The sequence below is a fragment of the Lithobates pipiens genome, unplaced genomic scaffold (genome assembly GCF_037356315.1).
Source record: "Lithobates pipiens isolate NorthernLeopardFrog02 unplaced genomic scaffold, aLitPip1_a1.2 Scaffold_28, whole genome shotgun sequence".
NCBI lineage: Eukaryota > Metazoa > Chordata > Amphibia > Anura > Ranidae > Lithobates > Lithobates pipiens.
The window spans coordinates 51,447,617-51,519,705 of record NW_027507789.1 but is presented as its reverse complement, the minus strand read 5'-3'; the positions used below and the strand labels follow the sequence as shown (position 1 = coordinate 51,519,705).

The 72,089-nt window shown below is 43.7% G+C and overlaps 2 protein-coding genes and 1 pseudogene across 2 annotated transcripts in view; all 3 read right to left on the bottom strand.

The window, feature by feature from the left end:
• UBE2C (ubiquitin conjugating enzyme E2 C) overlaps positions 1 to 10,365 on the bottom strand; it is an 11,674-nt gene extending 1,309 nt beyond the window's left edge. The window contains exons 1-4 of the mRNA XM_077459213.1: positions 10,128 to 10,365; positions 5,585 to 5,612; positions 5,424 to 5,510; positions 1,836 to 2,040 (exon numbers count right to left, since the gene is read on the bottom strand). Coding sequence (XP_077315339.1) covers positions 1,836 to 2,040; positions 5,424 to 5,510; positions 5,585 to 5,612; positions 10,128 to 10,228 — 421 coding nt within the window. The 5' untranslated portion in view covers positions 10,229 to 10,365. The remainder of the gene's footprint in view (positions 1 to 1,835; positions 2,041 to 5,423; positions 5,511 to 5,584; positions 5,613 to 10,127) is intronic.
• A 12,335-nt stretch (positions 10,366 to 22,700) lies between these two features.
• Positions 22,701 to 57,689, bottom strand: DNTTIP1 (deoxynucleotidyltransferase terminal interacting protein 1). The gene is made up of 13 exons (XM_077459212.1): positions 57,526 to 57,689; positions 53,411 to 53,481; positions 51,402 to 51,498; positions 48,029 to 48,127; positions 47,882 to 47,944; positions 41,096 to 41,152; positions 40,954 to 41,015; positions 36,812 to 36,857; positions 32,697 to 32,755; positions 32,549 to 32,609; positions 28,017 to 28,088; positions 27,609 to 27,664; positions 22,701 to 24,379 (listed from the first exon to the last, which is right to left on the bottom strand). The coding sequence occupies exons 1-13, from the start codon at positions 57,607 to 57,609 to the stop codon at positions 24,271 to 24,273; spliced, it is 936 nt and encodes a 311-aa protein (XP_077315338.1). The 5' UTR covers positions 57,610 to 57,689; the 3' UTR covers positions 22,701 to 24,270.
• An 11,810-nt stretch (positions 57,690 to 69,499) lies between these two features.
• LOC143937552 (U2 spliceosomal RNA) lies at positions 69,500 to 69,644 on the bottom strand (annotated as a pseudogene).
• Positions 69,645 to 72,089: the final 2,445 nt, after the last annotated feature.

The following is a 72,089-nucleotide window of genomic DNA, read 5'->3' as shown; positions in this document are numbered from 1 at the left end:
AGGGGGCTGTGCAGCATCCAGAGCCTGTGTAACAACTTCAGGTACATGAAGCAGCTACATACAGCCACCTATAGACAACTAGATGCAGCTGTATGCAGTTGTACTCGAGAGGCTGCATAAAGCACCCACATGGACATATGCTCTGATCATACACACCTCAGTGTTTGGAGCCTACATCCATATGTGTGGAGGCTTTCTGTAATCCCAGGCAGGTAGCTGCATCTGCTGATGTCTACAGGTGGTTGTATGCAGCAGCGGGTCCTAGAAACTTTTATGCAGGCTCTTGCTAGTATATGGTCCTATACAGCAGTGTGCATGAGCCCTAAAGCTGAACTCAAGGCTGATTAGAATATTCAGCTTTACAAACCTTAAATTTTCTTGATCCTACCCTTCTGTAAAATGCCATGCACGTTTGACAACTCACAGGACAGAGCCCAATTTCAACTTGGAATCAATTTAAAAACTGACACGTTGCATTGTGAATGCATCAAACTAAGTCACTTTAGATCTAAACAGCAGTTCTGTAGTACAAGGGCCCAATTGACTGGGTTGTTTGGCAATGTCCCTGGCAGGAGATTGCATCAGACTGTAAAGCATACTGCCAGCTTAAAACGGGTCCTGAGGACACCTGAAACTGGAGAAGCTGTAACAAGATTTGATGCTTCCTGTCAAAGGCTGACCTACCACCAAACTATATTGGTAGGGATGCACCGAATGGGTTTTTGGTGCCGAAACAGATACCGAAAATGACTGTTTTTAAAAAATATTTTTGTACAGGTGGTCAGAGACTGGGGACACGGTACAGGAGGTGGTCAGAGACTGGGGACACGGTACAGGAGGCGGTCAGAGACTGGGGACACGGTACAGGAGGCGGTCAGAGACTGGGGACACGGTACAGGAGGCATGCCCCATTGCAGCCAGTGTGTCCCATTGCAGCCAGTGTGTCCCATTGCAGCCAGTGTGTGCACTGTGTGCAGGGAAGAGAGCCGCCTCCGCCGCCTGTTTGATAACAGCGCCGGGAACATCACAGCTTTCATTTCAATTGCTGTGTGTTCCCGGCCGTGCGCCGTCACACGCAGCCCCTCCCCCTTGTCCGGGCACTTTGATAGACAGATCATCCGTCCAATCCAGCGGATGATCTGTCTAAGTGCCCGGACAAGGGGGAGGGGCTGCGTGTGACTGCGCGCGGCCGGGAACACACAGCAATTGAAATGAAAGCTGTGATGTTCCCGGCGCTGTTATCAAACAGGCGGCGGAGGTGGCTCTCCTGCGCTATACACCCCCCATGATGGGCGTCACCAGGGGCGGAGCCCCGCCCCACCCAGGCCACGCCCCATTTTCGGCTCCATTATCGGCCATTTTTCTCTTTCGGCAAATTGCCGAAAAGGGCATTTTCAGCCGATATGTTTCGGCGGCCGAAATTTCGGTGCATCACTATATATTGGCCCAACATAAGTGGCTTTTCAGGCAAGCCAGTTTAAGACTATTGCAAAGTGCTTTATAAAATTGTGCCCCAAATCATTGTTTTCCCCCAGAACTATAGCGGTCTCATAAAGGCATGTGCAAGTACCACTAGGTGGCCTACGTTGTGCTCAAAGCACGTGTTAAAAAATAAAAATAAAATACCACCACACTTTAGTGTGGACATGTTTTATATCCAAGAGTAATTTGCTTATTGTTCTATATACAGATATGTAGACCTTGTCAAGTAGTACCATTTTGTCAGGCAGTTGCCTAAACTGCAATAAAAAGGTACTGTAAAGTTTGCATCTGGGAGGGGAACCAGTGTCTACATCACATATAGAAGTATGCAAGGACATAAAAGATGGTCTCACCTCCAAGAAGGCTTTGTAGGGAGAGTAATATGGTCCGAACATCATACAGAGCTGACCATTTATCTTTTAGAATGTCCAAGCAGATGTTTCCATGACTGTCTACGTTAGGGTGGAAGCATGGGGTAATAAACTTCACAGCTGGTGCATTGTAGGGGTAGCCACTTGGGAATTCCAGAGAAAGCTTGTACCTTAAATTCTCATAAACCTAAAGAAAAAAAAAAAGAAAAAAAAAAAAAAAAAAGTGTAATGTAATTAAAATCTCAGATAAAAAATAAAAAAATTAAGTTTTAAAATTCTACAGGATTACAACATACACCTAGGAGGTCATGCAAGAACTGCATAAAGAGCATCTTTTTTAGCCAACTTAGGACTCCTAGGCAGGAGGCACCTTCTCCTACAAGAGAAAAGCTGGTCTACTGAGCAAAAAAGTCATACCCCAGATATGTCACTTTCTGGGCCAGAACCAAGGAAGACTGTTCATTAACCAGCCTAGAGATTGAAGTCCTGTAGTCTGGAGATCCACTAATAACTTTTGGTATGACTATGCCACCAGTAGGAGGTCATCCAGGTAAGGGATAATAATTATCACCTTTAACCTTAGCGGAGCCAGTGCCTCTCCCAACTCCTTTGTAAAAATGTGTGGGGCTGAGGATAGACCGAAGGAGAGGGCTTGAAATTGAAAGTCCCAAATCTCTGTTCCCATCTTGTTCGCTAGCCTCAAGAATCTTTGGAAGGTTGGATGAATAGGGATGTGAAGATGAGCATCCCTCAAATCCAGGAGTGGACATGAAGCAGTTTGGGTAAAGCAGGCTTTTGATTGAGAACAGTCTCCATACAAAAGTGCTTGTACCTGATCAAATGGTTTAGAGACCAGAGGTTCAGGATAAGCCGATATATTCCTGACAAATATAGGAGAGGGGGAAAATAAAAATAACCCACACACCCCTTTGCCCTGATCCAACTGGGGAACCGGAATCAGGACCTTTTGATCTAACAAGTCTCCAATTTGGAGACCCAGGGCCCTCGCTTTTACCCGATCTCGGGGAGGTAAGGTGACCAATAATCACTCTGGTGGCTGGCAAGAAAATTATAGGCCTGTACCCATTGGTCACTAGGTCCAGGATGAATGGACTTGAGGTGACTGCTGCCCATTATGGGAGAAAAGCCCTCAACCTTCCTCCCACTGGGAGACAAGTCACTGTGGTATGGCAGGTTGTTGGAGGGTTAAACAAGACAACCCCCCTCGACCTCTGCCCTTTCCAATGTTTTTTGGGCCTATTTTCCCTCTCCAAGACCCTGCTGCCTACTTTGGCAAAACACACTGTCGGCTTTCTTATTCTTTGGAAAGAATTTTTCTATTGGCCATGCGTTCCAGCGCCTCTTGCAGACCTGGGCCAAAAAGATGATAGCCTGTTAAAGACCACATAGGTGCAACTTTGAGGCAGTGTTGCCTGACCAGGTTTTAAGCCATATGCTTCTTTGACTGAATTCACAAAGATCAAAGTCCTAGCTGTCATTCTTATCGATTCTGCAGAAGAATCAGCCAAAAACCCTGCTGCATGAAAGGGGCGAGGGAAAGATTTCTGAATCTGCTCTCTAGAGGTACCTGCCAACAAATGTTTGTAGAAACCATACATCAAAGTTTCTGGCTATACAAGTGGAGGCCAGAGCTGGTTTAAGATTCAATGGCTGAATCCCAGGGCTCTGAAGGATATCTCCCCTTATCCATCGGATCCCCAAGCGTGCCCATATCCTCAAAAACCAGGTCTAAGTTTTTTGAAACTTCTCAACAAGGTGCGTCCAACTTGGAATTTTTGTTCCATGGCTGCACCATGTCCCCTTCAAATAGAAACCTTTTTAAAGCGGGAGTCTGCCGTTTTTTTTTTTTTTTTTTTTTTTTTTTTTTAAAGTCAGCAGCTACAAATACTGCAGCTGCTGACTTAAAATAATGACACTTACCCACCCACGATGTCGGCACCCGAAGCCAATCTCTCGATTGTCTGTCGGGTGCTGCCGCTGCCATCTTGGGTATGGGAATCAGGAAGTGGAGCCTTGCGGCTTCATTTCCCGGTTCCCTACTGCGCATGCGCGAGTCGCGCTGCGCAATAAGGATGGTCCCCTCTGTCTCTGGGATCCGTGTGTTTCCCAGCATACAGCGGGGGACTTTCGGAAAGGGGCGCACTTTCTGCAGATATCTATGCCGGAAGTGGGTGCAGGTATCTGCACCCCCCCTCCCCCCTGGAAAAAAAAAAAAAACCCCCACACACCATAGACTCATGCAAACCCTTGTACACAAGGTCATGTTTAGACAATTGTTTCTCCTCTTCTGTATCAAGTGTCATATAGATAGCCTTTAATAAGTTATCTAAATCTTCCAGTGACAACTTGTACCTCAAGCCACTTGCTGATTCTATCCCTGGGCCCTGTATCTGACCCAGATTCTTCGGGAGAAAAAAAATAATAAAAGGGGGGGGGGGGGGTAGATCTGGCTACAGCCTCAGAGTCTTCTCTCTGCACTCTGCTGTGGAACGCTAGGACCTGAAGTCCTAATTGGAGACAGAACCTCTGAGGGGACTTGAAACTTGTTGTCAATTAGAGTCTTAAAATAAGCTAAACGTAGATGTAAGCTCATCGCCAACAGAAGTCAGCATTTTCTGACAGGAGACTACTGGGTCATCCTTAACCAGGCTTTCTATACAGGTGCGGCAAACCGCTTTGCTCCATGAGGAGCTCAATTTGCTTTCGCAAACCGCACATTTCCTTTTTGGTGGCTGCTCTTGGGCCTTTTCCTGCAAAACAAATGACCCCAAAAATTTTTTTGCACCACATACACTTCATAACACCCCATGCAGGAGGAAAAGAAATGTGCCCCCTTCACCTAGTCCCTACTGGTTGCAAGGGACTTACAAGCAAGTAAAGTACACTTCAGGCTTTCCTGTGAGGTGCTAGTGTTAAGGCATGCTTCTGCCATCTGTGCAGGTGTCAGAGGAGTCCATCCTGCCCCTGCAGTGGTCCACAGGCTCTGCTGGGTTTCAATTTTAAATCACCAGCCTCCCAGCATCCCTGTTTGCACCATTCTAGAGACAGGAACAAACGTTTCTGGTGCCCGTTGACGTCACATGCCCCAGAAGTAACCAAGCTGAGTACTTCCTGTGGGCCAGCAGGGCACATATAAGCTCCACCCCTTCGCACGCACATGGCTTGCTCTCTTCTCCTGTATACTCCAGCCACACTGTCTACAGGGAGAGAACAGCCGACCGCCATGCAGCCCGAAGCTTTATCACTGTGGAGCTGACATTTACCATGCACTGAGAAGCAGGAACAGCAGCCACACACCTACTCCCCTGGCTGATGTGCTGCTCTGGAACCCAAGAAGGTAGGAATGCCTCAGCCAGAAGCCATGGGCATGAGACCTAGGGTTGGGTGCATATGCATGAAAAAAACCTAGAAACAGGCAGTGACGTACCAGTGTGTCACTTAGACTGTACAGGCAGCCCTGTCTGCAGTGCATTGTGCACATGTGGTCTGCAAGTGGTTAATCAAAACAGAGGAAAAAAAAAAAAAAAAAGTTAAACTACTGATACTTACTGTTCCCACAGCACCATCAATTGTGCCAATCCATTTGAACAGGTTGTCAGACTCTGGGAAAGCAGAGATTCCTTTATCACCAGACATCTGGAAAGAAGAATCAAAATGATAAACTAGATCTGACCTAGCAGAGTCACTGACAAATCAAATGTTCCACTTACCATTAATGTCATCAGTTCCTGCTGTAACCTGGAGGAAAAAAAAAAAAAAAAAGTAGTTTAATTTGACAATTAAACTAGATCTGGTCATGGTAACCCATACACATGTTAAACATCCAAAGGTTTCTATTTTTGAACGTAAACAAATATCTGGACATGACCCAATGTATACCAATTTTAGGTAGCACTGATAGAACACATATGATCGCCACTTAAGCATACAGTTAGTGCGCTTACTTGATTTCTTCCCATGTCTGATCATTGCAATCCCAGTGCCTCCAAATTATGTTTTCAGGACACCGCTTAATTATGTCTAACTGAAAATCTGTCTCATCTACAATGCCAAGTCTTATTGTAGCAATCTGTTTCAGCTGCAAAAAGCGCAAACTGTTGCCACACATTAAAATGAGATGGCAACCTGAACTGCTAACAATGTATGCAGTTGTCACCAAATAACACCCATTGATTTATCATGCGATTACCCTTCCTTCATCACAGTTTAAATGGATCCACAATGCAACAAAAGTGGTAACCTTACATTGATTTGGTCACAAGTCAAAAAAATAAAAAAAAATAAAAAGTAGAACAAAAACCCTGCAAGACAAAGCATAAGCTAGCATCGCATACTAGCTCATTATGAAATACTTATGTTAACCTGAAGCCTTCCAGCTGCGCCTGCAAAGGGCCAACCTTTTACCCGGCGCTTCTTCTGGGTTCAAGGGCTCCGGCTGCATGTATTGCAAATATCTCCTAAAGTTAAATGGCTCACATTTAGGAGATATTTAAGTAGTGACCTATAGGCAAGCCTCATTATAGGCTTACCTGAAGGTAAATGTCTGCACTGGATATTTACATCCCCTTTATGGATGGGCATGCACCATCCTAATCTTGTGTTGGGAGGGGGTAATGGTCCACATAAAAAGCTTTTAGAATTTCTTTAAATAAAACCAATTATATGTACCTCCTCTCCTTCTGATGGGTGCGCTTATAGCAAGCTGTGTGTTGAGGGAGCACCCATGGGGGCACGCCCCTGCGCATCCATAGACGTTCACAGTGCAACACAAACACCCCTCCCAGCCTACTCAGGAGGATTTAAAAGAAGCATGTTTGTTTCTTCCCCCCCCCCCCCCTTTGCATCCTTCCACTATTTGCATTTTTTGGGGTAGAGGGGGAGCAGGTACCAGCTCCCACTTTCATTCAGATCGCAGCAGCAATTAAAGTGGCCTGGGATACGTCCCTGCAGGACTATTCACAAAATACAGGGGGAAACTGGCTTCACTGACGGTTTCCCTTACTTAAAAGTGATAAAGCCCACCCCCCGCACCTTAAAAATAAAAAAACGCGTTATTACTTACCTGCCCTGAAATTGATTTGCACAGAGCAGCGTGGATGCTACTCTTCTCGGGTCCCTCGTTGGCACTCCTAGCCCCTCCCCCGTTGAGTGCCCCCACAGCAAGCAGCTTGCTATGGGGCATCTGAGCCACAGCTCCCTGTATCCATTTAGACACAGAGCTGCAATTCGGCCCCACCCCTCTCCTGATTGGCTCCCGCTGATGTCAAAGTTGGTTAGCCAATGCTGTGTCTCAGCCAATCAGGAGAGCGTGCCAGATGATGGAGCCACCCGTGTACAATGCTGGATAGAGATGGGGATCAGGCAAGTATTAGGGGGGCTGCTGCACACAGGTTTTATTTTTATGTGAATGCATAAATATAACCCCCCCCCCCCCTTTCTACCCTTTAAAACCACTTTAAGATGCCAGCGAGAAGACCCGATTATAGAAAATCGGCTCAGGTAGGAACAACGCTGGATCTGTGGACAGGAAAGGGACCTTAATAGCAGCTACAGTATTTGCCAACAATTTTTCTGAAGGAGACTGGAGCTCTTCAAGCCAGCCATAAATCAAATCTTGGCTGATCCCTACTAAACCAGCCCAGACTCGATCCATCTATTGGCAGGCTGGTTGTACTAAAGTCAAATCGATAGACTTCAGAACATCCAGCCTGTGATTTTTCACATGCGTTCACTACCAGCGGCAGAATACAATAGCGCTGTGTAAGGGATTCCGGAAACTCGAGCAATTTTCTTTCCTGCAGCCAATGGTGGAAAGAAAATTGTATAATCAGATCTACGGCCAGCTGGAGAGAGAGCAGCAGGGATGCGGATGGGGACAGCACTGGATCATGAGGCGGCAGGTGTTTAACCACTTCAGTGTTGAGCACTTTAACCCCCTTCCAGGCCAGGCCAATTTTCAGATTCCAGTGCTGTTACCCTTTGGACGGCGATAACGCAGTCATGCAATACTGTACCCATATCCGTTTTGGTGGCATTTTTTTATTTAGCAAAAAAGTCAGAAAAAAAATAAAATAAGTTTGTTTTGGTTATAAAGTTTTGCAAATAAATTATTTTTCTTCTTCGCTGATTAGTGCCCATGTGTGCAGTCAGAATTGGCGGTTACCCACTCTTTCCTCACGCTCTGATGAAAGGAATGCCAAAAACCATCAAGTTTGTTTGCATGTGAACAGCTGTGATTGGACATAGATGATCACATGGTAAAGGGTCACTGATTTGCCCTTTACTGCGATTACAGAGCATGCCAGATTCACAGCACTCCAGGGGCCGTGGCTCTGGAAGGACATCCTCACAGCAGCCAATCTTCCATTCATGGCTTGAGTACAGGCCTGTTTAACTGCTTCAGATCCACGCTAAGGCTGCACGAGGGCTACTGTGCAGACCTACTTTGCCAGGAATAAGTCCATTGACATTCTCCCATGCCCAAGCGGCCTGCACATGGTGCACGCTGATCAGCGAATCTGGCCGCGGCAAACTACATCAGCAGCTCGGCTCTCTCCGCACCAGTAGGAGAGCAACGGCACCTCACACATGTGCAGTAGGGACTTGGTATGAAGCCGTAATGCTTCACTACCAGGTTCCGTTAATGGCAATGGCAGCACCCGACAGCTGCTGGAAACAGCTGCAGTGCAGACGTCGCTGGACTCCAGGACAAGCCCGGTGTCCTATTAAGTCAGCAGCATGCGTAGCTGCTGGCTGTTAATTTTTGCAGGGCTGGGCAGAGCTCCGCTTTAAGGCTGTCAGCAGATCAGCCTCTACAAACTCAACATTGCCTAAAAATGAAGAGCAACTGAGCATGTGCAGGGGAGGGCGAGTGCATTACTGGATTTTGAACAGTAGAGGGACTTATTTTTAATGTGTTCCATATCTATACCTGCAAAAGGGGCCAGCCTGAAATGATCTAGCAGGACTTCCTTTTCTGACTAAAATTCTACTTTATCCACTTCCCGACCGACCCTACAGCACATTTACTGCTACAGGGCGACCACGCTGCACACACTTCCGGGAGTGCCGCTGTTGGCGGCTCACTCCCGCTGTGTACCTCATGTCCACCAGCACCCACTGATCGTTTTGCTTGTGTACCAAACAGCACTCTGCTCATATAAACAAGGCAGATTGCCGTTCTGTCAGTAGAGAAGGCATGGATCCTGTGCGCCTGTAAAGCAGGAACACTGATCCACATCTTCCACTAGTAAAAGCACTCCCCCCCCCACTGCATTAAAACATTAGCTAGGCACAGTTTCATCCCCCCCCGCCCTGCCGTTAACCCCTTCCCTGCCTGTGTCATTAGTACAGTGACTGTGCATAGGCTTAGCACTGATCTCCAAAACAAAAAGTGTCAAAGTGTTAGTGGCCAATTGATCTGCCGAAGTCCTATTACTAGTAAAATATCCCCCTACTATAGGGGGGGGGGGGGGATCTGCTTTAACTTTCACGCAAACCAATCAATATACGCTTATTTTTTGACAAATAGAAATAGCAGAATACATACTGGCAAAATTAGGATTCTCCCCCCATATTGGAGAGGTAAATCAGATACCAAAGGAAAGCTCCATTTGTGGGAAAAGAAGGGCATACCATTTGGGTACAGTGTCACATGACTGTACAATTGTCAGTTAAAGTAAATCAGTGCCATATCACAAAGGGGGGGGGGGGGGGGTAAATCTTCTGGTCAATGACTAAAAGCGATTAGGTGGCTGCCACCTCATCCCTTTAAAACATTACACAGGTTCTGTGGTTAAGGTGGTAATTAAAAAATGCATTTGGTGCCTTATCTGCATTACATTGGCCTCAGAATCTCTGTAATTCATGTGTTCAGGTTTAAAGGGGTGGGGTGGCAACCTTAAACACACACACACACACACTCTCCATTAGATTCATAAAGTATGTAGTAGGCGGAAGCCCCGCCTGATTGTATACAGATTGATGGGATCGTTCAGGTAGGGCTTCATATCAGACTGCACCGGTCCTCAGACTGCACCGGTCCGCATTCTGGGAATGGTTGATGCTGCACAGTGTATCAGTATAGTACAATCATCCACTCTGGTTTCCCATGTAGTGGTGGACAGAGCCCATACAAAGGACCTACCAGGAGAACCTCAGTATAGCTGTTGCCCGTACAAAAGATGGCCCCCAGAGTCACACACACAAAGACCCATCTATAAACACAAAGCCACACAGGACACTGCGTCTCACCTCTTGCCCACAGAGCCCCGAGCAGCCTGAGCCCCGGACTCCCGTGCTTTCCTCTGGGCCGCGGAGTTGGCGGCGGCCGGGTCCACATTCTGAGAGGCCATTTATTATTCTAGGATTAGGCGACGAGGAGACCTGAGTGAGGGGGGCCGGTGTGAAGAAACGACGTCAGCTCCTACCTCCGCTAACTGCACCGCTCAGCCAGCCGCCCTGCGTTTGAACGTTTTTAAACCCCCAGGCTCGTGGACCAATCAGCGATGCGCTATAATTTGACTCCGCCAATCACAGGTCGCTGTTGCCAGGGTTTCCACGGCAATCAGTGGCTTGGCCTCTCGCTGAGCGTTTGAAAATAGAGAACGTGATTGGCTGGGTGAGCGTACCGCCCCGCCTTCGATAGGGAAACTGCTGTCAATCATGATTGCGCAACGCCTGTTAACTCTTTAGTTATAGTAGGCGTGGTTGGACTTCTTCCCTTCTCATAGCTCTGTTTTGGTTGAATAAAGTATCTATCGTGTAACATTTGTGTACACCAATTATATCGTAATCTAATTTGATTAATTATTTAATTCATTTCATGAATTATTTTATTAAAGTGCTAACTTATTACAAATATCATGTTTTTGCATATGACACCAATGAGATGTCCTAGAATAAACTCGCCCGTTCACAGCGGTGCGTTAACACGGTTTTTCATACTTTTTGTGATGCTTTTTCCCATGACATCATATTCACTTGAATGGATTGCTCTATATGAATCAAAAGAAGCTCCCGCACCTCTTCAGGTGGTGAGCTTAGCACATTTTTTTTACCACGCATTTCCTAGCCGTGTTTGGGGTGCCATTAAAATGGAAGTAAACCCTTCCAAACAACTTTGACCTACAGGTAAGCCTAGATTAAGGCTTACCTGTAGGTCCAAGTAATATCTCCTAAACCTATATGGTTTAGGAGATATTTGCCCGAAAATGGGCACCGCTGTCTACGGCGCATGCGCCGTAGACAGCGGCGCGCAGGCGCACTAAATGCGGCAAGTCCAAGAATGGATTTGCCAAATTTGTTGACTCCCGTGCGCATGCGCGGGAGTGACGTCATCGCGGCTCCGCCGAATGGCAGCGTCGGAGCTCCGAGACGCGACTCCCGTGCGCATGCGCGGGAGTGACGTCATCGCGGCTTCTCCGCTGTCATTCGTCGGAGCTGCGAGAGACGCCACAACCAAGATGGATGCGGCGGACTACAGGTGACAGCGGCGACTTCGCTGGCTCCTGTGTCAGGTAAGTGACACATAATGAGCTACTATGCGATGCATAGTAGTCCATTATGCTTTACCTTTGCAGGGAAAAAAAGAGGAAGTAAACCCATCAGGGTTTACTTCCTCTTTAACAATCAAGGACTCCACAAGGACAACACACATCTGTTTGTGTGTTCTCTGGAATAAACAGGTGTGAATGGAGAAGTGGCGCCCGTCCACTAGGGGTGCAGGGTGCGTCACCCCCTAATCTACATGCAGGACGCATGGATTCCAATAAGGTTTTGTTTTTTTAGAAGCACATGATTAGAACCAGAGGCTCTAAGTGGCTTCAAAAAAAGGGTGGGCTATTGTGTGCCAATAGCGAACAAATATTCGCTATTGTCTCCCCGATTTTCCTCCTGGCCAATCAGGAAGTGGTTATTAAGACCCCATTGGCCAAGAGGAGAAGCAATCATATTGGTCACCAAGGGAAGCCGCCTAGGACGAAGCCGGAGATGTAGGGTGAAACCGCTGAGGAGGAAGCCGCCATGAAGCCGGAGATTTAGGGCAAAGCCACTGAGAAGGAAGCCGCTGTGAAGCCGGAGATTCAGGGTGAAGCTACCGCTAAGCAGGAGGCGCATGAAGGAGCCGAAGCAGCTAAATGGGGTAAGTGCGGGACTGGGGATAAATGGACAACCAACTGGAGGGTGGCGATGGGTTGTCTTGTTTGCCCCCCCAAATGTACATCACCAGCCGCCAATGGAATGGAGTCTAAATAAAGTCAACCTTTCCATAAAGCCAACACTGACCAATGACAAGCACTTCTTTCTTCTAGGAAACATTATGAGAAGAAGTCTCAGATGAGCTACTCATTGGCCAGCATGATCTTGTGGTCATGGTAACCAATAAGCTCTTGCCATTGTCAGCATTATGACTCCAGGGCTCTGTATTGAGGTGTATGACCTGATACGCTGGTGATATATGTCATACTCACCTGCTTTGTGCAGTGATTTTTCACAGAGCAGCCCCAATCCTCCTCTTGGGTCTCCCACCAGCTCTCTTGGCCCCTCCCTTCTGCCGAGTCCCCCCAGGCGCACAATAAATCTATGCATGCCCCTAGGGTCCAAGTGTATCTGACCTAACAAAAGCATACCTCCCAACTTTCATGGCACTAGACCATGTATGAGAGGATCCCAAAGGGGGGGGATTTCGACAAACTAGTTCTGCAATGTGAAACTAGATGGATCCATCATTTAAAGGCCCTCACTCCCCCAGGGTTAAACAATGCAATTCGCTTTGCACCTTTTCTTTAATTGTTACTATACAGTTGCAAAAAAAAGTATGTGAACCCTTTTGGGATGATATGTATTTCTGCACAAATTGGTCATAAAATGTGATCTGATCTTCATCTAAGTCACAACAATAGACAATCACAGTCTGCTTAAACTAATAACACACAAACAATTAAATGTTACCATGTTTTTATTGAACACACCATGTAAACATTCACAGTGCGGGTGGAAAAAGTATGTGAACCCTTGGATTTAATAACTGGTTGAACCTCCTTTGACAGCAATAACTTCAACCAAACGTTTCCTGTAGTTGCAGATCAGATGTACACAACGGTCAGGAGTAATTCTTGACCATTCCTCTTTACAGAACTGTTTCAGTTGACCAATATTCTTGGCATGTTGGTGTGAATCACATTCTTGAGGTCATGCCACAGCATCTCAAATCGGGTTGAGGTCAGGACTCCGACTGGGCCACTCCAGAAGGCGTATTTTCTTCTGTTTAAGCCATTCACACTTTTGTTGATTTACTTCTATGCTTTGGGTCGTTGTCCTGTTGCAAAACCCATCTTCTGTTGAGCTTCAGCTGGTGGACAGATGCAAAATGTCTTGATAAACTTGGGAATTCATTTTTCCTTTGATGATAGCAAACCGTCCAGGCCCTGACGCAGCAAAGCAGCCCCGAACCATGATGCCCCCACCACCATACTTCACAGTTGGGATGAGGTTTTTGATGTTGGTGTGCTGTGCCTCTTTTTCTCCACACATAGTGTTGTGTGTTTCTTCCAAACAACTCAACTTTGGTTTCATCTGTCCACAGAATATTTTGCCAGTACTGCTGTGGAACATCCAGCTGCTCTTGTGCAAACTATAAATGTGCAACAATGTTGTTTTTTGGACAGCAGTGGCTTCCTCTGTGGTATCCTCCCATGAAATCCATTCTTGTTTAGTGTTTTACATATCTTAGATTCGCTAACAGGGATGTTAGCATATGCCAGAGACTTTTGTAAGTCTTTAGCTGACACTCTACAGCGCCTAGAGGCGATTCAGTTCGCATTGTGCGCTATACAAGTATTTCATTCATTCACTCTAGGATTCTTCTTCACCTCACTGAGCAGTCTGCGATGTGCTCTTGCAGTCATCTTTACAGGAGCCCACACCTAGGGAGAGTAGCAGCAGTGCTGAACTTTCTCCATTTATAGACAATTTTGTCTTACCATGGACTGATGAACAGCAAGGCTTTTGGAGATACTTTTATAACCCTTTCCAGCTTTATGCAAGTCAACAATTCTTAACCGTAGGTCTTCTGATGCCGCGTACACACGATCAGACTGTCCAGCGGACCAGAGTCCGCCGGACAATCCGCCTGTGTGTGGGCTCCGGCGGACTTTTTCTTCCCAAAAGTTCGGTGGACTTGGAAAGAAGTTTTGACTCAAAATTGTCCGCCGGACAATACGCCCATCTGTGTGCTAGTCCGCTGGACTTTTCAAATGAACGGACTTGCCCACACACAGAGAAAAGATCGTTCATTTTGAACGCGGCTCCAGGTAGACGGGACTAGCGAAGGAAGTTAATGACACCACCTCCATCGGCAAGATTGACACCTCGCGAGTCCCGTCACCTGGTATGGACTTAAAGGGGAAGCCCTACGCCGAAAAAACGGCGTGGGGGTCCCCCAAAGTCCATATCAGACCCTTATCCGAACACACAGCCTGGCCAGTCAGGAAAGGGGGACGAGCGAGCGCCCCAGTGTCCTGAGCTGTACCAGGCCGTGTGCCCTCAACATGGGGGGTGCTTTCGGGAAGGGGGGCCCTGCGCCTCATCCCTGTGCGTCTCATTCATAGGTGTATAATACGTGCTGGGGCAGAGGCCAGCAACGCCCTGCGCCCCGCCCCCCCCACCCCAAAGCAGCTTATCCCCATCTTGATGAGGACAAGGGCCTTTTCCCGAAAACCCTGGCCGTTGGTTATTGGGGTCTGCGGGCGTGGGCTTATTGGAATCCGGGAGCCCCCTTTAATAAGGGGGCCCCCCACCCTATGTGAATGAGCATGGGGTACAACGTACCCCTACCCATTCACCTGGGGAAAAAAAGTGTAAATAAAAAAAACTACAAGTTTTTAAATTAATTTATTGGACAGCTCCAGTGTTCTTCTCTTCTTCCGTCTTGGGGGGGGGGGGGGGGGGTCTTCTCACCGGACTCCTCCGCTATCTTCTGCTAGCTCTTTTACTTGCGAAGGAGCCCAGCTTTCTTCTTCGTCCTCGCCGGTGTCCGGGGTCTTCTTCCGACTTCGGGGTCTTGTCCCCCTCTTCGGTTCTTCTTGCCGGGCCTCTGCTTTCTTCTTCCAGCTCTTTTACTAACGTTGGCCCGGTCTTCTATTGCTGCCGCCGCCTTCTTCTATTCTTCTTCTGGGCGATGTTGACATGAAGCTGTCTCTGGCAGCAATGGCAGGGATGCGTTGTGCAGTGACTTATATAGGGACAAGGGGCAGGGTCGCCGGGTGATGTCCCCGCCCCTTATGTCACAGTCCCGGAGGATGCTGGGGCGGTGACATCATAAGGGGGTGGGGTTACCATGTGACATCACCCGGTGACCCCGCCCCTTGTCCCAATATAAGTCACCACACAACCTGTCCCTGCCATTGCGGCCAGAGACAGTGTTGTGTTAACATCGCAAGGAATAAGAAGAAGATGAAGAAGGAAAAAGACGAGAAGGCGGCGACAGCGACAGAAGACCGGGCCAACCCTAGTAAAAGAGCTGGAAGAAGAAAGCGGAAAGCGGACCCCCGAAGAGCAGGACAAGACCCCGGAAGTCGGAAGACGTCAGCGACGAAGGCCTGGCTCCTCCGCTAGTAAAAGAGCTAGCAGAAAATAGCGGAGGAGTCCGGCGAGAAGACCCCCCCCCCCCCCCCCCAAGATGGAAGAAGAGAAGACCACCGGAGCTGTCCAATAAACTAATTAAAAAGCTTGTGTTGTGTTTTTTTATTTACACTTTTTTCCCCAGGTAAATGTGTAGGGGTACATTGTACCCCATACTCACTCACATAGGGTGGGGGCCGGTATCTGGGGGTCCCCTTATTAAAGGGGGCTCCCAGATTCTGATAAGCCCCCCTCCCCCAGACCCCTACAACCAACGGCCAGGGTTGTCTGGAAGAGGCCCTTGTCCTCATCAACATGGGGATAAGGTGCTTTGGGGTGGGAGAGCCGCAGGGCGTTGCTGGCCTCTGCCCCAGCACGTAGTATACACCCATGAATGAGACGTATAGGGATCTGAATAATCTAGCAGAAACAAAAAATTGAAAAAGGTATTAAAAAAAATTATATGTATATAATATGAAAAAATAAAACCGCATTATATATATATATATATATACACACACACACATACATACATGCACGCACACACACACACACACACACACACACACACACACCCCCCCCCCCCTACATTTTACTTACAAAAATCTTTGTTTGTTGATTGTGTGGTATTGAGAACTGAAAGCCAGCTGGGGATATCATTTCTGGGAACTGGAGCGGTGTGCATGGCGGAGACAATCAAACACAAACAGCTCCTGAAGTGGTTATGTGTCCATGAGTTAACCCTAGTATGTAATCGGAATATGAACCCCACATTGGGACCTCTGTAAAAATGCATGAATTAAGTGTTGTAGGTAAGCAATATAATATAAGTGCAAGTTTGGGTGAGCGCTCCAGGAGGGGTGTGAATACAAGTAAAAACATTCAGGAGCAACCACAATTGGACAGTCTTGAATGGACAAATCAAAAGGCTCAGCGAGATAAAATCGTGCCGATTCAATAATAACATGTGCTTAAATGAACAATTAGCTAAAAATCTCTTTGCATAGATGGAGCGACTGCAAAGCTTGCTCATCACTGTGACTGTACCTTGAAAAACGGTCGGTGGTGGACTGGCTTGGTGAAGTAATGCTGCGATGGCAAAACCTTCATGTGTTCCTGGGTGGCACTAGAGGGAGGGAAGCCAGCGTATGTGGAGCCGGATGGACAATGCGAGGTCTCGATCGAATCCCTGATGGTGTATGGCGGGATGGTGAAGCAGCCATGGAACAAGGAGGTACCCAGAGGCAGCCGGAAACAACCACCAACGGGAACTGGTAGATGGAAACACCTGAGCATGACATCATACGATCAGGGAACACAGGTTCAAAAACGAGGCTTGAAACACAGATGGTGGAGAGCAAGCACATGAGAATGGAGAGGAAGGAAGGAGAGCGGTCTTGACAACGTGTTTTTGGCGTGGTCCTTCTTCAGGTCAACTCCGCACACGCTGGCCCCCCTCCTCATAGTGACATCCAGGAACACATGAAGGTTTTGTGCCATCGCAGCATTGCTTCACCAAGCCAGTCCACCACCAACAGTTTTACAAGGTACTGTCATAGCGAGGCGCAAGCTTTGCAGTCGCTCCATCTATGCAAGGAGATTTTTAGCTAAATTGTTCGTTTAAGCACGTTATTATTAAATCGGCACATGATTTTATCTCATTGAGCCTTTTGATTATTTGTCCATTCAAGACTGTCCCAATCAGTGCTTCCAATTGTGGTTGCTCCTGAATGTTTCTACTTGAGTAGGTCAAATGATGTGATAATGCCAGATGCTGGAAAGTGAGAACCAGTCCAGATTGTGCATAGTGTCCAGTGTGAGAAAATAACGTCCTGTGTGTCTGACCCAACTACGAATGATGCCTATATACAGGAGTGCTGCCAAGGCACAATCCCCAATGTCACACAGGCATGCAAGAAGAGAGGGGGGCGCAGTCACCAGAGCGACTAAGTTGGCAATTGGCACCAAACCAACCTCTCCAATAAGCTAGCAGATTTTAATTACTCCCCCGGGGTTGCAGCGCTACGAGGACGCTGCACGCCCATGTGTGAGGCATGACGTTGATGCTCCATGATAATGCGTCCGCCTATCCCACAGCAAGTAGCAGAGGGAAAGAGGAAGCCCACAGTGCGCATCGCATCTCCCGGACTGGATGCAAATCCGGGTGGCTCAACAAAGCCAAACCACAACCATCAAAAGACACATACTAACTCTTTGTGGAATAATTAAGGATAAAAGAAGGGGTAGACAACAAAGGTCTCATTGTATGTAATAAACCTACTGAATAAAGGAAAAGGAGGAAAAACTATGAGAGGGATTACAACACCAACTGTAAACAAGTATAACTGTTAGGCCACTGCTTCATTCAAAGTCCCAAAAACCCCTTTCCTTGTAATATTATTATATAGTATTCTCTTTAATATATAAAAATTAACTGAATATATGGTTTTGTGATTGGCTGCATTCAATTGTATGTGTGAACATTTTAGTTCTTTTACTTCGTGCAGAGTCCCAAGATACTTCGGACTGTGATGTTTACCTTCCAGATATTACACATCGCCTATCTCAGAATTTATAGTTCCTCTTTATTTTGTTTTCCTTTTTTTTGTACTATATGTTCTATTTTCGATGTAACTATCTAAAATGTTGAGATTGAATATTAATAAAACTCTTTGTAAAAGAAAGTTATCCCCTCTACCCCTGGAGACAATTCTGTATTTTTTCAACCTTTTTTAATTCACTGACATTACTTACCGGTAAAAATTTACCTCCCCAAAAGGTAACCCCAAAACAAGAAATTAAGGGAGTCATCAGAAAATGAAGGCACAGGCAGCAATAAAAGCCTCACAGACATTTTAAGATTTCATAGCTCTACCAAAGCAAAAAGGGTTATATTTGCCATCTTTGTCTGACCTGGAGAGTTTTCTGTTCCTCTGACCTCTTTCCTAGAAGAGAAATCCCCAGTGCAGACATAGATGACAATGAAACCTGGCAAAAGTTCTAACCCTCTTCCACAATTAGAAAAAAAAGTTGTGGGCGCGGCCCCAGAGGACCTCTTCCCCTTCTCTTTTCTTTCTTCTTCCCCCCCCCCCTTTTCTTTGCTTTTTACCTTTTTCTTTGCTCCCTCTTTATGGGCACTCTTACCCACGGTCTGTATTCTATCTATTCCTCTTTTTTTTTTTCTATTTGTCCTTTTTGGTGACTCCCATTTAGAGGAGTTGGCATGTGGTTGAAGATTATACTGATATGAGATATTTTGAAGTCGAGACGACTTATCTCAGGGAGGAAAATTCCATTTTCTTTTTATCTTTATTTTTCTCCATCGCTCCTTCTGTATGCCTGTTTAGCAGCCAAGCCTGGCACCTATGTGTCTTTATATCAATATTTTTGATGTTACCTGAGCTAGGCTGCACTATATATGGCCCTTTTTGAGACGCAATTGAATTTACAATATGATTATCTGTTTATACTGGGCCTTTGCTTTTTTTTCCTTTTACTACCTTTATTGTCTTGTGGAACATTATAACACCTATGTATCCTCCCCTCATTGAGACACTCGTTTATTTTCCCCTCATTTTTCTGTCTGATGTCTCAGTCACATGTCTGTATTGCTATGTTATGCTTAACTTTCAATAAAAATATTTGTAAAAGAAAAATTTTAAAGAAACTATTAAAACATTTTTTTTCTTAATCTCGGTATAAATACAGCTGTTCTGTGAAGCCCTCAAAGGTTTGATAGAAAACATTAGTAAACAGCAGCACGAAAGCCACGTAAAACATCAGACAGGTCAGGGATAAAGTTGTGGACAAGTTAAAGCAGGGTTAGGTTATAAAAAAAATAAAAATATCCCAAGCTTTGAACATCTCACGGAGCACTGTTCAATCAATCATCTGAAAATGAAAAGGGTATGGCACAACTACAAACCTACCAAGACATGGCCGTCCTTAACTGACAGACTGGACAAGGAGAGCATTAATCAGAGAAGCAGCCAAGAGACTCATGATAACCCTGGAGGAGCTGCAGAGATCCACAACTCAAGTGGGAGAAGCTGTGCACAGGACAACTATTAGTCACACATGCCACAAATCTGGCCTTTATGGAAGAGTGGCAGAAAGAAAGACATTGTTGAAAGAAAGCCATGTGGGGGACACAGCAAATATGTGGAAGAAGGGGATCTGGTCAGATGAGACCAAATTTGAACTTTTTGGCCTAAAAGCAAAACACTATGGGGGTTATTTACAAAAGGCAATTCCACTTTGCACTGCAAGTGCAGTCGCTGTAAATCTAAGGGGTAGATCTGAAACGAGTGGAAGCTCTGCTGATTTTATCATCCAATCATGTGCAAGCTAAAATGCTGTTTTTTATTTTCCTTGCATGTCCCCCTCGGATCTACAGCAACTTTACTTCCAAATGCACTTTCAGTGCACTTGCAGTGCAAAGTGGATTTTCCTTTAGTAAATAACCCCCTGTGTTTGGTGGAAAACTAACACAGCACATCACCCTGAACACACCATCAGGTGTGGTGGCAGCATCATGTTGTGGTTGATGCTTTTTTTCAGTAGGGAGAGGGAAGTTGGTCAGAGTTGATGGGAAGATGGATGGAGCCAAATACAGGGCAATAGTAGAAGAAAACCTGTTGGAGTCTGCAAAAGACTTGAGACTGAGGTGGAGGTTCACCTTCCAGCAGGACAATGACCCTAAACATACAGCCAGATCTACAATGTAATGGTTTAGATCAAAGCATATTCAGGTGTTAGAATGGCCCAGTCAAAGTCCAGACCTAAACCCAATTGAGCATCTGTGACAAGACTTGAAAATTGCTGTTCACAGACGCTCTCCATCCAGTCTGGCAGAGTTTGAACTATTTTGCAAAATATTGCAAATAATTAAAAATTTCTCTCTACATGTGCAAAGCTGGTAGGGACATACCCAAGAAGACTTGCAGCTGTGATTCAGAGAAAGGGGGTTCTACAAAATATGAATAAAAATGCACGCCACAATTTTCACATGTAGTGGAACCTACAAGCGTTTCACAATACGACCAATTCTTTTTTTTAAATTCTGACTTCGTTTGCGAGTGTTGTCTCGCAAAACGAGTGGGATTCAAGCCTCTGCGGTGTGCATTACTGAGATGGAGGGGCACCGTTGACACTTGGAGCCGTTCGGAAATACTCCTTTCCCAAGCCTTTCCGAGTGCATCCGAGCGGTCTCAGAGTATTTCTGAGTCTCTCTGGCGCCCCCCACCTATGACCATATGCGGTATTGCATGCAACAGAAGTCAATGTGGAACTAATTATCTTTGTTTCCATTGACTTCTATGGGGAAACTCACTTAGATATGCGAGTGCTTTGGATTTCAAGCATTCTCCTGGAATGGATTATGCTCGTAATCCAAGATGCCACTGTATTTATTTGTAAAAAAAAAAAATGTGAAAACCATTTATCATATTTCTTTCACTTTAAAATTATAAGCGACTTTGTGTTCGTATATCACATAAAAAAAAAACAATAAAATACATTTACATTTTTAGCTGTAAACAAAATGTGCAAAATGTCTTTTTTTTTTTTTTTTTAACCCATAATTTTTTTTTTTTCCATGAAAGGTATCATAACAAATATTTGACAATTAGACACCACTTGATCATAATAATTGATCAATACAACAGGATTGATCATAATACTTGTTCGACACATAATGTGAGAAAAAACAAAACAATGTACAACAGAAGAAAGGATAATAAGTATTGATATCTATTAGTTATGCTGGCCATACACTATACGAAAAATTGTCCGAAATTCGGTCATTTAGACAGTTTGTTTGTTTTTTGGCCAGTTAATGGGCACAAAATCGATAATCATTGGGATGTTTTTGAGCCGAAAAAATGGACAAGTTTGGAAATTTTCTGCCGAACGAATGATAAATTGAAAGGTTAATGTGTTTCCCATTAAAAAACTACACTAGGTATAGGTAAAAAAAAAAAAAAACACACACACAAACAAACAAAAAATGCATTAATTTATGTCCACTGAATGATTTATTGGTCATTACATGATGGCACTATTGTTTGCTCTCACATCAGTACTATTAAAAGGTTACAGTCTTTTAAGTATTTAGAAGCTCTAGGATGAGACAGCCAGGCTTGCCATTTATTTTTAAAGGTAATAGTGGTGTTGTTTTTTTATGCTAGAATTAGTTTGAATTGAGCTTGAGTGTTTAATCTCGAGAGTACATTCGGAAAATTGGGCGCATCAGTGGATTTCCATAAATTGGTTATATTAAGCCTTACCACTGTTAATATAGGAGTCACGATCGTTCTGTATATTAAAGGGGTAAATATTAAGATTTATACCCAATAGAGTCATGGCAGGAGTAAGTTTAGTTAGGTTGCCAGGGAGGTTGGACAAGGTGGTAGATACAGATTTACAAAAACCGTGAAAGTTTGCAACTCCATAAGGTGTGGAGGAGGTTGCCAACTTGTTAGTTGCATCCCCATCATATAGGGGAGACGGAAGGGTATATTTTTGATTGTTTATATGGTGTGAGGTACCATTGTTTAAAAATTTCTGAGTGTTGTCCCAATGTTCTACACAAGAGGAGGCTCTGCTAGATATCTGTATGGCTTTCTGCATGAATACCTTTTCAAGACATTGTTTTTATACAAATTACCTAATTTATCCAATTCCTGTACCCCAATAAGGTATTCTTCTGGCATTGTACTGAAGAGTGTCTTGGAACTCATTTACACCAGAACATTGCAGTAACACATATTAAATGAGTGGGTGCCCTGCAGTGTCATTCATTGTGAATGGCACCCCAACATAGCCTTAAAATTCACAAGGGCTGCAAGGCACCACAGCACAACACAATGTTCTGTGCATTGTATTTTGAAAAAAGCACTGTTCTCCTCTTTTTTTCTCACAGGGGGCACCGCAGCAGCAGGGGCCACTGGCTCATGCTGCTGTCAATCAAATCCTGTGAGTAGAGAGCTATGGAGCAGGGCTAAGCCACAATGTATGTGTCAGACTCACACAATATGGCTACAGGTCGAGCCTGCAGGAGTGTTCGAATAGAAAGCAGGAGAAATTAGACAGATCACTGCTCCAGGTGGGTATAATAATCCACCAAAAAGAAAGGGCATGGTGCTAGCTCTGGCTCGCAACCGTGAACATGTAGACCAAGTGAGAAAAATTTGCTGCACACCAAAATCTGTCCAACAGGTTTATTGAAAGACTGACACCAGGACTAAAACAATGGACCAAGGGGTGACGATTTTTCACACATACATTGTTGTTCTTCAAAACCCGAGGTTTTTGAAGAGCCTGCAGGAGTGCCCCCATAGAAAGCAGCTTGCTATGGGGGCACCCAGAAACCTAAAGATTAGTTAAAACCCCAAGCATTATATATTTTCTGAAAGCAGAGTGGATAGTTGTAATTTTTTGTCATACAATATTTGTGCAGCAGTTTATCAAGCAAAACATTTCAGTAAGATAATTGAAGTTAAAGTGTTACTAAACTCACAACAGTAAAATCAGTCTGTATATGCAGTAAAAAATGCTTGTTATATTCACTGTGGAACCTAAGGGGTTAATCCTGTTAAAATTGTGTAAAAAGGCTGTTTGATCCTGTCTTCTCTGACCCCCCCCCCCTCCACTGTCCCCAATCCATCTTCTGCTACTACAGAACCTTTGGGGGCATGCTGCACATGCTCAGTATAGTGTGTATTGCTAAAGGCTTTTTTTTTTCCTCGGGAGGGTTCACGTGATCAGCATAGAGCCAATCAGCACTGTCAATGCCGGGGGTCATGCAGCCACATAGGACAGTCACAGGAGAATGAAAACTCATCCTACAAGGTTTAACCAGACACCGAAGACGTCATAAGACTGATATATACTGCTGATGAGAAAAGGTATTTAGCAGTTTATATTTACTAAAATAACTGCATTTCCATGTTCTGTGTACTGTGGGAGACCAGATATAGTGAATGCAGGGTCCTGGGTTTAGTAACACTTTAATGTTAGGCCAAACACAATATATTACCCATTTTTTTGGTATGAAAGATGAGGTTGCACTGAGTAAATAGATACCCAATATATCACGCTTTAAATTTGCACGCCCCCACAAAATGACATTGAACTTCAGTACCATATATTTATTATAGGTGATGCTTTAAAAGCCCTTACAGGTCAACAGTTTAGAGTTAACCATGAATAATAGCCCTAGAATTATCGCTCTCACTCCAGCTTTTGTGGTGATATGCAACATATATATCACAAGAGGCATTGTTGTGCCTAGGTGCCCCAAACGTGTGCATTTAGGTTTTACGTGTGCATGCACATGGGGGTGGGCTCAAAATTTTTAGGAGGTTGGGGGGTCACAGAAAGTGATCAGGCGGCTGTACAGCTGCTTGATCACTTTCATAAGCAGACAGCTTGTAGAAAAAGGTTGTTGAAGAGCAGCACGCTGCATTTTGGTGTAAATGGATCCCTAGTCATGGTGATGCAGAGAGCAATAATCATTTTTACATGCAGCTATCCTTAGCAAACAATAAGATTATAGTTTACCGTAGTCAGGTGAGAAGGGATGATTTTTGAATAGTCATTGCTGTGAACTGCCCTTCTTTTTTTAATCATCAATGCTTTTTGCCCCACCATTACAGAGTACTTTATTGTCAATTGGCCAAGATGGCTTTGTAAAATAGCTTTCATCATTATGAAAGTCAACCACATTTCAAGAAGATCATTCGGGGAGTGTCAAAGTTAACAAAACATTTGGCAGCTACTCCTGTTCTGTCCGCACCAGCTCCATGTACTTTTTCATCTTCACAGTCATCCAAAGTGGAACGACAAATTGCTTCAATTCATCTAGCCTCAGCTCCAATGAGTCTCTGTAATAAAACCAGCCACAAATGAGAGAGAAAAAAAAAAAAAATATGCAGAAACTAGAAACTGAGCACAAGCAGTGAAAGACTCCTGGAGACATGAAAATGATAAAGGCTATGCACACTTCAAGCACTGGTAACCTTTACTGACCCTTTCCACGGTTTAGGAGATATTTACTAAAAGACAGCGGCACGCAGGCGCACTATCCCCCTTAGCAGCATGCCGCTGCTAAAGGCGATATGCCATTAGCGGAAGCTCCCGTGCACATGCGCGGGAGTGACGTCATCGCTGCTCCGGCGCTGTGAGTGGCCGGAGCAGCGATACCCGGAAGAAGATGGCCGCTCAGGACTACAGGTGACAGCGATGACATGACTGGCTCCTGTGTCAGGTAAGTGGCAGGTAATGGGCTACTATGCGATGCATAGTAGCCCATTATGCTTTACCTTTGCAGGGAGAAGAGGAAGTAAACCCATCAGGGTTTACTTCCTCTTTAAAAATTAACCCAGGCAGACAGTGCTGTGAAAAACTATTTGCCCCGTCCTGATTTTTTATTTTTTTGCATATTTCTCACACTCAAATAATTCAGATCAAACAAATTTTAATATTACACAAAGATAACCCGAGTAAATCCAAGATGCAGTTTTTAAATTATTATATAATTCATTAATGTTCAAACCTGCCTGGTCCTATGTGAAAAGGTAACTGCCCCCTCCCATGCTGAATTACGAATGAACAGTGATTAACCACAATTCTTTGGAAAGACGAGTTAAATTTCAATTGCCACAACCAGGCCTGATTACTGCCAGACGTGTTGAATCAAGAAATCACATAAATAGCGTGCTTCACTTTGTCAGACAGCTTCTAACAGTTTACAAAAAGCCACATATCATGCCGCAATCTAAAAAAATTCAAGAACAGATTAGAAACAAAATAATGAACATGTATCGGTCTAGGAAGGGTTTCAAAGCCATTTCTAAGTCTTTGGAACTCTAGTGAACCACCGGCAGACCATTATCCAATAAATAGAGATAACTTGGAACAGTGTTGAACCTTCCCAGGAGTGGCCAGCCTACAAAAATTACTCCAAGAGCATTGCGACGACTCATCTAGGTGGTCTTAAAAGAACCCAGAACAACATCTAAAAGAACTGCAGGCCTCACTTGCCTCGGGTAAGATCAGTGTTTATTATTCAACAAGAAAGACTGGGCAAAAATGGCATCCATGGGAGAGTTCCAAGGCCAAAGCCACTGCTGACCAAAACGAAACAAAGGCACATCTCACATTTACCAAAAAACATCTGGATTATCCAAGACTTTTAGGCAAATATTCTGTGGACTGATGAGACAAAACCTTTACTTTTTGGATGGTGTGCATCTCGCTACATCTGGCATAAAACTAATACAGCATTTCATAACCAGAACATCATACCAACAGTTAGACATGGTGATAGTCTGGTGCTGCTTTGCAGCTTCAGGACCTGGACGTCTTACCATAATTGATGAAACCATGAACCCTGAGCTCTACCAGAAAATAATAAAGAATGTCTGGCCAGTTTGTGACCTCAAGCTCAAGCGCACTACGGTTATGGAGCAGGACAATGATCCGAAACACAACAGCCAGTCCACCTCCAAATGGTTCAAACAAAGCAAAATGTAGGTTTTGGAGCGGCCTAGTCAAAGCCCAGACTTAAATCCAATTGCGATGCTGTATCATGACCTTACACAGGCCGTTCATGCTAGAAAACCCTCTAATGTGGCTGAATTAAAACAATTCTGCAAAGAAGAGTGGGCCAAAATTGCTCCACAGCAATGTGAAAGACTCATTGCCAGTTATCGCAAACGCTTGATTGCAGTTGTTGCTGCCAAGGGTGGCACAACCAGTTATTAGGTTTAGGGAGCAATTACTCTTTCACATAAAACCAGGCCGGTTTAGACAGATTTTTTTACCTTAATAAATGAAATCATCATTTAAAAACTGCATTTTGTATTTACTCTGGTTATCTCTGAGTAATAATAAAATTAGTTTGATGATCCGAGTCATTTAAGTGTGACAAACATGCAAAAAAAAATAAAAAATCAAATATAATATTATATATATATATATATATATATATATATATATATATATATATATATATATATATAGAGTGAACTAGCCACCACTGTTCTCCTAGGCTCCGGGCAGACGTCCATCATTAGGGTGAAATGCGCATAGGATGGAGCCTAGCAGTGATACCGTCACGTCAATCATGGCAAACAGAGTGGTGGTTTGTTTGAAATCTCTATATCTACACTGTCTTGCGAGTCGTTTTACCCTTCTTTTGAAATAAAGGAGGCACAAAGTTTGCTACACTATGGAGTTTTTCCATGTGATTTCTTTACTGGGCGATGTCAATTCCATTGATGCTGAAAACCATTGTCTGAGGAAGTGTTGAGTGCATAGAGAGGGTTACATATGTCCACCTGGGAGCTGACTGGTAAATGCTGAGCTTGCCAAGACTGCCATGGTTTTGGGAGTACGGTATGCGGCCTTATTACTTCTTTGGTGGGGGCACACTATATTTACTATTACAACACAGACAACCTATATGATTGCACATCTATGGGAGATTATTTTGTGTGATTATTCAATCACCTGCAGGGCCTTATTTTACATCTGTTGGATTTTCTGTTTCACAAGTTTAAATATTAGATTCACATATGAAATATTATTGTTTTTTTGTGAACACTATTTAAAGGGATGATAATTTGATCTTAAATGGACAGGATCATTTTTTAAAACACATCGGGGCAGTGCAACACAATTTTTTATTTTGTATGTGTTTTTTTTTAATTATACTGTCACAATATTGTAGCATGCAGGACCTAGCAGCAAAAGGGTCGCTGGTTCAAATCCCGACCACGACACCATCTGCCTGGAGTTTGCATGTTCTCCCTGTGGCTGTGGGCGTTTCCTCCGGGTACCCCGGTTTCCTCCCACACTCTAAAGACATGCTGGTAGGTTAATGGGATCCTGTCTAAATTGGCCCTAGTATATGTATGAATGCGTGTTAGGGACCTTAGATTGTAAGCTCCTTGAAGGTAGGGACTGATGTGAATGTACATTGTATATGTAAAGTGCTGCGTAAATTGATAGCGCTATATAAGCAACTAAAATAAAAATATAAAAATAAAAAATAAAACAAGAAAAATCACTCCAACATCTGCTTTAACTAAATGCTTTGTATATCCTTACCTATACTCATCAGTGGTTGCTAAATCTAGGATATCTTGGTCCAAAAGAAGGTACACCTACAACAAACAGTGTTAGTATTATTGGTTTTATGTTAATACAGTGAAAGGCCAGGTAAACATTAAAAAGACAAATGAATGAGATCAATTAAAATATATAAAATAAAATAAAAACTTAAAGGAATTTTGTTCTAAAATACTTGAATTTAGAAAGCATATAAAACGAATCAATTGGTTTTATTGTGCCAAAAACTTTACAAGAAACCAGATTTTTCAGTTTAGTCCCCTTTGTGACTGCACATTATCAATGTAAACATGTGGTCCCAGACCTGAGCAAAATGTATTCTTTCAGGATGCAAGTGGTTTAATCTGCTGCCCTTGTCCCAGAGTCTCGCTCATCCAAAAAACATACCATTTTGCCACCTGTGGCTTTCATGTGCTGCTGTTCTGTCAGCCACTGCTTGTCCTGGGCATCAGCTGCATACTGCAAATTTAACAAAAGAAGTATATGAGCTACAGTTAAAGAGACCACCCACTTGGAGGGTAACAAAAGAAAGCACACCCATCATTCACCACAAGACAGACATATCTTGTTCACTGGCCCATTCCATTTTTGCTAGATCACCCACTAATGATGTGATGGGGGATAACCACCTCAATACTGGGCACTTTCACCCCATTGCTTTCAGACCAATTTTCAGCTTTTAGCGCTCTCACATTTTGAATGAGAAGTGTCATGCAACACTGCACCCAAATTCAATATTTATCATTTTTTTCAAATGAATAGAGCCTTCTTTTGGTGGTATTTGATAAACACTGGGGTTTTTATTTTTTACGATACAAATGAAAAAAAAATAAAATAAATAAAAGACGGAAATTCTTTTTTAAAAATGCATTTTTCCTAGTTTTGGTTATAAGAGAACTAATTTCTCTTCATAAATTTTGAGCACCAATTATGCTGCTACATTTCTTTGGTAACAATAACCAAAATCAGTGTATATTATTTGGTCTGTGTGAAAGTTAGAGAGTCCACAAGCTATGGTAACAATGACAGATGTTGATCGGCCACAGGCGGTGATGGGGGATGTGATGGGGGACTGACAGATGTTTTGTGCCCTGTGACAGATGTGATGGAGACAGATGTTTTGTGCACTGATGTTTTATGGGGCCACTGACACGGGTTATGGGGACAGGGGTGACAGTGGTGCTTGGTGTACGGTTTGTGGGGGGGAATCTGTGACAGCTCTCATAATAAAATCATTCTTACACAGAGCTGTTACAAGGCTCCAGATTCCCCCGTCCCCCACCATGCACTAAGCTCTCACTAAGCTCGACGGGGAGCTTAGTGAGAGATCACAACAATCACAGGTTGGGGACACGCTGCGAGCACTCTTTCTGAGGACGTTTCTGAACGTCCACTCAGAACAGGGAAAGGACCACCCAGCTGTTTATGTACAGTGGCCGGATGGGAAGTGGTTAAAGTGCTATTAAAAGGTAAATTTTTATTTTTTAATCTCCACATGAAAATATTCAGAGGTAGAGAGAGAAAGGATAACGCTGTAAAATTTCATATGGCAATTGCAATTAAAGAACGGAACCGGTCCACAAACAAACAACGCTGACATCAGTGAAGACACATACTTGTAAGAAGGGGATGATAAAAGTCCAAATTACTGTTGCTTTCTAGCCCTGAATGGCAGATAAAGGAGGATTTGGTGAAATAAGGGAAAGCCTTTCAAGCAGAGTTTATGGAGGGCCCTTCATGGTAAACCAATCCTGGGCAGCTCCTGGTGTAGTGAAAAAAAATGGACTCTGCCTCCATCGATCACCCTCAGGCGAGCCAAATAAGCCATTGAATATATAATCCCAGATTCCATCATTGTCAAGGTGGCTCGCTGTTTCTGCAGTTCCACTGAGAAATCAGGGAATATTGAGACAGCCACATTCTCAAAGTGAATTTGGCCCTTTTGCCTGGCCTTTCCCAAGACTAGGTCCCAGTCTTTGCAGCTGAGCATTCTGGCAAATTAAGGAAGTGGTGCAGTACCAGGAACAGGAACGGTTGTGCTGGCACTCTATGGGCCCTTTCCACAGCAGAAGCAGGAGAAAAGTTTGCATCAGGAAAAGCATGCTTGAGCCATTTTTCCACAAAATCCCCATGATTCTGACCCTCCGCCTTTTTAGGGAGACCCACAATCCTGAGGTTAATCCATAGCAGGTGATTTTCAAGGTCATCAGCTTTCTGGCACCAGGAGGAGAGCCGTTTCTCTGCTGCCGACACCCTGCTAGGGAAAAGTGAAAAATTGTCCTCTAGAGAAGAGATTCTTCATTCACCCTCTCTCTCACTCTCTGCATGTCCTGCCTCAGCAGGCTGATATCCACCCGGATTTCATCTATTTTACCTGTGAGAGAAGTGCCACAAGAAGAGATAGCACTCAGCAATTGCGTGTTTTCCTATTCCAGGGTAACTTTACTTGCTTGCTTTCTCTGTTGTGGATGCATGTTTAGGAGTCTCTGTGGCAGCTGTCCACTGCTCCTCGTATAAAGAGGGCTGCGGCTGTCATCTTGTTTCTCGGCCTGGACAAATTCTCTCAGCCGCTCCGTGGTCATAGAGGAGCGATCCTTACTAATGGCGGTAGCTGGGATTTTGAAAGCAGCTTGCAGAACTCCCTCTAGACACGTCCAGCCATCTTAGCTGCAGCCACGCCCAAACAAAACATACTTACCTGCTCTGTGTAATGGTTTTGCACAGAGCAACCCCATTCCTCCTCTTCTCAGGACCCCACCAGCGCTCCAGGTCCCTCCCTCCTGCCCATATAGCAAGCAGCTGCTCCCCCCCCTTTTTTTTTTTCCTTCATGTATTATGTACAGACCTGTTTATGTATGTATTATGTATAATTGTTTTTATTATGTTTTTGTTTGTAAATGGATTTTGACTGAAGTATTCAGCCTTTAAGAAGCAGATGTACCAATATAACCGCAAAACATGTCGGCTTTGACTGCTTGTATATAGTGTACCTACTGTACATACTTTACTGATTTTGTGTATATTTTTCAATAATTACATATTTATATAATTTTTTTTACATTTTGTGTTATATTATACTTGTCTAGAGGTGACAGTTCAACACCCTATATCCATTTACCAACTTTCCTTATATGTTTTTATTACAAAATTATGTAAGCAGATTGCAGTTCCTCTTTAAGGAACAGAGGGACAGGCAAGCACAAGCTGCCTCACAATGGGGTTGATTTACTCAAAGGGCAGAGATTGTTCATTCAGCAGTTTCAATGTTTGATCTGCAAAGTGTATGATCACATACCTTAGTAAACAAAGTTAATTTGTATTCACTTTGAATGCCCAATCAAGTGCAAGGCAAAATTAAAAAAAAAAAAAAAGGATTTTGCCTATTAAATGTATTGGATGAGTTTGATGTGGCTGGGAGACGAATAAGCTCCAATCTGTCTCCCTGATCTACAAAAGTCTATGGGGCTCTACTGCATATGCACAGGTAACAGGTTAAATAGGATCAGCCATCCAAAAGGTAAACATCATGGCTGGACAAGGTACCAGGACTAGCCATGTATGGAGCTTTGGGGTTGGAAATGAAAGGGGGGGGGGTGACCTTCATCAGAAACGTTCAGAAAACTGTAAGTAGTAAACAAGCATTATATTTAGAATACGCTGAGGTATGGGGACACAATTTGTTGGAGACCACCAGGTGCTATGCTTTTATGCAACATATAACATTTGCTGAAGACCAAGCTAACAAAAAAAACCACAAGGGTCCTTTCACATGGGACGGATCCGTGATGGCTATATTCTTTATTGATTATACAGCTTGATATGATGCAATAATCAGCTGATTTTCTGGTGAAACTGACGTAATGCATTTTCTGCTTTAAGGTAAAAAACCTTCAGTAAGCAGCTTCCCCCCCAAGGTCTCCCCTATACTTACCTGAGCCTGAACTTGATCCAGCAATGTGCACAAGACCCAAGGCTCTCTCGGTTCTCTCCCTCTTCATTGACAGACACAGCAGCAGGAGCATGTGTGTCAATGACAGCCAGTAAAGCGGAAGTGGGGGGCAGGGCTGAGCCAAGTTCTGTATGACTTGTGGCTTGCAATGGGGGGCAATCATAGGAGAAGAGTAGCCAGGAGCAACGGCGAAGGACCTGAGAAAGGGAGGATCGGGGCTGCTCTGTGCAAAACCATTACAAAGAGCAGGTACGTATAACATGTTTGTTTTTAAGAGAAGACGCCACAAAATGCCCGCTATTACCTTTATTAGCCAGGAAATCCTTTTCTGTGCCCCTCTTGGCCCCTCCTCTCTGTCCAGTGTCCCCACACACTCGTGCGTGCTCCCTCCTGAGCCCCCCTGCTGTGTCCATGGACACGGACAGAAAGGCCCCATTCACATCGGAGCATTTTGAAGCTTGAAGCCTGAAGCTACAAAACGCTGGAGGGAAAAAAAAAAAAAAAATCAATTATTCTCTATGGAGATGGTTCACATCTCCACTCCAAAATGCTTGAAGCCAGAAGCTCCAAAACGTCTGAAGCTCAAACAGGTTCTGGAGTTCTTTTTAGGCAGATTTGGGCATTTTTCAGCTTTTTACGTTTACATAAAGAGGTGGAATTTCAGGGCCTAGTAACAAAGTGAAACTAAATCAAAAGGTGGCAGAGGAAAAACATTTCTGGCAAATAAAAGGTAACCACAAGCATCTTTTAATTTAAAACGTGCAGGTTAACTTTAAGCAAGACAGGCATCCTACCACCCAACACCTCCAATAAGACATCTTAGAGGTTCCAAATGACAAGTGAGCACTCATCCAGGTAATTCTAATCATAAGATTTTTGGATTTGGATGCCAGTGATTTTAAAATAAATTAGGTCCTTTACAACTATGTCACCTAATGATAGCATGTACTGTATGTAAATTCTCAGTTACCTTAAAAAGCTCTGGGTGTTTAGTATAAATCCGACCCCTGGTCCCTCCCATGCCTAGAGCCCTAGGAGCAAACACACAACATGTTGGTGAAAGGGTATATGGTTGGGATTAATTACAATCTATGAGAAATAACTGATATGCATCTTACTTATTGGCACGTGATCCCAGCACAAATGTCGTTTTCTCATCCAGTCTAGATGGATCCCACTAGAACAAAATAAAATAAAAAGATAATAATTATGCATGGCCAGTGTACTTCAGTACAGCTGTTATGAGCTGCATATATATAGACTTATTTCTAAAAGGTGAAGCTTCACAGCGCTCATCCTTATCCTTCTTCCTAACTAGATACAGAGTCAAGGACTTGGAATAAGCCCGGGTTCACACTATAACATGCCGCGGATCGCACAAGAGCGCTGTGCATCCCTGTTCCCCGTTTCAGGGACGAATCAGGACCGATTCTTTGGCTGAAATCGGCCCTGAAACGGAGCCAAAGACGCACAGCCACCCCGGAGATATGTGAACCAGTTCCATAGGGAGCCAGTCACATTCTTCTGCTATGCGAATTAGATGCAGGGAAACGCACATCTAATTCACATAGGTGTGAATGGGGGCTGAGTGTTTCTTGGTCAATGACTCCCCAACTAGTGAAGGAAGGGTAAAAGAAAAAAAACCCTAGCTTGAAACTGCAAACACAGGTCAGCAACCATACTACTATTCTATTAAATAATGAATTCCTGAATGAATTCCTCTGATAAAGATGGAATACATTTTGGAACCCATTTAAAAAAAAAAAAAAAAAAAAAAAAAAAAGAACTGCGCTTCTTCCTGTGGAGTAGAGTGTTGGAGCTCCTGCGCAGGTATAGGTGAGCACCCCCCAGAATGGGGACAATTGAATGGATTCGTTCAGACCCTATGCTATGTAACTTTTGACAAAAGTAATCTATAGAGAGGCTGAGCCTGCACACTTGGATGGGATGACCTCCCATGGCCTGGGAATACCTCAAATTGCCCTGCAGGGCACGAGGGCCAGAGGAGAGATTTGAGTTCTGTATCTCTATTGATAACAGGGTTTTTTTTTTTAAATATATTATGTATCTTTTTTCTCATGGATCAGTTGGCAATTGTGCTACCAAGGTATGTGCTGAAACTACTGACTGTACCCTTTTTATGAGCAATGTTTACTTGTTTCTGTAAGGGCTCTTTTGTTTTGTACTTCTACCTTGAAATTTAATAAAAAAAATATTGGAAATGAAGAAAAAAATACAAACCGTGCGGAAATACTACAAATGTTGCCAATTATGGGAATATCTTCCCGAGATCTTGCATGTTTAGCATTGCCAATTGTATGGTGTAGACGTTCCCATGAGAGAAGCAAGTGTCTTTGTGGTGCCAATAGTGCCTATTGGTGGCTTTATGCATATTATATACCGGTACATCAATATTCGTCTATGCAAAGATATGTTTTGAGGCAAATATATCTTTATTGTTTTACAATAGAACAAAGAAATAGAAAGTCAAGGCCAATTTGAGATACATAAAGATCATGGACATAATGTGCAATCAGCAAAAGATATGTTTAATTATTTGGATCTTTTTTATTTTGTTTTGGACAAGGATTGTAAGGATTAGAGCCTATGTCTGTGTTTTGCATTCCAATATAATTCTATAAGAATGCACAACCAACTTAAAGCGGTAGTACACTCTGACAATGATACCACATTTAAGCAATAGATCATTTAAATTAGTTGTTTTTAATTACAATGTCACTATTAGTATGCTCCAAAGGCGTTCTGTTAGAAATAAAGACACTTGTGATCGCTCCCTCCCACATGATCATAACTGCCGCAATCACAACTATGGTCCTGTGCAGTGCTTTATTTCCGCCCGCAGTAGGTTTCCCTGGACATAATTCCACACATGCGCATTAAACACGGCATCCACACCTCGTTTTTTCGTTTCCAGTCACTACGGAAACCTTCTACAGCGAATAGGAGCCAATCCTGTTGCAGCCTTACTCCAGAAGGAAAAAGGAGTCTCGCGGGATCTTGGGGCTGACACCAACAGTAGGAAATGACACAGCATTTTTTTGGCAGGGTCTATGCTTGCCGAAAAATTAGTTCTTATTCTTGCGCAGTAAGGAAGCGGGTAAGAGAAGAATAATAAAAAAAAAAGGCAAATTATACTATAGCCTGCTATTATTAATTTAATGAAAAATTATCAGACTGGGTATACAACTGTTTTAAGGGCCAGTTAACACGAGTGCGATGCCAGACATCGCATGTGATTCACACCACATTGCTTTGCCGATCACATGTGATGTCTGTGCTATGCAAATACAATCTGTATGGCTGAATTCACATCTCATTTGGACCAAACTCGTGAAGGACCCTTTTTTCGCACCAGAATCAGATCAGATTCTGTTATTCTGATTCACTACGCAATCAGTTTGCATGAAAAGGTTTGCAATATAGGTGCAGTGCGGATTTGCATCAAATTCGCACCACATCTAGTGAGAACCGAGCCCAAGGCAAGTAAAATGCAGATAAGGGGGGCGGAACCAGTGCGCAGCATGTGAGGAGTGAAGGGACAGAGTTCCGTCTGCAGGCTTTTGATCCTTACCTGATCCTGCAAAAGCAGCGCCCGTTTTTTGAGCTGAGCTGCTGGGGATGTGTGCTGGGACCTCTGGGGAACCTCAGAGGATGGTCAAATATGGGCCCCCCCTGGACCAAAATGCCAGGAGAATGACTAGCCCGCTTTGCCTGGGGCTCTAAAAATAGCGCTGGTGACCGGGAGGATGAGGAATGGCTGCCGCTGCAGAGACCTGTGAAGACTCCACAACCAGCTTCTCCTCCACCGGACCGGGTGAGTCCCAGACCCCAGAGGGCTCATGTTCAGAGAAGAGGGAGATCGCTGGACAGATTGAATAACTGAATAGGTAGAGCTGGCAAGGGGGGAGGAGGAGGATGAACCGTCCCTTACACAGATAACGACAGGAATACAGGGATGTCAGAACAAACTTATTGATCATTTTGGGGAACTTAAGCTGGAGTTCTCATTCATGAAACATGATATGCAGAAACTCTGGGAAAAGGCTCAGGCTGAAGACCAATCGCATTGCTTCCCTGGAAGATACTGTCAGACCTCTGGACACTGCTGCGCAGGTGACCAAGTAAACCCTTTCTGAGCACATAAAAGATGGCTGACATGGAAGACTGCTTGAGAAGAAAAAAAACAAACAAAACATACAGCTGGTGGGGTTCCCTGAGGGGGTGGAGGGGGAGACACATGAAAGAATTTTTGGAGAGTTAACTGTTCCTTAGGATTTTATACTTTAGAGTAAGAAAACATAGTGAATGCGGATGTACTTTTATATAGGATGACGTATGAGGCCAGGGGTGCCCCCAAGAAATTCAGGAAGGTAGGGTTTAGACTCCAAGAGCACACTGGAGGAAGAAGGGGCCTGTAGTAGCGTCTATAACTAGGAGCATAATCCAAACGATAGAGTTCCACCAGAGGGTGGGAGTATGAGCACAATGCATAGGCAATAAATATTGAAGTTAGAAGGATGTAGGGCATTTAAAGCTATGGTTTCTAAAATAAACGTTGGAACCCCTTGGGGGAGGGGGGGGGTTCTGCCCTAACAGAATAGGGTGATCAGGTACCTCCTTCTACAGGACATGTTGGGGAGTTCTATAAAGTGACTATACTGAGCTACGGGGTAGGGCTGGGATTCAGGACATTGTGGTCACAGACTGCTGATGGTTACATTATTATCTGGATCACTGTGGAATTCATTGATGCCTATACATGATGTAATACCTACCTGATGTCTTGTATCAAAAACTGATGCCATCAAAAGAAGCCCAAAGCCTGCTGACACAGGCCTTACTTTTATCTGTGTTTGTATATGGCAGGGTAGGAAACATAAGTAAATCTCTCCAATGGAGGGATCCAAAACAAGGGAAGAAGAGAGAACTTCTGTCAGTGATGTTTTTCTTTCTTTTGCTATCTGTACCTTTATGTCTTTATGACAACGTTATCCAAAACACAAAAAAAGTTAGCTAGTTAGTTGGAGATCAAGATGTAGCGATTTGTGACCCATAGACCAGAAGTAGTTGTGTATCTTTATAGAAATGCTTTGTAATTACTGCATATATTGGATCTTGAAATGAGCCAATTCTGTGCACCATTTTTATTTAAATAGCAAACATTAAAATTTTCATACAAAAAGCATATTCACAACTTTTCTTGTTTTTTTACCTTTGGCCCTTCACGTCGGATGGGATCGACAGTCTTGATTTTCAGCCTGTAGAGGGAAAAAAGAAAATACCAGCGGGCCATTTAATTGCATTCATCTGTAAGATGGTGCTAATGTTTGTGTTGCAAACGTTCATATTAATAATGCATTTAATTAAAAAAATACCCCAAAGCAATGGTCTGGTCAGATGACATGTCTGCAGATAAGTGTAAACAAGCTCCCCATCTATATACTCAATCCCAATGTTTCATTCAGGCTGGGTTCACACAAGTGTGAATTTGATGCGGGTTTCTCCGAATCCAATTCGCATGACAGGAGATTGTGACCGGCTCTTTATGGAGCCGGTTCACATATAGTATCTGTGGCGGCTCCGGAGCGGCTTGCACAGGAGTCCTGTGTGTCTTTAGCTCAGTTTCAGGGTCAAATTCAGACAAACATTAGGCCCCGATTCATCCCTGAAATGGAGAACAGGGACGCACTGGATCCCTGCTGCGAGCTGCATCTGTCGGCAGTGTGAACCCAGCCTACAATGAAAAATTAAAATGACCTGAAAAAGTTGGAATACTTCCCAGGGATGTCAAAAGAATAACAATGTATGAAAATGTGCACTGCAGTACAAGACCTCGCCAGTGGAATTATTAACCGTTTTGCTACGTTTACCAAAATTAAACACTATGGGGCAGGGGTAGGCAACCCCCCGGCACTGGTGCCACAAGCGGCACTCAAAGCCTTTTGCCAGCACTCAACTCCCTCCCCATCAGCAGAGCAGCGCAGGGAAGTGAGACACTAATGCATTCCAATTCCAGCATTCCCCACACCGCACCTGTACTGAGGGGGAGGCACGGTGCCCCCACACATTGTAAAAGATGGGAAACTTTGCTGTAGCTGCAATCGTCAGCTTTTGTGATGGGGAAGAGACTGGGTGCAGTTCTGCTATTGGGGGGGGGGGGGTCCCTGTTTCTAGGAGGAGGTGGCCTATTATTGGCCACCACTGCTAAAGCCAATCACAGTCCTGCTAGTGCCGCCCACAATCTGGAGGAAAATGACTCGCTTAGTTGCCACTACCAATCTCAGAAAGAAGGGATTTCACTGTGATTGAGAAAACCCCAATCAGGTGACAGTTTGTGGAATTACTGTTGATCTTCCAGGAACTTTGTTGAAATTATTCCTGAACCTTTGCGTCACTTACTACTGAACCCCTGCATTGTGTCCCTTTAAGCCACAGCCAGTATTCAGCACACTTTTTCTCAGCTGTGGGGGCCCAACTTATGATCCTGCACAGGCCCACTGCTTTCAGAAAATGCCCGACCTGAGCTCATCATTGCGCATCCATTCCAGATGCTTTTACGTGACATCCCATACAAGCAGGTGGGCTGGATGCGAGAGGTGGATCAGCAGAATGAGTGTGCCAAGACAGGTAGATAGGTCATCTCTGCTTCCTTTCACCACTATGCCTATCACGCATATCATAGATGAGAAGCAGAGTTCAGCGATGGGGCAGATGAGCTGCAGGGGAGTTCAGCGATGGGGCAGATGAGCTGCAGGGGAGTTCAGCGATGGGGCAGATGAGCTGCAGGGGAGTTCAGCGATGGGGCAGATGAGCTGCAGGGGAGTTCAGCGATGGGGCAGATGAGCTGCAGGGGAGTTCAGCGATGGGGCAGATGAGCTGCAGGGGAGTTCAGCGATGGGGCAGATGAGCTGCAGGGGAGTTCAGCGATGGGGCAGATGAGCTGCAGGGGAGTTCAGCGATGGGGCAGATGAGCTGCAGGGGAGTTCAGCGATGGGGCAGATGAGCTGCAGGGGAGTTCAGCGATGGGGCAGATGAGCTGCAGGGGAGTTCAGCGATGGGGCAGATGAGCAGGGGGGTTCAGCGATGGGGCAGATGAGCAGGGGGGTTCAGCGATGGGGCAGATGAGCAGGGGGGTTCAGTGTTAGGATCAAAGAGAAGGTAATTTAGTAGTGAAACAGAAGATCATCGGTGGAGCCGATGTGTAGGGAGGTACAGTGGTGGGGCAGATGAAAAAAGGGGGCAATTGATGGAGCAGATGAGCAGCAGGGTTACAGTGGTGGGACAGATGTGCAGGAGGTACAGTAGTGGGAGGGATCACATGGGGGTTACAGTGGTGGGACAGATGAGCAGAGGGTTACAGTGGTGGGTCAGATGAGCAGGGGGGTTACAGTGGTGGGGCAGATGAGCAGGGGGGACAGTGATTTGAGGTGTGACGTTGCAGGAATTGGGGCTGATCTGAGGTGTGAGAGTGCAGGATGTTAATTTCTCACTACTAAAGTAGTTCACAGCATTTAGTTTATAAAAAATCCTTTTCGTGATTGAGAGTGTGAAGTTGACATTTTTTTTGTTATAAAATCGGCGAGCGCGATTTCTTTAAAAATATTTTTCCGCGCACTGTGCTCAAAAGGTTGCCTACCCCTGCTATGGGGCATAGTTATAAGCAGTGAACATTACGTTCAAATATTCACTCCAGGTGTATCCTCCTGGGGCATGCGTTTTAAATTACATTGATCACTTCACCTGCAATAAATGTTTGAGGAATGTCACATACATGTCTGCACATTTTAATATAAGGGAAAAAACAAACACAATTCCAAACTGAAAATGAAAGGGACAATCCAGCCAAAACTTACGGTAGACATAAGATTCTAGCCATTTCTCAGAGTTGGAGTTTAAAAGGGGCTTTTTGATGAGAAATGTAAATACCATTTCTCCGAGACACACATGTGGACCCCAGGTTAACAGAAAATAACTCTGTAATTACAATGCCACCTGCTGCTGAAATACAGTACTGCAAAGGCAGTTTTGTTTAGAATCCATTTCATTTCAAAAGGACGGAACCTGGGAGGAACAGGGACAGTGAGGAAATTCCCCTGCTGTATTCTAAATAGTAGTGTGCATTAGAAGAACCTCCATATTACTGTGTGAAAATCCAAAATAAACCTTTGAGGTGGCAGCTTTGCCTTCTTGTATACTCCATTGGTTTTGTTTCTCGCACGTGCTGGTTTGTGGCCCTGGGGGCTCAGTCCCATGGGATTAGGGACCGGTGGCTGCAATTGGAATGCCACACACGTCAGGGGTATGAAAATTACATTTGGTTTGTTGATATGAGAAATTATGTTTTTAGAGGTTATTGCTTGTTATTTATGTTCTTGTCAATAGTGTATAATTATTGTTATATGTGTTATCATAGATTCAAACTCCTGAAGAAGCGGAATTTTTAGCGGTCAGATGCATAAAGATTTTTGGTGACATCTCTACCTCCCTCTGCTTGACCTGTGGAAAGTCCATCTAAAAGAGATACCTGCTGGTAGCCCAACAAGGGCAGTATTATTGGTAAAAAAAAAGCATTGAGATATTCAAGGGTGGATATATGATACATAGGGATATAACCAATCCATCTGCTATTAAGATCAGATTTTAAAACTGGATTGTGTTTGTTCTTAATACATTGATTTTACGACATTGTATAAATAAAATACATTTGCTTTAAATGAAATTTCTCATTAATAAACTCATTTATATTGGTGCTGTAAAAAAAAAAATCTAAGTGCTGAAATATTAGTAGTTTCATATAAAATATGGGATTTCTTTTTAACTGGAAACACCTTCAGGGGAATCTATTACCCACTCTGCTTTTAGCTGCTATTTGAAAGCCCAGCAATGACAATTATACATCCAAGGAGACTTCAGGAGGGGAGGAGGGGGTTTTCTCAGCCAAGTACATCCACCTGTCTGTATGCCTAAGCTAAGGGCAGATGGATTTTTGGAAGTAAATACTACGTAGATCATCAGCCCTTACTGAAAATGGCCGTGTCTAGAAATGTCAGGGGGGTAGGGGGCAGGTTCTAAGTGATTTCTCAGCAAACTAAAACATGGAGACATGGGTGGATGGATAGATGGGCGACTTGGCTTTGAACAACAACAATGAATTAAATAGTGCTTTTGGTTTGTGGTGCTCAGATACAGCGTAGTTCTTCTATCAAAAATTTAAAAAAACGGCTTGCGTTGGTCTTTAATTCAGGAAATCCTTGCTGATCACACCTGAAATAAAATGAGACTAAATAGCCAATAAAAGAACATGATTCAGATAAAATCTAGGCCATAAATTCTCATATTACTACTTGTACTTACGATGCGAGTCCTAAGGAATTTCGGTCATTGTGGGAGCTCAGTACAGGGGGGCGCCCTTTTCTCTGCGAGAAAGACAGTCTTTAGATAAGGCTTTCTAGTGTAGACTAAATTACAGTATGTATTACTCTAAAGTCATACTAACCTTTTTGGGTATTGGACTCCTTCGCATGTTTGACTCCTCATCTATCTGCCTTGGTCGCTGAGCCAAAAGACAAGGAAAAAAAGAAACTCAGATGCTACCAACTACTCAAAACATTTTATCATATTCTTAAAACAATAAAACTTTTTTAGGGTTATATATTCCTAAATCTGAGCACAACTAGTGGTTTATTAAACTAAACATAACCAAGGTGTAGGCGCAATAAACTGATCCATAACTACCAAAATTAGCCAGATAGAGAGATATATAGATTATATATCACACACACACACACACACACACACACACACACACACACACACACACACACACACAGAGCATCTCACAAAAATTAGTACACCCCTCTAATTTTGTAAATATTTTATTATATCTTTTCATGTGACAACACTGAAGAAAGGTCACATTGCTACAAATGTAAAGTAGTGAGTGTACAGCTTGTATATTTGCTGTCCCCTCAAAATAGCTCAACACACAGCCATTAATGTCTAAACCGCTAGCAAAAAAAGTGAGTACAGCCCTAATTGAAAATGTCCAAACTGGGCCCAAAGTGTCAATATTTTGTGTGGCCACCGTTATTTTTCAAAACTGCCTTAACCCTCTTGGGCATGGAGTTCACCAGAGCTTCACAGGTTGCCACTGGAATCCTCTTCCACTCCTCCTGACGACATCACAGAGCTGGTGGACCTTGCTCTCTTCCACCTTCCGTTTGAGGCTGCCCCACAGATGCGTAATGGGGTTTAGGTCTGGAGACATGCTTGGTCAGTCCATCACCTTTACCCCTCAACTCCTTTAGCAAGGCAGTGGTCGTCTTGGAGGTGTGTTTGGGGTCGTTATCACGTTGGAATACTGCCCTTAGGCCTAGTCTACGAAGGGCAGGGATCATGCTCGGCATCAGTATGTCACAATACAATACATGTTGGCATTCATGGTTCCTTCAATGAACTGTTCCCCAGGTGCCAGCAGCACTCATGCAGTCCCAGACAAATGACACTCCCACCACCATGCTTGACTGTAGGCAAGACACACTTGTCTTTGTACTCCTCACCTGGTTACCACCACACACGCTTGAGACCAATTTAACCAAATTAGTTTATCTTGGTCTCAGACCACAGAACATGGTTCCAGTAATCCTTGCCCTTAGTCAGCTTGTCTTCAGCGAACTGTTTGTGGGCTCTCTTGTACAACATCTTTAGAAGGGGCTTCCTTCTGGGACGACAGCCATGAAGACCAATTTGATGCAGTTTGTGGTATATGGTCTGAGCACTGACTGGCTGACACCCCCCACCCCTTCAACCTCTGCAGCAATGCTGGCAGCATTCATACATCTACTTCCCAAAGACAACCTCTGGATATGATGCTGAGTACGTGCACTCAACTTCTTTGGTCGACCATGGCGAGGCCTGTTCTGAGTGGAATCTGTTAAACAGCTGTATGGTCTTGGCCACTGTGCTGCAGCTCAGTTTCAGGGTCTTGGAAATCTTCTTATAGCCTAGGCAATCTTTATGTAGAACAATTCTTCAGATCCTCAGAGAGTTCTTTTCCATGAGGTGCCATGTGTGTAACTTCCAGTGACCAGTATGAGATAGAGGTGTGCATCTTCACTCACAATTCGATCCAATTACGATTATCTGGTCAACGATTCGATTCTATTTCGCAATGCACCATGATTACCGATGAACTCCCACTTCCACTTGGGCCATCTAGGGGGCCCTTCCTCCCTACAATCTCCTGAGAAACATCACAGGTCCCAAAAGATTGCACAGCCATTCAGCACAGCAGTGAGACATACGCACCTGGCTGTGAAGCTGCAAGCTGTCCACAGTAATATTGCCAGCGCCATGGACAGGCGGGGGAGAGAAGGGAAGGTTTGGGTGGCCACGTCGCTGGATTGTGGAACAGGCAAGTGTCTTATCAAAAAGTCAGAACATACACTTTTTTTTGTAGCCAATGACTTTTAATAAACAAAAATTGATTGGAACTCCACTTTGAATAAAAAATAACCTCACTCCCTTAACCCCTGCAGCCCTGGAATATTTGGCTGCTGAATGACCAGGCCATTTTTTGCAATTCAGCGCTGCGTTACTTTAACTGACAATTCTGCGGACATGCGACGTTGTGTCCAAACAAAATTGATGTCCTTTTTTTTCCCCACAAATAGAGCTTTTTTTTGGTGGTATTTGATCGCCTCTGCGGTTTTTATTTTTTGCGCTATAAACAAAAAAAAGTGTCAATTTTGAAAAAAAACTATATTTTGTACTTTTTGCTATAATAAATGTCCCCATTTTTTTTTAAAAAAGCTAATTTTTTCTCAGTTTAGGCTGATATGTATTCTTCTACATATTTTTGGTAAAATAAACCAAAATCGCTATAAGCCTATATTGATTGGTTTGCGCAAAAGTTATACCCCGTTTCCCCTAAAATAAGACCTAGTGTGATTGTCGATGATAGCTGCAATAAAAGCCCTACCCCCCAAATAAGCCCTAGTTAAAGTCCTTGTAGGTCTTCTTTTCAGGGTAGGGCTTATTTTTGAGGAAACAGAGTAGGGCTTATTTGGGTGGTAGGGCTTATATTGCAGCAAACACAGACAATCACACTAGGTCTTATTTTAGGGGAAACAGGGTAGAGTCTACAAAATAGGGGATAGATTTATAGCATTTTTATTATTACAATTTTTTTTTACTGGTAATGGCAGTGATCTGCAATTCTTATCGGGACTGCGACATTACGGAGGACACGTTGGACAATTTTGACACATCTTTGGGAACACTGGCATTAACACAGCGATCAGTGCTATAAAAATGCATTGATTACTGTATAAATGTCACTGGCAGGAAAGAGGTTAACACTAGGGGCAATCAAGAGGTTAACTGTGTTCCTTATGTGTGTTTTTAACTGTAGGGGGAGGGGACCGACGTAGAGGAAATTACAGGTCATGGTTCCTAGCTATTAGGAATGCACGATCTGTCACTCCTCACATAACAGAACAGAACGGGGATTTGTGTGTTTACACACACACACGTCCCTGTTCTGCTTCTCGTGCCCGCGATCGCTAGTGGCCAGCGGTCATCGCGACCATCAGCCACGAGCATAGATACTCCCTATGTGACTGCCCGGCCCACCTCTCTGCTCTCACGTCTCTCCTGATGTCATCAGGGAATTCTCAGCCCGCCCGCCTCTCTTCTGATTTGATACAGACAGTCAGCAGGCAGGGCTGAGAATTCTCCGCTGACATCAGGAGAGATGTGAGGCGTGAGAGGAGAGCTGGAAGTGAGGAGAGAGGTGGGCCGGGCAGCCACATGAGCAGCATGGATTGTACACAACAGGGGATATGTTCGGAGTGCTCTGCCGGGAGGGGCGGGGCAATGACATCACCGGTAATTGATTTCTTAGGGTCCCAAGCATCGATGCAGCATCGGGGACACCCAAATCGCGATGCAGAGATTAATTTCAGCACCCCTAGTATGAGAGAGTGAGAGATAACACCAAATGTAACACACATGCTCCCCATTCACACCTGAGACCTTGTAAAACGAATGAGTCACATGATACCGTGGAGGGAAAATGGCTAATTGGGCCCAATTTGGACATTTTCACTTAGGGGTGTACTCACTTTTATTGCCAGCTGTTTAGACATTAATTCCTGTGTGTTGCGTTATTTTGAAGGGACAGCAAATTTACACTGTTATACAAGCTGTACACTCTCACTACTTTACATTGTATTAAATTGTCATTTCTTCAGTGTTGTCACATGAAAAGATATAATAAAATATTTACAAAAATGTGGAGGGTGTACTCACTTTTGTGATTATATATATGTCCAGGGATTGCTGCACTTAAAATGTATTAATTCCACATGTAATAAATTACATACCTTTTCATGTCTTTCCAAATAAGAGTTTCGGGCTACAAAGCTTACGCCCTTCTTTAGATAGGAACAAGATGTATACTGACATTCTCGCTTCATTTATATTGTTACATTTTACACCAGAAATCGATTAGGCATCAATTAATCAATACAAATTATCATAATTAATTTTCATCCTACATTTCAGAAATAGACAACTGGGACCGGTCCCCAACTGGTCCTCAAAACAGAGAAAGGAAAATATGGGACTATTGTAGTACAGGTTTAAACAGAGTTCCTAATAGACCCACATCGAAAATTGGAGGCTACAATTTCTCTGGAAGAAGCGGCTTTGATACCGCAAAACGAATTGGGATATGTCACCTGTGAACAATCATGTGATCTTCCCATCTTGGGGATTATTATACTGGTGATATTCATTGTGTGTTCTTCATGCAATATTTTATGTACCTATAAATGTCTTGCTTGATTTTATATTGATTTAATAAAATTCCACAATGTTCATACCTATGTGAATCCATTCCTGTACCACAATAGTCCACATTTCCCTTTCTTTGTTTTGAGGACCAGTTGGGGACTGGTCTCTCAAATTGTCTATTTCAATCGACTTGGATGATGGTACTTGGTTAACCCATGTACAATTCTCTACCTTTAGGGGTTATTTCAATTCTAAACTCCAGACAAATGGCTCAACGAGATGTAATCACACTCCAATTACACATAAAAGGTTCCATTTATTCTATTATTAAAACATACAAATCCATTAACAAATGTCCACAAAAAAAAATATGAAAGTTTATTTTCCATTTCATCTAAATGTTTATCTCCGTCTTCACTATTAGCAACAATTCTATTTACCTTAATTAGCTGACTGGGAATTGATTTGAAAAAAAATTGGAAGTACAATGGATAAATAGATTGGATACTTATACAACCTACGAGGTTTAAACTTGGATTTTGACTTGCATTTATTTCTATAGACCACTAAAATTAGGTTTCATGTATATAGATGATTTGAATGCATTATTTTTAATTATATATATATTATATATACACACACACACACACACACACATATATGGATTTGTATGTTTTAATACTAGGATAAATGGACCTTTTTTTTTTATGTGATTGGAGTGTAGTTACATCTCGCTGAGCCATCTCTCTGGATTTCTGGTGTGAAATGTAACAATATAAATGAAGTGAGAATGTCAGTATACATCTTGTTCCCATCTGAAGAAGGGCGTAAGCTTTATAGCCCAAAACTTTTATTTGGAACGACATGAAAAGTATTTAATTTATTACATGAGGAATTAATAAATTTGAAGTGCTGCAATCCCTGGACTTTTTCTTTATATATGGCCTTTGGGAAGGCTTGATTGCTGGCACTAGTATATATATATATATATATATATATATATATATAGCTCTGTATTATCCTTGGTTGATTCTTTGACAAAGGAGCACACCTTTCACTCCATTCACAGTGCGCATGCTTGGGAACGTGTTGTACGACGCCCGGTGGCGCCACCACACCCAGTGCTGTGGTCCAAGAGTGCTCCAGCCCTCAGTCTCTGCCCTCCACCTCACGTAGATGGTTTCTAGAGTCGAGACAAGCGGCAGCGGCGCACAAATAGAGACAGATTATAACATGCTTATTTGTATCCACTGAAATGTGAGTTGCTAATTTTGTTGCTCTTAACAGTAAATTTACCTAAATGTCTACACTTGGAGTGTCTTTTCCCTTCTCTACATGGATTGGTGGTTGCTTCTGCTCCCTACAAGAGTCTTGCCCTGAGTGGATGGACACTTGCTCATAATACTGGGACTCATTATTGAACTTTTTAACCCTGGAAGTGATCACCACATTGTGAATTTTTTAACTTTAATTGTTATTGGCTGATCAAGCACAGTGCAGTACATTGTTAGTGAAATTAAGCAGGAGCCAAGGCCAAGTTATGGCACCAAAGGGTTGTTTTTTTTTTTTCTTAAGGACAGGCCTCAGATTGTTTGAACACATATAGAGAATGGATAATTAATGGTTAAAGTGAATAAATGTAACCATGATGTGCTTGTGATAACCTGACCCACAACAGAAAGGTACTTGAGAAACGCAAATGGGGTATACTGTATTTATTCAGAGTGTAACTGCGCTGTTAATTGCACTTCCCCAATTCTGCTCCCATCCTAATCGTCATCAGCAAACTTGCAAAAATATTTTCTAACACTCAATGCCAGGAGGCAACAAGGACAGTAATAGTAGTCTATGTCTTTTGGCAAGGTTCATGCTCTGGTTGGAAAAAAAAAAATCACACCAGAGCGGCAAATACAGTCTTGGCTGTAAACAATGAAGAAATATATATGCAGTGTTGTTGCAGTCAGGGTACACAGGCAGTGAAGTATACCTGAAATTTTGGTTACTCTTAAAGAGGAAGTAAGCCCTGATGGGTTTTACTGCCTCTTTATTTCCCTGCAAAAGTAAAGCATAATGGGTAACTATGCATCGCATAGTAGCTCATTATGTGTCACTTACCTGAAACCGAAGCCCACAATGTCACCTCTGTCCCCACTAGCAGCGAGTGTCCATCTTCACCCCTCTTCCTTCCGGGGGCCGCGAACTCCGTCTCTGTGACTGATGTCGCATGATGTCACTCCCACGCATGCACACGGGAGCAGTCAGTCACGGCATGACCCCCTTTAGAAATGGCACGATCTGCCCTTTCTAAAGCGCGCATGTGCCGTAGACATCAGGGCATTGCTTTATTGCAAATATCTCCTAAACCGTGGAGGTTTAGGAGATATTTCCAGCACCTACAGGTAAGCATTAATATAGACTTACCTTGAGGTAAAAGTAGTTGTACAGGGTGTACAATCACTTTAATCCAAATAAGAAATCATCTTACCTTCATTATGGGAACCTCCATGGCAGTCTTCATTATCTTTTTGTCTGTAAAGAGACCCTTAGCCTAAATAAGATAAGAAAGAGGACCAGTTAAACCAAAAAAAATAAAGGTAAATATCCAGCAACAAACTTGATTTTATTGAATCACCTGCTCAAGACAACTGCGGCATGTGTCACGGATTAGCTGCTCAGGGTCTACCTGATCCCCAACATTTTCTCTCACATTCAAAGCAGCTTTCTGAAAGAACTGAAAAAAAGCAATAGAAATTAGTGAAAAATACTAGGACATCACTGAACAACTCTTTAAAGTGATCCTTGCTATTCAATTTGCTACCCCATTTTACCAGTGCATAGAGGATGATGCAAGCTCTTTCTTGCCCTCTCCCCATATCACAACTCTCTAGTAGGGATGGTCCTGATGTTCAAGTCGAACACAAGTATGTTCGCTGAATAGCGAATATAGGGTGTTCGCGGCAAATTCGAAAGCCGCTGAATACCCTTTAAAAGTCTATGGGAGAAATCAAAAGGGCTAATTTTAAAGGCTTATATGCACAGTATTGTCTTAAAAAGCGTTTGGGGACATGTATCAATGCAAATTTTTTTTTTGAAAACTGGAAAACTGACGTTTTTTTCAGGAGCTGTGATTTTAATAATGCTTAAAGTGAAACAATAAAAGTGTAATATTCCTTTAAATTTCGTACCTGGGGGGTGTCTATAGTATGCCTGTAAAGCGGGGCACGTTTCCCGTGTTTAGAACAGTCTGACGGGGAAATGACATTTCTTAAAGGAAAAAAAAAAGTAGGGGGGGAGGCAGATCGTAGGCAGCTTGCGGCTTTTTTTTTTTTTTTTGGTCCATCAGAAGAAGACGACTCCGTGGGACAGTTTTATTTTTTTAAATAAAAGAATTGTCTTAAGGCGTGTAGTGTCTCTCTTTTTTTATTTTATTTTATTTTATTTTTATCATTTTCACACATTTTTTTTTAAATTGTAGGGGTACATTTTTACCCAGTTACCATTTCATACAGGGGGGGGGGGGTGGGATCTGGGGATTCGCTTGTTAAAGGGGGCTTCCAGATTCAGATAAGCCCCCGCCCGCAGACCCCCACAACCATCTGGCAAGGGTTGTGGGGATGAAGCCCTTCTCCCCATCAACATGGGGATAAGGTGCTTTGGGGGGGCCGCTACCCCAAAGCACCCTCCCAATGTTGAGGGCATGTGGCCTCATACGGTTCAGGAGGGGGGGGTGCTCTCTCGTCCCCCCTTCTTTTCCTGTGGCGTGCCAGGTTGTGTGTTCGGATAAGGGTCTGGTAAAGATTTTTGGGGGGACCCTAAACCATTTTTTTTTATTTATTTGGAGCAGGGTTCCCCTTAAAATCCATACCAGACCTGAAGGGCCTGGTATGGAATTTGGGGGGACCCCCACGCATTTGTTTTATTCTTTAATTTTGGTTCGGGGTCCCTTGGTGGGGGAAACCCATGCAATTTTTATCAATTAACTTTTATGTGTATTGCCGGACCGCCAATTCATTATACCCGCGAGTAGTTTTAGTGTTCGTGTTCCTGACTTTAACACAAATTTTTTGCCTGTTTGCATATTCTGGTGCAAACCAAATGGGGGGGGGGGGGGGGGGGGTGTTCGGCCCATCCCCACGCTCTAGCAATCCCTAGACGGCAGCTGTAAAACTAGAAATCATCATTACATTCAGATGTCAGATAGGGAAGACTACATAGTCTACCTGTGTAGCAGGTCTACCCAAAAACGATGACATTTCCCCTCCTTCATCAATTGGCTGGAATTAATTTAATATTCTATTGACTGAACTTTTACTGTCATGGCATAGCAGTGAGGTGTCAGCCAAAAAGAAAAAGGATTCCAACCAATATTGTACAGAGGGATAATGTCACTATATCTGGGAAAACTTCAGAAGTAAATTAGCTTCTCCAATATACAGATATTCAACAATTATTCTCTCAAAATTATTATTTTACCTCTAACTTGTGATGGGAATCAAAGTGGTTCTAAAACCTTAAGGTTTTCCCCCTAATGCATTCTATGCATTAAGGTGGAAAACCTTCTGTGCTGCAAAATCCCCCCCCCCCCCCCCCCCCCCCTTCACTTAATTGAGCCTGATCTGATCCAGTGATGTGCAGTTCTCGCCACTGTCTCCCTCTTCCTTGGGCAGATCGATAGCAGCGGGAGCATGGCAAATGCTGTGCTGAGCCGCCCACTCTGTCAATAGACACAGACAGGGAGGCTTTTAAGCACGCACACATGGATGCCCCCATGGAAAGTCGCTTTCCATGGGGGCACCCATGTGTGCGCGCTTAAAAGCACTTGCCAAAGAGGAAGAGCCTGGAGGTCTAGCGGGGGACCCCAGAAGAAAATGATTGGGGCTGCTCTATGCAGAACTATTGCACAGGTAAGTATGGCATGTTTATTATTTCAATAAAAAAAAAAAATATGAAGCTTTATTATATTTAGTGTAATAATTTATGTAAAGCCGTATATCCAAATCCTGTGGACATATACACTTTGTTTATTTATTGTTTTTCATTTAAAGTTGTATTGTTGGTAGTTTCCATGTGTGATGTAATAACCCACTTAATTTGACAGCCATTCCTAGTACGAAGCAATGACTGACTAACTGAAAGAGCATTGAGACCCCAGTTCATTTGGGGAGCATCTTCATGCCCATGTTGTTCAAGTTGTAAATCGTTTGTGTTAACTGGTCAGGTAGAAAGTCAGAACATTTTCATGCAAATGCAGCATTAAAGTGGATGTAAACACGATTCATGAAATTTGACCAATGTCACATATATCTGTAGTGTTTTCTCATCTCTCGCCAAAGCACTAAGTCCCGTGTGTTTGTGGGAGGTTGCTATAAATAGATTAGCAGAGAGCTTGACTTGTCACAAGATAGCTCTGAAAGTATCTTCGTTCTTCTCCCAATGTGGAGGAGGGGGTGTGCCTTTCCTCCAATCAGCTGTCTCCCAGTGTAATCCAAGCCTTCTCTCACAGCGCAGAATGAGGAAGTGAAAATTCCAACATGATGTGAGAATTCTAAAGAATATAGCAAGATGAAGACAGCAGATATACATGTAAATCTTATGTAGGGAGATTTGTTGCATCTCTGTGTATCATCAGAGACTGTTCACTTCACTTGGTATATGTGAGGGTTTACAGTCACTTTAACCCCCTGGCAATCCAAGCCTGAAGCAGGAAGCAATCAGTCTTGAGCTTTTCCTGGTTCAGCAGCTGCAAGAGAAATTCAGTTAACGATAGCCCACCAAGTCCTTTCTGCTGTGCTTTATAAACCAATAATTGCACTTCTGCCCCAGATCATGGGTTCAATTTTAAAACTCCAAGCTTTGTACCAACTTCAGCCATCAGCTTGCTTTTAACCCCTTACTGCCATGACCTACTCCACACACGGCTAACTGGCTACCTTTAGGAAGAAAGCTGTGAAGTATGGCTTAGGTCATGGAAAGCCTTAAAGAAGCATCCTGCAGACAGCACTTACCTTCATGTACTTATTAAAAACATTCTGAATTTCCTCATTAATGCTTGGTTGTAGAACAGCACGAAGAAGATCCATGGACACAGCTGGGTCAGTAAAACTGCAAAATATAATGAGAATTGCAAGACATGACTAAATAGCAAAAACAAGACTATTTGACTTATTTTATAAGACAAAAAGCAAGTTTGCAAACAACAAGGGTTTGGAATTTACTATCTAGACTACAGTTGATAAAATCTGAAAGGCTTTTGCAAGTAACCACACTGTGCAAGGATTTTAGAGCTCAACTCCCATCAAACAGTTAAAACACAAATGAAATAAACATAATGGAGCGGTTTTACTTGACAAAGGATTTGCATTTCTGTCCATCTGTAACATAGTCCTGAGATTTACATCGCTCTGCCACACGGCCCTGTCTTGTCTGGCAGGGTATGAGATCGATTTTTCTCTGATGGATTAATTTTGAGGGACAGGCTGGGACCACTCCCTTGTCCTCCCCTCTTGGTGGTATCATAATGGTCTCATTGAAGCAATGCTTGTTTGTCAGTCTAATGTACTGCATTATGCCACAGATAACTGGTAGGCTGTAAACACTGGATTGTTCCTTTGTTTTTTTGTATTCAATTGTATATTTAAACATAAAATAAGGGTACCTTCTGATTTTAAAAATAAGTAACAATTAATACAAAGCTGCAATAATGTGTGCCTTTTTGTAGCTGGAGTCCAGCTTTAATACACAGCCATTAGCATGGAAACAGATAAAATGTACACAAAACTAAATTCTTGGCTATTTAGTTTTTCACCTAGATAAAACGTGAATACACCAAACTGTGCACTAGAACACCCACGCCGTAAGAACTAGAAGAGCAACAAAAAAAAAACCGTCAATCCAGGGTAACCCAATTTTTGGGGAAAATATAAGAGATAACGGGGGTTATTTACGAAAGGCAAATCCACTTTGCACTGCAATTGCTTTAAATCTAAGGGGTAGACCAATTAGTGGAAGCTCTGCTGATGATTTTATCATCCAATCATGTGCAAGCTAAAATGCTGTTTTTTTTATTTTCCTTGCTTGTCCCCCTCGGATCTAGAGCGACTTTACTTTCAAGTGCACTTGCAGTGCAAAGTGGCTTTTCCTTTACTAAATAAACCCCAATGTTACGCCGAGTAAATAGATACCAAACATGTTTTAAAATTGTATGCACCTGTGCAATGGCAACAAACGGCGTACATTTTACTATCCATAGACAATGCTTTAAAAGCCTTTACAGATTACCATTTTCGATCTACAGAGGAGGTTTTTGAATTTCTGCCCATGATCTTACATTTGCGGTGATATCTCATGTGTGGGGCAATCACTGTTTGCGTGCATGCAGGACTGACGCACGTGTTCACCTTTGCGCCCTTTTTTTTTTTTTTTTTTCCACTGTTCCTTTAAAAAAATAAAAATTTATATCTCTTTTATTGCTGTCATAAGGAATGTAAACATCCTTATGACAGTAATAGGCATGCGACAGGTACTCTTTATGGAGCAATCTGGAGTCAATAAGACCCCAAACCTCTCCTCTGCCCTTGAAAGCATAAAAAAAAAAAAAAAAGGATCTGTGTTTTCAAATGCTTTTTATTTTATTTTATTTTTTTTAAATTACGCCATTGACATCCAGGCAAACTGAAAGTAATGTCAGGTCATCCCTTCCAGGTTACCATGGTAGAGGGCCGATCAAAGCCAATCAGCCTTTGGCTTTCCAACCAGCCAGATTAAGGATAAAAGGTTCCCTTTAATTCTGTATGTGTATAGTTTGTGTTCTCATACAGACATTTTGAATGACCTAGTGGAACAATCCTAATCAATAGGAAAAGTTTAACTAACTGGCAAAAACCAGCAGAAGAGGCACAGCTATGCTATCTGAGAATGCAGTGACCAATGCAAGAAGAAAAAAAACTGACACTTATTCACTTAAAATACAAAAATATTTCAGTATATATTAGCTTTATTTGGCTCGTTCTCCTACCTGACTGATACATGAGCACGCCGTCCTCTGCGCTGAACCTGACGATGTTTAATCATAATGTTCCAGGGGCTCTGAGAAATTAAAACAGCCATTGTCAGTTTTTACTGAAATCCAAAATAAATAAAACTATGAGACATGCACAAATTAAGAGAGATGTACAAATAACGAAATCCTATCAACATCTACAGCTGCTATAATATGTCCTTCTTCTCACATTACAAATGAATCTGCTCTTGTGCCCTCACTTGCCTTCCTTCGCAAAATCATAATTAAATTCAGCAAGCAGGATATCCATCCAAAAATTTAGCAGAGAGATTTATGTGCCCAAAATATGTTGGCATAAAAGTCCAACACCAAAACTTTGTTTTTTTTAATTTAAATTCTACAAAAAAAAAAAAAAAAAAACTACTAACAAACATGTCTATACTTACCTGCTCTGTGAAATGAGATTGCACAGAGTGGTTACAAACCTCCTCTTCTCAGGTCACCTGCCGGCATGCTCCTGGGCCATCCTCTGTCCAGTGCCCCCATGGAAAGCAGCTTCCCATGGGGGCACTCATACGTGCTCGCTCCCGAGCCCCTCTGTTGTGTCCAGAGGGAGGTTGGAGGTATATAACCTCTTTAAGTGTAACTGTACCTTTGGCCTGAGCCCAGCTCCCCATTAAAGGATAAGTTCACCTTTAGGAGTATGTTATTTAAGGTTTTACATGCTCCTATGCACCCACCTCAAGCACTCCCCTCTCTGTGACCGGGGGGGGGGGGGGGGGGGGCAGGCAGGGGTGCAATCCTACAGTTGGCAACTCAAAAAACTGAAGCCAGACACAGGCAGGCAACTAGCATTTTAGATTGAAATCTGCAACTGCAGCTACCCTTTTACTTTTAATACAGCTTTAATGTATAGATCATTTTGTAGCCTTGTCAAACCTTTGCCTAGCTTCACATTGTCTGAAAAACATTTTATTTTTAGTTGTCATTTTAGGTCTGAAGTCACCTAGCTTGGCTTATATGCAGCCTGTGTTTCCACCCTTCTATCTTTTAGGGCTCACTCACACTGTCTTGTGACCTGTGATTTTCTGCATTGGATGAATACAGGTCACTTCTAGAGCACATAGAAAACAGTCTTTTTTTTTTATGTGCACCGTTTACACCACAATGCTGGTGTGATCGGAAGTGCACACAGAAGTGCAATGCATTGTGCTACTATGCAGTAGCACAAATTAAGTGTCACCAGTTGACAATTTAAATAAAGTTGGAAACGAAAACAAAGCAAGTGGTGTGATGTGCTGACATGCACTTGTGATCAGTTCTGACACCAGCCTTTTCCCTCTTACACTGAAGCAGGTAAGGGAAGAGCTTACATTCCAAGGTTCCTAACTCACATTTATACATACACATGCTAGGGCCAATTTAGACAGGAGCCAATTAATATACCAGTATATCTTTGGAGTGTGGGAGGAAACCGGAGTACCCAGAGGAAACCCACAGGGAGAACATGCAAACTTCAGACAGGTAGTGCCGTGGTTGGTATTCGAACCGTCGTCCCTAGTGCTGCCAGGCAGAAAGGCTGGTTTCACATGGGCAGTGTGATTAGGTCAGTTTTTCAGGGGGTCCTGATCAGACCAGCCATTGTTCTCTATGGAGCAGGGGATGTCAGGGGACACCTGCCAGCATCCGAGCTGATCCTGTCTGCCAAAAACAGACGGATGAAGATCCATTCCCCATCTATCTGATGGATCGGATCAGATTGATGACAGTCGGATGGAAACGGACAGGCAGTCCATTTCCATCTGACAGCCCCATAGAAAACAGAAGAGCTGTGTTCGGACTGCATAGTGGAGCAGACACGGACCTTTCATCCGTCTGCTCAGCAGGGATCAGCAGAGAGATCCGCTGTTGAGCAGGCGGGTGCACATTAAAGAGGCTGTAAAGTTTCAGTTTTTTTTTTTTCTTTTTTTAAAACACACGTCATACTTACCTCCGCTGTGCAGTTGGTTATGCACAGATTGGCCCCAATCCTCCACTTCTGGGGTCCTACAGTGGGGCTCCTGGCTCCTCCTCTTCTCGAGTGTCCTGTCCAAGAAGTGCTCTCCTATGGGACACCCGTGCAGGTCTGTTCCCGTGTCCTGTTGCTGTGTCTGTTGACACAGACAGCAGGATTCGGCTCTGCCCCCAGCGCCCGAGTCATTGGATTTGATTGACAGCAGCAGGAGTCAATGGCTGCTGTGCTATCAATTTATTCAATCAGGACATGAGACACAGGCTGGAGCTGGTGTGCTGGTTCCTGTCACAGGAATTATGGGGCTCAGGTAAGTATAAGGGGAGCGCTGCTGCAGTAAAGAAGGTTTTTCACCTTAATGCATAGAATGTATTAAAGTGGGAGTTCCACCCAAAAATGGAACTTCTGTTTTTTGGAATCCTCCCCCCTTCCGGTGTCACATTTGGCACCTTGCAGGGGGGAGCATATACCTGTCTAATACAGGTATTTTGCTCCCACTTCCGGGCATAGATACCCGAGCCATCCGTGGGCATCTACGCCACTTCAGACGCCTTCTCCATCCCCCCCGCTGCCTTGTGGGAGACACACAGGTCCCAGGAGACAGCAGGGGCCAGTGGAGTCGCGCATGTGCAGTAGGGAACCAGAAAGCCTTCACTTGCTGATTCCCTTACCGAAGATGGCAGCGGCAGCACCTGAGAGCTGATGGACAGATTGACTTCAGGTGCCGACATTGTGGGCGCCCTGGAGAGGTAAGTGTCCTTATTTTAAAAGTCAGCAGCTGCAGTATTTGAAGCTGCTGACTTTAAAAAAAAATAAAAAATTTTGGTGGAACTCTGCTTTAAGGTCTAAAACACTGAGGGTTTACAACGCCTTTAAAGCGGTAGTAAACCCGCAATTTTTTTTTTTTTTTTTTAAACCTGCAAAGCAAAAGGCATAATGAGCTAGTATGCACCGCATACTAGCTCATTATGAAATACTTACCTTAGAACGAGGCCCCGACATCTGGCCCGATCCACGCCGAGGGAGCCGACATGCTCCCTCGGCGTCTCTTCCGGGTATCGCGGCTCCGGCGCTGTGAGTGGCCGGAGCCGCGATATCGTCACTCCTGCGCATGCGTGCGGGAGATTTCAGTCCGGCCGCACGAGCGCTGCCGGATTTTCACGGAGAGAACCCCCTTGTGCGCATGCGCCGCTGCAGTCAGCGGCGCATACCGAGGGGAATATCTCCTAAACCGTACAGGTTTAGGAGATATTTTTTTTACCTACAGGTAAGCCTTATTATAGGCTTTCCTGTAGGTAAAAGTTAAAAAATTGACCATACAAACACTTTAAGGAAATCACCCATGTGCAACCAGCCTAAACCACTAAGCTGCCTGTATAAAACTTGCACTATTCAATCCTAGAATGTAAAGTGTTCTGTGGAGGTGGCAGATGGTAAAAAAAAAAAATGTGTTTGAGCTGAGCTTTTACCACCCCTCAACTGCTCTCCCTTTATCTGGGATGGCAGAGCAGCTGCGACAGAAACTATACCCAGTTGTGCTTGGCGTACACTACCCCCCATTCAAGTGAATAGGGCCGTGCTGCAACCCCCCCCCCCCTCCCCCGCAACCATGCACAACGCATGTAGTTGCAACCTGGTTTGGTCACCATTTAGGGGGTTAAAATAGGTGGAGAGAAGGCAATACGCCTCCTCACTGCCTGTCAGATGTTCTCTGAACAGCGTTTCTCTTTCGGATCGGACTTCAGAGAGCATTTGACAGGCAGTGAGGAGGTGTATTGCCCTCTCATCACCTATTTTAACCTCCTAAATCCTGGACTACCAGTAAAGTAAGTGTAAATGAGGCCTTATAGTCCACTCTGCCTGTGTGGGCATGTTTATATATAGAGGAGAATATAGAGGGAAAGTCAATAGTGTTCATTACAACGATCTGTCATGACATGGGACGACCTCATATCTTGTAAAGTATGAGTGCCTGCACATACAATATAAACACAGTGTCAGTGATAAGCATGCAGACAGGAAAGCAATGCGCGCACAGGCAGCAGCCATTTCTAGTCTACTTGTAGAATGTCCCGGGGGGAGGGGCAGCACAGGTACACACAGGTGTCTCACTACTAACCGGTGAGGATCTCTCGGCGGGGTCCCCATCCTCCTCGCCCCCACTCTGGCTCCTTAGCTCCGGGTCTCGGCCGGTTCCCATCATCAGTATCAGAAATCAGCAACCAACCCCGGACATCACTCACAACACGGGCGCCATGACGTCATCAGAGCGCGCCGCCCTCCCGTAGCCATGGAAACGGCCGGTGTTCTGCCTAATAGAGTCCGGCCATCGATATGTGTCCGTTCCGTACTGCGCATGCGCAGTACGGAGCAGACGAAGCTTCGGAAAATCTCCGAAGCTGAACGGCGCCTGCGCCGTGAGTGGAGGAGGTAGCCCCACTATCCAAGCGGACATAGGGTTTAGAATTTTAGAGGGCCCCTCGCGGGCGAGCTTCGCTCGCCACGCTTCGGGCTCGGCCTCGCTGCGCTCGGCTCTTTTTTATTCTAACTCTATGTCCACTTGGATAGTGGGGATAGAACCTGGACTCACGGCGCAGGCGCCGTTCGTCCTCGGCAATTTTCGGAATCTGTGCTCCTGTGTACTGCGCATGCGCAGTACGCAGAGGACAGCATCTGATGGAGGACCCTAATTGACAAGACACCGGCTGTACCTGGAATGCTGTATATAGTACTGACTGGGCTGAAATAGTGCTGTATGCCGTCAGCCAATGATGTTGAAAACAGAAAATGATAATAAAATAATACAATTAAAAATAAAAGGATCGTATTAAACCCTTGCCACCCAGGCCAATTCAAACATTTCTCTCCTACATGTTTTTGTAAGAAAATAACATAGAACCCCAAAGATGATATATGTTTTTTTTTTTAGCAGAGACCCTAGAGAATAAAATGGCGGTAGTTGCAACTTTTTATCTTGCACTGTATTAACGCAGTCATTTTTGAAACACATTTTTTGAGGAAAAAAACAACATTTCATGCTTAAAAAAACAAACAAACAGTAAAGAAATCCCAATTTTTTTGCATAATGTGAAAGATGAAGTTACGCCAAGTAAATAGATACCTAACATGCCATGCTTAAAAATTGCACACGCTCATGGAATGGCGCCAGAACCTCGGTACTTAAAAATCCCCATAGGGGATTAGGTTACATGTTTTGAGTTAGTGTAAAATAATATCCGTGCTTAGTAAAAAAATAAACAAAAACAGCAGCTGAGCACTTTAACTCACATATTGGACACTAAGTCAAATGTGAACATATAAAGTGCAGCGCTAAAAAAATAATTGAAAACAAAATAATACATAAGTGAATATAGCATGTAAGAACTATAAAGTGCAGATGCAAAAGTAGCTGTAACTGATATACAATAATAATTTCATATGTGACCAACATGATTCAAAAATGCACACATTATATTATAAAGTGCAATGGCATATAAAGTGCCAAATACAAATGTGAAAAAGTTCATTAGTAGCTGGAATTGAATGAGAAAGATCACACATGAGATATGGAGCCTGGATCAAATATTTGACCACATGATACCCTTCACCACAGTGAGATAAAAGGCTTACCGGAAAGTCAGCCATCATCCTTATTCTGGGGGGTCACAAAGCACTTGTTGGATCAGAGATCCCATGGAAGGATGTCCAGATGTCCTGAGTGTCTCCCACCAGAAGTAGACGGCTCCCACCCGGCCGTATATGTGCATTGGCCGGGTGGGAAGTGGTTAAGGAATTTTTAATGGTAAGTATTGCAGTGCTGCATACAAGTATTCTGACTCAAAAAGGAGTCGCCAATACAAATCGAATAAAAAGGAACGCCTTATAAGTAAAAACTCCACAAACATGTGGATGTGATAACGCATACACAGAGCGTGTGAGCGAAGTGACCAGACAATAGTTTTATCAGATGTGACGTCATCAGGTGTACGCCCACAGATCTTCGCCGACGCGTTGTATAATTCATTGGCAAGACAAAGGAGCGCTGCCATTGGTTCGGCAAAATGGTCGAAAAGCGTTCATTGGGTAAACCAACCAGGCTTATCATGGATAAAGAAAATAATTTGTTCTGTTCCTTGAAGGAGATCCCCAGTCTGTGGGAGGGTGACCTTGTGCCTGGACTCGGGTGCAGTCGGGACCACCTTCAGGATTGCATGAAGAGTTTCTGGACAGGAGGCACAAGAGAGAGCAAGGAGAGGACAGCAGAAGTGAGCACTACTAAGAGACTTCAGGGAGGACAACTGGTCGCAGCCAGGAGTGCTGGTGAGCGAGCACAGTTGGGAGGACTGGGGAGGCATGCCTGAGAGGACTGGGAGTTTGCAGTCTGAGATGGGTGCAGAATCAGAAGAGTGGACTGTGGTGAAAGGGGCAGTGGAAAGAGGCAGCTGCAACCAGGAAGGTGGTCAGGGCCAGAGGAGGGCTTGCTGGGATTAGTAGCCGCATTAGGATAGCTAGCACAAGGACTTTTTGCTATTTTCTCAGCTACACCTTAGGGTCCCATGCTCCCTGCCTACAAAATACATTTGCTAAGGCCTGGCTGAGCCAGTGCCAGGCCTACCCATATAAATGTGCTAGCTAGTCCTGGGAACTAAGTTATGTGCTGGAGGAGTGAGGAAAGGTAACTTCAAGCAAGAGTGTGCAGGAGGAAGTTGAAATGACTATGAACAGAGAGTGTACATAGTTTGTCCTAAGCAAAGCGTTGTTGAACCAATTGCTATTGATTCCTTACTGGGCATCCCATATACTCCATCCCCATCCAAGTTATATCCCTCAATAAAATGAAAAAAAAAACAAAGTTCTGTGACTGTTTCATGACTCAAAGTGCTTGAAGTGAATGCAGGGATGGCAGGGTGACAGACAGACTACTATTGTTAGCAGCCCCTATGGGGGTACCACTACACAACTCACAGAATTCCTGCTCAATCTAAAAGATAAAACTGAGTTAATAAATAAAAATGAAGATGAGATGAGAAAAATATACAGGCTGGGCAGTTGGAGCTCCGGGATCAGAGAGACAGAGGGAGAGAAAAAGTTACAGGGATAACAAACTCAGCAGCAGAGCAGAGCAAATAATTATAGCCAGCACTGGGAGGGGGATTAGTGTGGGACGAACATCTCTCTCAGCAGATAAAAGCTGGCAGCAGGGACAAGGGGAGAGACTAGCTTTCAACTGCTGGCGGAAAAGTTCTGCAATTGTTGTCTAACACTAATCCCCCTCCCTGTGTGGGCCCCCCTGTGTGCTCGGGACCCCTACAAGACCCCTATCAAAAAAGGACTGAGAACAACACCCATTGGATTTTAGTCCAAGCAACTGACAGGGGTACAGAAGAGATACACTCCCCTAGAGAAGTACCTGTTTGGGGCCTACCCAGCACTTCAACATGTAGAGACCATTACAGGAAAGGACACAGTCACCATCCATACTGCATTGCCAATAGCAGGATGGGTGAGAGATAATGGACTGACCACTAGGGCAGCTGGAGCCCAGAACCAGACACTGATGAAATGGAAGAGATACTTTCAAGAAAGAGGGGGAATTGCAGCTGGGGATGTTAGAGACATTTCAAAACAGTTGGCAGGGCTTGTTACTTTTACCAGCACCCAGCCAGAATAAGAAATTCCTCTGTCAGAACAGTCTCTGTCAGAACACATGAAGGAGTCAGCATGATTCACTGATGGTTCAGCCATAGTCACCTTGTCTGGGCGTAAATGGATAGCAACAGCCTACAACCCGAGTACAGTCTTATTTATATTCCTATCACACACATTCCTGGAAAACAAGGCTTATCAAATAGTGGATGCTGCAGCGATTACCAGCTGGACCCTGGAAATTTCAAGAAAGTTTACATATTCACCAGCACATCATGAATCTACAATCGCCATCCAAAGGCTTTTATTGCTAAGAGATCCCATCACAGAGACAAGTGCAATGTTTCAGAGTCACGCAGGACCCCTTCGTCGGGCATCATCACATGCCTGACGAAGGCGTCCTGCGTGACTCCAGAATGTTGCACTTGTCTCTGTGATGTGATCTCTCTGAAATACAAGCTTTTGGGCGGTAATTGTAGATCCAGGGTGTGCTGGAAAATATGTACACTTACAACCCGAGTACAGACACAGTCCTGCAGGAGATCAGAACTGGAGGGTTCAGTCAGTATTCAGAGTTGAAATGAAAACTCTTCAGGAGGATCCTTCTTTCCATGTCACTATCTACACTGACAGCTGGGCGGTCTTTAAAGGTCTGACAACTTGGAAACTTGGATGCCCATGTGGAAGTCCAATGAATGGATGTTTCATGGAAAAGTGTTGTAGGGAGGCAAGGAAGTCTGGGACTACATCTGGAAGGAAGCTCACTTCCGCACCATAAAAGTGGGGCATGTTGATGCACATGTGCCCTTGGTTCCTGACTTTGAGAACTATAACAGCGTGGCAGATGAAATTGCCAAGGTGAATGCAGTTGTGCCAATTGATCCTGTCTTGATGAATTTGGCCAACTGGGCCCACAAGTAATCTGGACATTTGGGGCAGAAAGCAACATATAAATGGACACAGCAAAGAGGATTGCCTATATCCATGGACATGATCAAGACTGTAATAGGGAACTGTACAGTGTGTGTGGAGAAATGCAACAATGGCCAATGCAAAAGTACTCCACTGGGTCGATTAAGAGGGGTGAGAGGCCTGCAGAGATTTGGCAGATTGACTTCATCGGTCCCCTGCCCCAGGGAAACAATGGATTGAGATATTGTTGCACTGCAGTGGACACCTATTCAGGACTTTTGCTTGTTCATCCTGGCAAATGTGCAGATCAAGCCGCAATGCTTCAACTGCTCCAGATGCTTGTCATTGCTTATGGTTGTCCCAAACAAGTCCAAAGTGATAATGGCTCACACTTTACCAAATCAACAGTACAGCAATAGGCCAAAAATTCTGGAGTGTACTGGTTGTGCCACATCCCATACCATCCACAGGCAGCTGGTTTGCTTGAGAGATACAACGGGCTTTTGAAGGACCAGATACACAAATATAAACCCACACATACACTAAGGGGGTGGGATCAGGTCCTCATACATGCAGTCACGTTGTAATATTCTAGGCCAATGGACAAAAACACACCATATGAGAGGATGGTTGGGGCTGAGGTGCAGAGTTCAGTATTTACATAAGGTTCCTGAAAGAACAGAGCTTAATAGGTACCATGTTACTGTTTCCAATAACATAGAAACCAAGAGGGACGTATTTGAAGCTGAAGCCTATCTAGGAATGAGAGGGAATCTGGCAGGAAGTTATATTTGCATTGGCAGATAAGATGTGACTCTAATTGGTTAACGGATACTTCTTGTCAAGAGTGGAAAGTGAAGCTCTATAACAGGGGTCTCCCATCTTTCCAAACAAAGGGCCAGTTTGGTGTTCTTCAGACTTTGGATGAGCCGGATTTTTCCCAATGGAAGTAGAAAATGTCCTGTGTCAATGGATGTAACCAATGCCCCATCATTGGTGTCAGTGGGAGGAAAATTTCCCCATCATTAGTATCAGTGGGAGGAATAGTGCCCCATCATTGGTGTCAGTGAGAGGAATAGTGCCCATCATTGGTATCAGTGGGAGGAATAGTGCCCCATCAGTTATATCAGTGGGAGGTATAGTGCCCCATCATTGGTATCAGTGGGAGGAATAGTGCCCCATCTTTGGTGTCAGTGGGAGGAATAGTGCCCCATCATTGGTATCAGTGGAAGGAATAGTGCCCCATCATTGGTATTAGTGGAAGAAATAGTGCCCCAGGGTGGAGGAAATTAGTAGACTGGAGGACCTGGTGCTTACGGGGAGGCAACAGCAGGAAAGATTTAGGAAAACATGGGCACTCTGGCACCAATTTATCTTCTCGCCCGAAGGGGTATCTCTGAGGACCTTGTAATTTGACCGGCGATATATACTGCATACGGGGTAGGGCAGTCCTGAATCAACCAGAAATCCCCCTCCTCCCCCCCCTCACCTCATCCCCCTCTCCTCCCCCCCCCCTCACCTCAGCCCCCTCTCCTTCCCCCTCAGTCTCCCCTGTCAGTGTCCTTTCCCCTACCCTTAATAGTCTCTGCCCTTGGTACTGGGTTTTTACCGGGATATCGAGGTTCTGACGTGAGCCGGAGATAGGGGGAACTGAAGGGATCTAGGCTCCCGAATACGCTTCTGACATGGAGGTGTTATGGGTGGGCCATGCACAATGATCTCTATGATCCTATCTCTCCCGTGAACTCGGCAATATGTTTGATATATGTTTCCCTTTTCCTCCCTCCCCTCTTTGTGTCCCACTTCTATGTTGTATTACATGTCCATGCCCATGTTGGGCATTGTTTGAAAATTAATAAAATTTATATTTGAAAAAAAAAAAAAAAAAAAAAAAAAGAAATAGTGCTCCATCATTGGTGTCAGTGGGAAGAAAAGTGCCCCATAGTTGGTGTCAACAAGAGGAATAGTGCCCCAAGGGCTGGATAAAGGCAAGCAAAGGGCCACATCTGGCCGTTGGGCCGCAGTTTGGAAACCAATGCTCTATAACGTCAAACCTTCCAAAATAAATAGCAGTGATCTTCTGAGAAATATCAATATATTTCCTCTCCTCCCTATTGATGTTCTTTGAGAGGGTCAGAAGTTCATACAGGCAGGTGGCAAAGTGTTGGTGAGAGATTCAGGCAAGAAGCTAGTTAGAGGAGAGATTGTAGCTGAAGGGCCATTATTAGAAGAAACAGATAATCCGCTTTGTTTTTCACCCTACAGGCTGTCTCTGATTTGATCCAAAGGTAGACCAGAGAAAAGTGGTTAAATGATGGATAGAATAATGGAAGACTGCAAGAGCTGTGGAGAGCAGGGCCTGATGTATTACAAGCCTGGACTTGTTTCTAAATAACTTTAAAAGGCTTTATCCCTGGAAGATCTATAGCAATAAATCTGAGAAGTTTTATTTTAATCTGCAAATACCATCAGATAATGTGGGGTGTAGGGGGGTACTGTCGCTTGACGCTGCCAAGGCATTTGACAGCGTCAAATGGACATATTTGTGGGAGGTTCTGGAGATGTATGGATTGTGGAGATGTATGGATTTGAGGATTGATTTGTTCAATGGCTTAAAGAGGGATTCCGCCCAAAAAAAAAGTATTAAAAGCCAGCAGCTATAAATACTACAGCTGCTGACTTTTAATAAATGGACACTCACCTGTCCCGGGTTCCAGCGATGCCGGCAGCCGAGGCCGATCGACCGCTCGGGCCTCGGCTGCTGCCGCCGCCATTCGAGGTGAGGGAATCAGGAAGTAAAGCGTATCGGCTTCACTTCCCGGTTCCCTACTGCGAATGCGCGAACCGCGCCGCGCAATAGGAAATCTCCGCGCTGTCACTGGGACCCGTGTGTGTCCCAGCAGACAGCGCGGCAGGGCAGGAAATGGCGTAGACTCCCGTGGGAGTCTATGCCCGGAAGTGGGTGAAAATACCTGTCTTTGACAGGTATCTCCACCCCCCTCCCCCCTGAAAGGTGTCAATTGTGACACCGGAGGGGGGGGGGGATCCGATCAGCGGAGGTTCCACTTTAGGGTGGAATCCCGCTTTAAGCTTCTGTATTCTGCCCCATGGCATGTTTACAAATGAATGGATTTTTCTCAGACTTTTTTACTTTGTCTAGAGGTACTAAGCAGGGGTGCCCACTTTCTCCATTGCAATTGCATTGGCTATCGAAACAACTAGCGATAACCATCACACAGTCAAATATTATCAAGGGGTTTAGACAAGGAGAAAGGGAGGACAAGCTTTACCTATACACGGATGATGCGTTATTGTTTTTGGGAGATATGGATCAATCTTTGACTTCGGTTATGACATAATGATAGAAATATTTGTCTCGTTCTCAGCCTTTGCCATAAACTGGCATAAGTCCGAGCTACTCCCAATAGATGTGTGTTTTGACCAAGCTTAGGTGTGGGGTCACACATTCTAAGGTGAGCGCATACACCAAAGGGGGGGCACAAGAGTGTATACGAGCAGCTGTTGTTTTATCATCTGTAAAGAGAATTACAAGAAAGAATTAAATAGGAATGGACTTTTATGTTGTGTTTCGTTTATGGCACATTAATGCATGAATATCTTTGCACAAGAGCACTTTAAGCACGTTATATTTGCTATTTTGTTAATTATGTTGGTTCATCAATGTGGATGCACTATATATATATATATATATATATATATATATATATATATATATATATATATTTGTGTATAGGCACATAGGTTGTCACAGCAATTATCGCATGGGATTGCAATCTTTGTTCGCATAGGATTGTCATTGGAATTATCGCATAGGGATTGCAATTTTAATTGCACGGAATATAATGTGGATGCACTTTATATATAGTTATGTATAGGCACACACAGCAATTATCGCATAGTATTGCAATCTTTAATCGCATGGGATTGTCATTGGAATTATCGCATAAGGATTGCATAGGATTATAATACAAATATAACATTTGACTGCATAGGATTGCAAATATTTTATATTATTTTTTGGAGTTAACAATGTCAGTATTGAATGTGGTGGTTATATAACTACATTCGGATAGCGCAGCATTTTATTAGTTTATTCACTGGGTTGGCAGGAGAATATGGGACGTGATAAGTGCTAGCAGCTGTCCTTAATAATCATTTGGAATCTTACATGGTAGCTCGCAAGAATTTATTTGTTTTTTAAAATTGCAGATCGCCACCATTACTAATAAAAAATAATAATAGTAAAAATTTCATAAATCTATCCCATATTTTGTAGACGCTATAACTTTTGAGCAAACCAATCAATATATGCTTATTGTGATTTTTTTACCAGAAATATGTAGAAGAATACATATCGGCCTAAACTGAGAATTTTTTTTTTTTTTTTTGGGGGGATATTTATTAAAGCAAAAAGTAAAAAATATAGCTTTTTTTCAAAATTGTCGCTTTTTTGTGTTTATAGTGCAAAAAGGTGCTATAGGCTAGCCGCAAGGTGATCTCTTATACCACAGACACAGAAGCAATTTGCAGATACAGGACAACAGGCTTTCCTATTCCGTATGCTATACAGTGGCTCATACTGTGAAAGTGGAATACCCCCTTGTGGGGTGAATAATAGCGTGCATTTCGTATGGGGCACCTTTTAAGAAGCACTGAATAACAGTTTGCAGGAGCACTTTGTCACTTTATCTTGGACTTTGTAATACACCAGTATTTAAGGACTTTACATGTACCCTGGGTTTACCACTACAGTACTATTATCATCATATATTGGTCATTTTGTGTTTTTTGCGCAGGAAAATATATATATATTTTTTTTTATACACGTATGTTTTTTGATGTTGAGTTTGTTTACTAGCATTATTATTAAATGGTGGTCCTCTGAATAAGAGGCTCACACTATATTATTATACAGCAGCATATCACAGTGTGGATGCTGGACAGTGTGTATTGTGGTTTTTTTTTGTGTTTTTTTGTGGTTTTTTTTTTTACACTTTTTGTCATATTTAGACATCAACACTGCTAGTTTTTACAGATTTGCACTTTTCTAAGCACTTTAGCACATACCAATATTGGAAATCCCTTGCGCATTTTGAGGGTCTAGACCATTTAAGTAAGAACAGCGCCATTTCTATCCTTCTCTTCCCATTTCATTCTATTTTTAACCTAGGGTGGATTTATTGATAGAGGCTGCAGTTCTTTATGTTTTTCACTTTTTTCACCATAAGCGCAGGAGTCTACATCATTCTAACTTCTGGTAGAGATGATGTGTTCAGGGTGATGTGCAGTGCTAGTTTCAGCCACGCATAGCGTTTTGCTTTTAGGCCAAAAAGTTCAATTTTGGTCTCATCTGACCAGAGCACCTTCTTCCACGTGTTTGCTGTGTCCTCCACATGGCTTCTCGCAAACTACAAATGGGACATCTTATGGCTTTCTTTCAACAATGGCCTTCTTAACACTCTTCCATAAAGGTCAGATCTGTGGCGTGCACAACTAATAGATCTCCTGTGGATAGATTCTCCCACCTGAGCTGTGGATCTCTGCAGCTCCTCCAGAGTTACCATGGGCATCTTGGCTGCTTCTCTGATGAATGTTCTCCTTGCCTGGCCTGTCAGTTTAGGTGGACGGCCATGTCTTGTTAGGTTTGCAGTTGTGCCATACTCTTTCCATTTTCAGATGATGGATTGAACAGTGAGATGTGCAACGCTTGGGATATTATTTTCTAACCTAACCCTGCTTTAAACTTCTCCACAACTTTATCCCTGACCTATAAATAAAGAGAAGCAGTTGGGACTTTATATGAGGCCTTGAACAGGTAAGGACAAATGCCTCCATCCCTCTTAATAGGAAAAGGGTGAAGGAAATGGGATTTTATATGAATCATGCGGCCCAGGAGATGATATGACAGAGTGTGTCTGGGGGGTAATACATAATTATAAGAACCACATATGTTACATAGACATAGTAGCACAATGTATAAACAGTAGATAAAATACATATAATTTATTCCATACAAATAACATGATAATGGCATAGCAAGGTAACATAAGTTCATTTTATAGACAAAATAAAAACCAGACTCATTAACGTCTGTCTCCATAGTATAGGAATAATAAAATCTTGGTTAGATTGGTACTCTCCAGTAAGTCTAGCATACGTAATAATTATATAATAATGTTCTTGGATTGTATTCACAAAAGTTGAAGGTTACTTTGGTGTGTGAGTAGTTGTAGCTGGTCCATCTGGACAAGGAGATGGAAACGGCAAAATTATGTATATATTATGTATATATTAAAACATACCTACATGTAAAGCATGGATCTGAGTGCAAAGCATGGAGAGCCGGAGGCCGGCCGGAAAGGTCATCAGACCCGGAAGCTGAGGTAGCATACCAAACGGCAAAGAGATGGACATGGGACAGCAGAAACCAACATTCCCCAGAAGTGGACTCCCATATATAGAGTGTGTCAAAATACCCATCTATAATAAATGTAAGTCATGTTATAATATCTAATAATATAAACGGTAGAGATCAAGTGACTGATATGATAAATAAAAGTGCAATGGCCAAGAGAGTGAATGAGTGACAACTATACCAAAAAATGAAGAGTTGGTGATGAAACAAATAAAAAAGGTAATATAATGTCATATATCCCAGCAAAGGGGATACATAGTTAGTGCACCTGAACCATAAACCAGGGGCACAATGATGTCAAAGAAAGGGCAAATGAGGGTGTAAAAAAGGACAGAAACTACCAAAGATATACCTGTATAAAAGTTGAGATAATATAGTACACCATAATCACAGGGAGAATACATCAAGGGTGATGTCAGGTTAAGCTGAAGGGAGTATGAATCCTAACCCGCAGGCGCCGACCCCCTCATATAGGATGCCAAGGAGGAATTACAACACCGCCATAACCACGTCACACGTGGCGCTGCAGCGGCTGCGGCGTCAGAGGCGTGATGTCAATGCGTTGAGGGAAATCCACCCAAACCCCCACACCGCCAGAAGGGGAGGACACCCGGAGCGAATTACAACTCTCGGGACTGAGAATAGAGGCAGCCTAGCCAACCAGGCACATAGGGTTCCAATGGTCTGCCTAGCCGGAAGGCCCAGCACACCCTGTTCTAGGTCAGCCTAAGCTGACCAGCGAATACTAGGTCGAAGGGCTCTCCTGAAGAAAGACCCCCCTCCCCCAGGTAGGGTTGCCACTTGTCCGGGATTCACCCGGAAAGTCTAACTGAAACCTGGACAAATTATTCAGACAGGAACGTATCTCGGAACTGGACTTGACAGGATGATGAGGGGGCACTATCCTATAGTGTATACTAGAGAAAAAAAAAGTACTGTGCGGGTTTGGCTTGCAGAAAAAGTGGCAACCCTACCCCCAAGGGCAGGGGAGGAAGGAACTGGAAGGCAACACATCCTCTCCCTAGACATCAGGGCAAGCCTGAGAACTCCCACCCTCCCTCCTAGTTAGAAAAAAAACACACAAAAAAGTGAGAGTGACAAACAGTGTGGAACACAGAAGCGGGATTACTATATAGCTAGCCATTCCAGCTCCATCCAAACTGGAATGACAGCATAGCGCCCCTACTGGTCACTGATAATAACGGATACTACACATGATCTTAGCCAAAAGGCAGAGAAGCGATTTGTTAATCTCACATTGCTACAATTGCTTGTGTTTTCTCACCATTGTTTCTGGATCTATCATTTAAGCCCCTCCCACTTTCAAGCACAATTTGGTCACACACACAATGCCACATTCAATACCCGCCCACCACTCCACTCCCATTTTCAGGAATTTAAATTTTCAAAAATTCCTAGTTATGATAATTAATGGGTGCCCAATAGTGGTTCCAAAGAACTGGCAGTAGGTGTCATCGATTGTGGACAGAGCGATCAGAGGGGGTGCAGACATCTCATCACTGGAGGGTAATCATGCCACCATGTATAAAGTATATAAGCTTACTTACATATCCACTTCCCGACCAGCGCACGACGATGTACGTCGACAGAATGGCACGGGCAGGCATATTGGCGTACAGGTACGTCCAATATTCAATGCCGCCCTGCCATCGGGAGCGCGCCCGCCGGCGGCGCGCTCCCGCGCAAGGTCGGGACCCCCGTGAGTCCAGTCGCGGGACCCGCGGACTCGATCGCCGCGGGCATCCCCGCAATCGTCTAACGGAGCGGCCGAATGGAGGAAATGCTGTGTAAACAACATTTCTCCATTCTGCCTAGCAACTAGTGACGCTGATCTCTGCTCCATGTGATTGGAGCAGAGATCAGTGTTCACTAAATGAAAGCCCAACCCCCCCACAGTTAGTAACACACCCCTAGGAACACTTAACCCCTACACTGCCACCCACTGGTTAACCCTTTCACTGCCAGTGTCATTTACACAGGAATCACTGCATTTATATAGCAGTGATTACTGTATAAATGACAATGGTCCCAAAAATGTGTCAAAAATGTCCGATGGAGTCATTTCTGTTTACCTCTAGAGCTGTATATCATATTATGGGTTTATTTTGTTTATTTTTCTTTTGTGATGCGGCGTCCGATGGGTCCCCCACAATGTCACAGTCACAATAAAAATCGCTGATCGCCGCCATTACTAGTAAAAAAAAAATAATAAAAAATGATTAATAAAAATGCTATAAAACTATCCCTATCTTGTAAACGCTATAACTTTTGCGCAAACCAATCAATAATCGCTTATTGCGATTTTTTTTACCAAAAATATGTAGAAGAATACTTATCGGCCTAAACTGAGGGAAAAAAATGTTTTTTTATATATTTTTGGGGATATTTATTATAACAAAAAGTAAAAAATAATGCGTTTTTTTCAAAATTGTCGCTCTATTTTTGGTTATAGCGCAAAAAATAAAAACCGCAGGGGTGATCAAATACCACCAAAAGAAAGCTCTATTTGTGGGAAAAAAAGGACGTCAATTTTGTTTGGGAGCCACGTCGCACGACCGCGCAATTGTCAGTTAAAGCGACGCAGTGCCGTATCGCAAAAAGTGGTCTGCTCTTTGACCAGCAAAATGGTCCGGTCTGCAAGTGGATATAACAATAAAAGCCCTCCCACCCTGCAGGGCTTTGACAGAATGCTAACAACACTGACTGGAAGAGACCCCAGCACAGTGAGAGCCAAACCAAAGCGTGTTAAAGAGGAAATGCAGTCTTCTCATATAATTTGTAATAAAAACATCTTTGCCATTCTGAAGCTTCCCTCCAACCACGTTGCATATTATTTTATATATAATGAGAATCTGTGCTTGCCAAATATGCTGTAGAAATCTCCCTCCACTGAGTCTGGCTGCTACAATTTTAACTGTGGGCAGCTGAAGCCGCTGCCTGTTCACGTCCTGGATTTACAAAGACACACATCTCCAGCTCTGCAGCTCTCATTGGCCCTCTTGTGACTCATCCCCCTTTCTTTCCTGGCAAACTCTCACGAGAGTGAGAGAGATGTGTGTGATATCATAAGCCTAGGCTTTTTACCAGACAAGAAACCGGAAGTGGGCTGTATAAGGTAACTTAACTGGCAGAAAATAACATGTTTTACTATCCAAACTTAAAGCGGGGTTCCACCCAAAAATGTAACTTCTGCTTTAAGTACTTGCGACTACATACCACATTTGGCATGTCATTTGTTTGGGGGGGTGGGGTGGGGTGCAGGTACCTAGTTTTCACAGGTATCCAGCTCCCACTTCCTCTCCTGGTCTCCAAGGCAGAGCAGAAGATCACCTTTCCCCCCTCCCTCCCTGCAATCTTCTGGGACATGTTACAGGTCCCAGAAGATTGCCCGGCCATTCACAGCATGCAACGCGGCTTGTGCATGCACAGTACGCGCCCACACTTGCAATGCCGGCACCGCAGAGAGGAGTGGGAGAGGAGTGAGGCTTTGGGCGGCCACATCGCTGGACCGTGGGACAGGTAAGTGTCTGCTTATTAAAAGTCAGCAGCTGCACTTTTTGTAGCTGCTGACTTTTAAATGGGTGGAGCTCCACTTTAAAACAACAAGGGCAGAGGATTTAATAGACATAGCTCCCAATTGTCCCTGATTTGGAGCAATGTCCCTCTTT

Excerpts from the sequence above, each read along its gene's own strand:
- DNTTIP1 (XM_077459212.1), bottom strand. The coding sequence starts at position 57,609 with ATGATGGGAACCGGCCGAGACCCGGAGCTAAGGAGCCAGAGTGGGGGC. Across the intron at positions 48,128-51,401 it reads TTTTTAATAAGTACATGAAG|TTCTTTCAGAAAGCTGCTTT; the intron begins GTAAGTGCTGTC and ends GCTTTTTTTCAG. Across the intron at positions 27,665-28,016 it reads AAGCCACAGGTGGCAAAATG|GTGTACCTTCTTTTGGACCA; the intron begins GTATGTTTTTTG and ends TGTTTGTTGTAG.